The sequence below is a fragment of the Phodopus roborovskii genome, unplaced genomic scaffold, assembly GCF_943737965.1.
Source record: "Phodopus roborovskii unplaced genomic scaffold, PHOROB, whole genome shotgun sequence".
Taxonomy (NCBI): Eukaryota; Metazoa; Chordata; class Mammalia; order Rodentia; family Cricetidae; genus Phodopus; species Phodopus roborovskii.
The window spans coordinates 341552-413640 of record NW_026125960.1 but is presented as its reverse complement, the minus strand read 5'-3'; the positions used below and the strand labels follow the sequence as shown (position 1 = coordinate 413640).

The following is a 72089-nucleotide window of genomic DNA, read 5'->3' as shown; positions in this document are numbered from 1 at the left end:
ATTTCATTCTGTTATTAAATAACAAATATCATCAAAGCAAGTTAGGGGAGAAAAGGGTATATATCAGCTTATGGATTGCACACATTGAGGAACTTTAGGTCAGAAGTTTAACTAGGAACTTAAAGTAGATACCATGCAGGAATAATGCTTGATGGCTGGGTTTGTGGCAGGCTCATGCTTAATTAATTTTCTTACATACCCAGGGCCATGTGCCCAGGGAATGCTGCTGCCCACAGTGAGATGGGCCCTCCTTCATCAATTAATTATCAATAAGTCATGCTCATAAGGCGACCTGATCTAGAAAATCCCTCACTTGTGATCTCCTTCTCAGGTTTATGGTAGGCTGTGTCAAATTGACAGATAAAACTATTAATAATATAGTATATTTTAGCAAAAAGATTAATATCAGGGATAAAGAGGATCATTTCACAATGATAAAAGTATAAATGATGAAGTGTAAAATTTTCATAAAAGTTTGTTAACTGAAGAGTTTCAAAATATATGAGGGAAAAATAAAACCTAATAGATCTGAAAGGTAAAATGGATAATTCTGCTTTATGATTAGAGATTTAAATACCACCTTTTTCAGTGACCAATGGAATAAATAATCACAAAACCAGAAAATATATAGGAAATTTGAATACTGCTAACAGGATCTAATTAATAGTAATCAAACATTGTTATCAACTAAGAATAGAATACATATAGAACATATAGTAACATACAGAGCATTTACCAGGGTTAAACACATCTGGGCCATAAGCAAGACTCAACATATTTTTTTAAAGTACAAATTATACACTATGTTCTATGACTGAAATGGAAATGAGTTAGGAAACAATGAGAAAAAAAAGATGTCCGAAAACTCAACAAATAGCATAACTTCAAGTAATACATATATAGATCAATGAAGTCAAATGATAAATTGAAAGTATTTTGAACTCTAATTAAAATTTATAGGTTGCCCCTAAAGCCATGCCTGGGAGAAAATAAGTTACAATACAATATCAGAAATAACATCTCAAATCAATAGCACTGTTTATCTTCTATGGCAGGCTAGAAAGTTATTACTTCACTGTATGACAGGAATTCTTCCTTGTTTGTGTTCCCCTCTTCAATATTCTTGCTCAGATTCAGGCTATCGAAGTCTTTTTTCTGAATGGCAATGGCAATTAGACTGTATCCCTTTATTTCTTCATGCCCTCTCAACAAGAATGCAGCACCCTATACCCAAGTAACTTCCTGCTAGGGACTAGGGCAGAAAATAGGTTCAGGCTTAGAAAAAAGAACACATAGAAAAGGCCATTGAAATCAGTCAAGCAAAAACAGTGCTCATTGTTTGGTATCCACTGGTGACACAATCCACTCCTATGGGGTTGAGATGTCCACTTTGATGAATCCAAAGCAGTTTACAGTACATCTTTATCAGTTTATGCTATCATAAAAATTCCATATAGTATAGGGGAAGGGTATTTAACGTAGCCTCTCCACTATTGCTTAGATTCTTAGTTGGGGTCATCCCTGTGGATTCCTTGGAATTTCTCTAGTGTCAGGTTTCATAACAGCTCCCACTATTAAGTTATCTCTTTCCTTGCTCTCCTCTGTTCTTCCCCCCAATTTGACCTTTCTGATCCCACATGTTCTCCCTGCTCCCCTTCTCTCCTCTTTCCCCTACCTCCCTGCTTCCCCCAAGCTCCTATTTTTTTTCAGGAGCTTTTGTCCCTTTCCCCTTTCTCTTTTAAGGTCCATCTTGTTTCCCAGCTTCTCTGGGGTGGGCTGATTATCCTTTGCTCTATGTCTAATATCCATTTATGAGTGAGTACATACCATGTTTGTCTTTCTGCATTTGGGTTATCTCACTCAAAATGGTTTCCTCTACTTCCATCCATTTGCCTGTGAATATCAAGATTCCATTGTTTTATGCCACTGAGTAGTACTCCATTGTGTATATGTACCACATTTTCTTTATCCACTCTTTGGCTGGGGACATCTAGGTTGCTTCCAGTTTCTAGCTATTACAAATAATGCTGCTATGAACATAGTTGAACAGATGTGTATCCTTTGGATATATGCCTAAGAGTGGAATTGCTGGATCTTGAGGTAAATTGAGTCCCATTTTCCTGAGAAACTGCCATACTGATTTCCAAAGTGGCTGTACAAGTTTGTACTCCCACCAGCAATGGAGGAGTGTTACCCTTTCTCCACATCCTTTCCTGCATAAACTGTTGGTGGTGATTTTGATTTTAGTCATCCTAACAGGTGTTAGATAGTAGTTGGTTTGATTTTCATTTCCCTGTTGTGCCATTTTTAAGTACCTTGCAGCCTTTTGAGATTCCTCCATTGAGAATTCTTTATTTATATCTGTACTCCACTGCCTTCATCCAGTAGCTGATAGAAGCAGAAGCAGAGGTTTGCAGCTAAGCACTGAGGTGAACTCATGGAAACCAGTTGTAGAGAGGAAGGAGGAATGAGCAAAGGGATCAAGACCATATTGGTTATTTATCCTCAGTGCACTAATGGGCTTCGGGAGCCCATTCCCTGTGGAGGAATACTCTTTCAGCCTAGATACATGGGGGAAGGCCTAGATCCTGCCCCAAATGATGTGACAGACTTTGATGATCTCCCATGGGTGGCCTCAGCCTCCCTAAGGAGTGGATGGGGAGTGAGATGGGGAGGTGGTATGGGGAATGGGAGGACAGAAGGGAAAGGGAACTGGGATTGGTAGGTAAAATCAGATTTCTTTTAATTTAAATAAAAATTAATTTTTAAAAGTCCATATATTGAGAGACTTAACAACAGAAGTATGTTTTCCCACAGTTTTGGTGTTAGACAGTTGAAGTTTCATGTGCCAGTTGTTTTAGTTCCTGGTCACAACTTTCTCAATGGATTTTAGATAGCTCTTTCCATCGTGTTCTGGCAGAAGCTTTACTCAGTGTGTGGATGGAAAGAAATGGTAGCCTCTTCAACTACTTCCCTTCTTCTCTTCATTCTGCTCTTCCTGCTCCCCCCACATTCTCATCTTCTTCTCTTCTTCTTTCCTTTGATCTTTCTCCTCCTCCTGCCACTGCCACCATTATGCTCTCACTTTCACAATCTCATCCAAAGTCCCATATATTGGAGGTTGTGTCTTCAAAACATGAAATCTAGTAATATACAAATATTTGGTGCACAAGCAGTTACTCATACTAAATATCTTTCCCAGAAATCTGTAACTTTGGTACCAATCTGTATCTTTGGTTTCAGTAATCCTATGGCCAATGCAACAAAGCCAAACTACAACTTTTCCTTTTCTTATTTTAGTAGTACTTGTAATTAAAACCAAATCATTGCTTACAGAAAGCACTATCCACAGAACAGGACTTTCTAAAAACTACACATATCCTTATTGCTTACAAATAAACAGCTAATGTGTTTGGACTACTTACGTCTCTGAATCTCATCATCTACATTTGTAAAATGAAAATGACATCAGCATCCTGTTTAGCCCTGGTTGTCAAATTAACACAGTTTAGTGTCATCATAGAAAGGAAGTGACAGTTGAGGAATTTCCTAGATCAGTTTCACCTGTAGCCATGTCTGCAAAGAATTCTCTTGATTATTGATTCATACAGGAGGGTGTAACCCATGTTGTCCAGAAACATTCCTCCAACAGGTGGTTCTAAGGTATAAAAACAGCAGTGTAAGCATGAATGAGTCAGAAAGTGAGCCAGCAAGCAGCAGTCCTCTACAGGGTCTGATTAAAGTTTCTGCTTAAGTTCCTGCCCTGATGTCCCTCAATGATGGATCGTGACCTGCAAGTAGAAGCCAATTGAACACTTTCCTCCCCAGGTTACATTTGGTCAGAGTATTTTATCAAGGGAACAGAATGAAACTAGATCAAATAGAAACCACTTATCAACCTTTTGTGGAAATAAAAGACTTTGTATATAAAGAACACTTGAAAATGCTTATTTTGGTAATGTTTCCAGTCATTTGGATCAGTGTCTCCTTGACCATCTTCTACCAGAGATATCCTGTAACATAACTGTGTTCTCACAATTTATGCTCCAACTATTTTCTCTGCTATGAATATTTAGAGACTTTAAATGGGGTTAAATGTGTTTTGATCTATTGTAGAGGCTTTCGTGAGTTTAAAGCCCAAATTATATAATTCTATTATGTTTTCTTGTTAGCCTTGGGAAAAATCTTACATTCTTTTAATTTATTTTGCTGAATGTTTCTTACTGCACTTAAAGATTGTTAAAAGGAAAGATTAGGCACGATGGCTCATTGCTGTAATCCCAGGGACCAAGAGTGCATTTTTAAGGTCAGTCTGGGATACACAGTGAGAATTTGTTTCAAAAGAGAAAGTCCATCAATCAACCAACTAAACAACAGTGACAAAACAAAACAGAAAACAAAAAACCAATCAAACAAAGAGTGCCAAAGAAAATAAATTTTAATAATTCAGTAACTATCTATTGAGTTTCTACCATTTGTTTCTAGGTAGTAGATATGTAACAGTGAGCAAAACAAACAGCCCCTCCCCATATTTCATAATACTATAGATAACTATAATAACACATATTCCTTAACATCTGTTGCTTTTGTTCCAAGACTTCTGCTTAGGATGGTCACTGTTTTCTTTCTTACATACAAATTACTGCTTAGTTCGTATTTTGACAGTGCAGACTGTTGAAGGTATCTTTTGCACTTGAGTTAAATTAATCTGGAGTACATTTATCAGAAGACACAAACATTAAGGAAATTACATATAATAAAGACGAGGAGCATGCTGAGAAGGAAGAAGGTAATATCTGCAACAATCATGAGTTTTTATGTTCTTTAGAAGATTGTCTTCTAATGTAATACTAGAAGAAACTTCATACAGAATTTGTAAAATTATACACTCCAAATATACATCAAACATATCTAAAAGAAGATAGAATTATTCCAGAAGTAACTTCAGTATTCTGACAAGCACACTGACAAGTTATAATGGTGCATTGGTTTGATCATTTTTGTATGTTTTAAAGTAAGCATATGTTTTGCTTGACTTTCAAAATCAGGTTCTTCATTTGTTTTTGACAGGACCCATAAATTCAGTTCCATTGCTAGTTACAGTATAATCTTTAGACATCCCTATGAGTCATGCAAAACTAGCAAACATTTAGCTATATTTTTTTCATGTGGAGGAGGCTGTCTGGATTTCCTTTTTACAGTGAGTTCTTTCATACCATACAATATGGTAATCTGAGGGTGCCAGTTTTCCCTTTCACTGGCCCCATGCCTTCTACAAGTTGCTGACTCACTGGATGGAGTAGAATAAAGAATCAGATGATTTGTGGCAGAGACTGCTAGGTTTCCTCAAATATTCATTTTATCTTATCCTTTTCCCAAGGAATTAGAAATTTTCACTCTGCATAGTATCAAAAATTCAGCAGTATTTTGAAATAAAGCTCACATATATTGGAAACCACAATACTGGGACAAATAAAATACATAAAAAATGTTGGGGAATATATGCTATACCTTACCAGTTCTGACAACATCCTATAGAGGGAAGGACTCTGGTAACAGCTATCCAGACAGACCTAAATGAAAGAAAACATGGCTCAGTCATGAGTATATCTTTTGCCTGTGGCCTGCAATGTCAAAGTTCCATATAATTGCAAAAGCCAACTACTTGCTACTACTTGCGATGTCTCCACAGTGAATCAATTTGTAAAGGCTTCAGAAAAGGGAGACATTAGCAAGCGACAATGGTGGCTCCTCAAGCCACTTTCCTTCTTGACCAATAAATGAGAGTAAGTGTTAGAAAAGGTCATAATAGATATTTTAAATTCTCAGCCAGACCCAATAAGGAAGATCTTCAGGAAGCAGCAATTAAGTTGAAGAAAAGCAAATAAGTAACACAGAGATAGTGACATAGCAAGAGAATTTGCCTGGAAGAGACCTTGAACTAGGATTATTTATATATGTAATTGACAAGCAGCAAATAGACCTATTATGTTAGAATGGATCCAAACAACAAAGAAACCAAAAGCTTGGGTTACAAAATTTTGTGATGATTAGAGCCCCTGCAAAATAGTATTATCCCCTATACATGCTCAGCAGGAAATAACTTGTCAAAGCTGAGAAATCACCAAAGAATTCCCAGTGTAGATATGACCTTAGTAATCAATGGCAATGAACTATCTGGAGGGAAAAATATCACCAAGCAAAGAGATGTCAGAGTAGATATATAACTAAAGAACTTAATACAATATTAGACAAGGGGATTTCATGCTTCCAAGTCAATTGGGCCTTAATAATTATTATAAATCATTGACTTCTGAGTCATTCTATTTCTTTCTTTTTACCATCATTGTTCTTCTTACCTTATTCCTATACCAACATGATATGTACTCACTCACATATGGATTTTAGACATAGAACAAAGGATCACCAGCCTATAATTCACACCACCAGAGAAACTAGGGTACAAGGAGGAACCTAAGAGATTCATACAAGGTCCCTCACAGAAGGGGAAAGGAACAAGATCTCCAGAGAATATTGCAAGTCAGGGGGCTGTGAGTGGAGAGGGAGCTAGGAGAAAGTGAAGGGGAGGAGAGGAAAGCACATGGCTCTAGGAAGATTGAGTTGGGGAGGAATAGATGAGAGGATAAAGACAGAGAGAGAGAGAGAATAAAAGAGGGAGCCATTATAGATTTCAAGAGAAAACTGACTCTAAAGAAATATCCACAGGATGACCCCAACTAACAATCTGAACAACAGTGGAAAGGCTACCTTAAATGCCCTTCCCTGATAATGAGATTGGTAACTAACTTATCCATATCATAGAGTCCTTATCTAGTAGCTGATGGAAATAGAAGCAGACATCCATAGGTAAACACTGAGCCAAACTCCTGGAATCCAGTTGTAGAGCAAAGGGGTCAAGACCAGGCTACAGAAACCCACAGAGACAGCTGACCTGAACAAGAGGAAGCCCATGTACCCCAGACTCATAGCTGGGAAAACAACATTGTATGGACTCAGACCCCCTGAACATGGGTCTCAGTTAGAAGGCCAGGGCAGTCTATGAAACCCCTGACAGTGGAACCAGGATGTATCCCTGGTGCACAAAAGGACTTTGGAAGCAAAGGAGTCAAGACCAGGCTACAGAAACCCACAGAGACAGCTGACCTGAACAAGAGGAAGCCCATGTACCCCAGACTGATAGCTGGGAAAGCAACATTGTATGGACTCAGACCCCCTGAACATGGGTCTCAGTTAGAAGGCCAGGGCAGTCTATGGAACCCCTGACAGTGGAACCAGGATGTATCCCTGGTGCACAAAAGGACTTTGGAAGCACATTTCCTGTGGAGGGATACTCCCTTAGCCTAGAGCAGGGGGGAGGGCCTAGTCCCTACTCCAAATGACTTGACAGATTTTGATGATCCTTCCTGGAAGGTATCACCCACCCTGTGGAGTTGGGAGAAATGGAATGGGGGGTGGGGTTGGGGCCATGGGAGAGAAGGAGAAAGAGGGAACTGGGATGGATATGTAAAATAAGAATATATATATATATATATATATATATATATATATATATAGTCATAAAAGAGAAGATTGTTTTTAATGCTTTATATTTTTTGATTGAACTGGAATAATGATAAACTTTTAGTTTAAGTAATGAAGTGGTTATAGTAACTAATGGTTTGAGCGGGTAGAGTACTCATGTTAGGAAAGTCATGACTTAGTTTATAGCAGGATTATAGCTGTAAGTCCTTTCATCTGGACAGACCAGGAAGCAGAAATCAGGTAATTCTGGACCAGCTCACTTTAATTTTTATTCAACTCAGTATTCCAACCCACAGAATCATCTAATTGTAGGCTCTTTTTTTTTTGTTGTTCATGTTTGTTATTTCCTGTATAACAACCTGATTTGTAATCACATTTTATTTTAATCATCTTTTGAGACACTGTCTCACAGTGTCGCCTAGTTGGCTTCAAACTCACAATTCTCTTGCCCCGATACTCATTTGGGGGGGTGGATATTTTGAGACAGGGTTGCTCTTTGTAGATTGGCTGTCCTGGAACTCGCTGTATAGACCTGGCTGGCTTTAAACTCAGAGATTCACCTGCCTCTGCCTCTCAAGTGCTGGGATTAAAGACATGTGTCACAATCACGAAGTGCATCATTCATTTTTGTCACAAGTTTCCATGTAAATTTCTTTGGGAAAAACTCCTCAGAGAACTCTATGCATCTTAGAACTTTTTCTAACCCCTACTCTCTTAAAACACATCCCCTAGGCAAATAGCTTTTACAACACCAAATGCTTGAACTATAGTTTCATTTTCAAAATTCTTTGTGTTTATTTGTTTATGTGACATTTTCCTCTAATAGACTGGAAATACCTTGAAGCCAGGGATTTTGTCCTATTTGTTTCTGTATCCTGAGAGTCTGGCTTTATGAATGTTGAACAATGAATGAATCCCTAAGGCTATAAGTAAATGATTCTCACTGTTTCTGGTATTCCTGGCAGAGAGCTCATTACATTAGGTAAAGAAAGAGCCAAATTCCCTTCTATGCTGTACCAGTTACTTATTACCTTGGGCAATTCTCTTAACCTCAATTTTCATCTGTCAAATGTCTCTTTGTACTGTTACATGTTTACTATGAAAAGAAAACTGTGCTTCACAAAGACCTAGATACTATCTGAAAAAGAAAGCAACTAAAACAAACCAGTTTTCTACATATTAAAGAGTTTAGCCATAGTCTTGCCCAAAATAAAGAATACCAGGCTAGGAAGAGGATTCCCTGGGTAAAGCACTTCCTTTGTAAGTTTAGATCCCTGTCACTCATGTACAAGCTAGGCCCAGGAGAAGTGTACACCTGTAACCTTTGAACTTGGGGGGAAGGGTTAGACAGTCAGATCCCAGGGCTCACTGGTCAGCCAGTCTGCCCAAACCTTTGAGCTTTACCATCAATGAGAGTTCCTGTCTCAAATAAAGTGGAACATGCTAAAAGACAGTACCTAATGTTGCCAACTGACCTCTATGTTCACACAGGTGAGCACACACACACACACACACACACACACACACACACACACAAAGAGAGAGAGAGAGAGAGAGAGAGAGAGAGAGAGAGAGAGAGAGAGAGAACTTTCAGCTACAATATTTGGAAAGCAATACTTGTACTTAAATCACTGATTTAAGTGACATTCGAGGGGAGAAGTTTAAAATCTTACCTATATCCAAATTCACTATGTCCTCTTAGGTTTGCCAATTTGATTTCTTTTTGTAGAATCACAATTAACCTGATAGAGGCCTTTTGAGTTCCTACATCTTGGTTACTTATTATATGATGAGTCCTAAGCTCTGGGCACAAATTGGATTTCTTCTTAAAATTTTGAATGCCTTCTCCAGAATCATGATCTTCGCTGTTCAAATCATGCATTTTTATATTTATCAATTAGTGGTATATCAATTTAGACTCTGTTGTTTACAAGTAGTAGAAGTGTATCCCTTGGTACATAAAAGGAAACTATTTTAGTTCATGTAACTGACTACTATAAGGGAGACAAGGCTGGTTTAGGTGTTCCATCACATAGGAGTTTGTTATCCTCCAAATCTATTTCATCTATCACTCCTTTGATCCCCATCTTTTCAGTTCACTTTCTTTGGGTTGGTGCTATTCTTTAGACAATGTTCCCATTGTGGTGCTGGCTGAGATGATTGCAGCCAGTTCCAAATAAATATTGCAGCCTTTCAGAAAAATTAGAACAAGTCCTTATGTGTCTCAACGGAGATCTCATTGCATGTGTCTAAGTTATGTGGGCACTCCTGAGTCACTTACTGTAGCTTAAAGGATTGTGAGGCTTTGTTTGACCAGGACTAAGTTGGAAACTACTTCATCACAGATGCACATACATTTATAGATGGTAGCAGTCTTCTCTAACTCTGCTTTGGAGAAATTGTTATACAAATACAAAGCTGGGGAAATTGCTAGAAAGGCTAGCACAAAATGAACGCTAAAATATCTTAGTCTCCAATACATCCTTCTTTAGGCTTTGCCCATTTTTATGCTATTGAAACAAAATATCTGAGAATAATTAATTTATAAAGAACATAAATTTAGGGCTGGTAGGATGGCTCTGAGGGTAAAGGAGCTTGCTGTCAATCCTGACAGTGGAAGGAGAGAACCAACTCTTGCAAGTTGGCACCCAACAAATAAATAAGTGTAATAAAACAGAAGAGAATTTTATTTCTTATCATTTTGAATGCTAGGAATGCTAGGAATTGAAGAGTTAGTATCTAGTGAGGTGTGAAAAGGGGGAGAAATTAGGTCTCCACCATTTTTGACACAGATTTTCAATATGCTGTCCAGGCTGGCAGTGAACTCAATATATAGACAAGGCTGCCTCAAATTTAGGATGACTCTTCTGCTTCTGCTTACCAAATACTGGGATTAAAGACATGTGCACACATGATTCTTCTCCAGCTACATTTTTTCAAATGAACCATTCCCACATTAATGACATGAAGGTGGAGCTTCCATGGCCTTATCTCATAGACAGTCAGTCTCTTAATACTGTTAAACTGATAAAGCTCCACCACATGACTGTTGTGGGGCATATTTATAATAGCATTCATGACTAGACAATGGAAAAGACCAAACCATTATATGGTTGCAACCACTAACTATGGACTCTACTACATGGACTTTGAAGATGAATGGCACCTTGGATGTATCCCACGTTAAGGCAAAGGTTCCTGGATTTTCTTTTTATTTCCACATCAGCTAGTCATTGGCCATGGGCCACCCACTGTGTCAGTGCATAAACATTGTGAGGAAGTTCCTTGAAGGCAAAGGCATTTCTTAGTGAGAGACAAAGATGTAAACTTTCAGTAACCAGTTGTTAGGGACAGTGGTGTTGCCCAGAGGCAGAGATCCCAGAGGAGCACCACAGTATACACTGCACATGTCATTTACTGTTAGATATAGATGTAGTGAGTTACTCCACAGGAACCCTTTTTAATTCACTGGCCTAATCATTAGCTGTTTCTTGTCTTGCCCAGACCAGTGTTTTTGTTTGTCCTAAGCTCTTTATTCGCCCACTGACTGGAGAGCAAGTCTATCTTGTCCCATTAGTGGAAGACTGTTGGAAGAAATTCGTGAATCTTTCATCTTAGTAATTAAGGAAAGTGGAAAACTGTTGGCCTGGGAATGAAGAAGATTAGTCTAGAACACTGTTGAGCTTACCCAGCATTAAGGAGAGAAACAGCACCACAATGAATGTCTTTAAGAGAGATTGAGATGTGTTGTACCTGAAATGCGTGTTTAGAAAAAGAAATACTTTGTTCTGTTGGAGAGAACTGCCCTTCAAATGGTTTTGTTCCTAATACTAGTTAAACTATGACTTCAAACAAGAAAAAGAAGTTGAACTTTAGTCAAATTTCTTAGAGATGGATTCCCACTTCTGATATAATGGTTTTGATAGCAAAGAGACAGTGGAGAAATTGATCTTTACTCACTTAATGGGAACATATGTAGGTAGGAGTAATAGATGTAGCAAGGAAAGGAAAGAATATGAAGGGTGTTATCATGTTTTGTAACTTGAATTGCTGAGACCAGTGTCTTTTATCAAATCCAGTTCTGGCAGTGACCTGAAACCCAATCTCAGCTTATTCCAAAAAGAGCCATTGTAAATACAAGTGATTTTTTTTTTTTAAATCAAGAGGAACTTTAATCCATTATCTACCAACAGGTATAGAACTCCAAAGGCAGATAATGAGATGTGATATACTACTGTTTGTTTCCTACTATAGGCCCACAGGTAAAAAGGATGGAGTTATGCAAAATTGCCGTTTTTCCTTATCTATCCTTTTTATCTACACTAATAATATACTCCTTCTTTTAGAGTCTTGGGCAGATCTACTTTCATTATTTCAGTCAGTTTAGATAGAAATTATTAAAATAGGTTGCATTTAATTTTTCTATTAAGCTGAGAAGACAATGTTATTCTCCCTTTCCTTCCCTGCTTTTGTTTGTTTGCTTTTAGGGGGTTGGTTTTTGTTTTATTGAGCTAAATTCTGGATGTGTAGCAAGGCTGGCCTTGATTTCATTGTCCTCTTGCATCTGCCTGCTAAATCCTGTTGTTACAGGTCTGTACCACAAATATTTTTGCAGGAGGTGATAAGTGAAGTTAAGGTGAGAAGCAAGTAGTTCATAGAACATGTGCAGAACTTTTTTATTATGGGGGACTCCTTTCTCTTTTGAACATTACTAAATCACAGAGTAAAGATCCATCAATTAAACTGTCTGTGTAATATAAAATTAACATAACAGAACAGGATATTTTAATATAAAGAGACCTATCTGGTGAGATTCTGAGAACTTACGCTGGGTTGCAGACAAAAAAAAAAAAAAAAAAAAAAAAAAAAAAAAAAAAGAAGAAGAAGAAGAAGACAGAAAAAAGAAAAACCCAACTAGAAAACAGATTTGGCTTTCTCTCAGAAGAAAATGGATATACTATACACCCAAGTTCAACTTCCTATAGGGCTCATCCCCTTACAGAGGATTGCAATATCCCATGAAACCTAAAATCTCAGAAGAGACCTATTAACAACTGACCTCACAAATTCAAATTCACTAACATAAAACAGCCTGACAAGGACAGGCATCATGAAAACATTACTTTTAGGTTTACACAAGATGATCAAAGGATCTTTTAAATGGGATCAAGTCATTCCCTGAGCCCAGGAAGGTTTCACTCTCACCAAGGCTCAGTTAGGTGCTTACTAGCTTCACAGACCAATACAGATTCTATAACATAGCACCATTCTCAGGGAGACAAGCCATCCAGTTTGGCAGAGTAATTACCTTGGATCCCTTCCACAGGGTGTGTATGTCTATTGGACAGCAATTCATTCTTTCCAGAACTGATTCATAATGTCAATAAGAGTTGTCCTTCCATTTCCACAGCTTCCCCACCATCATAACAGATCAAAAGTTTACAATATGGCCACATAGTGACACAATATGCTGCATAATATTGCCTAAAATGAATGGATTTGTTAGACTACAAAATTGCACATGACAGTTGTAAACCACAGCTCTTACCACATACCTCATCACTAAGAAGCCGAAAGCATAATGAGACGGCCCATTCAAAAGCCACAAATATATATATTTTTAGGTTTTATATAATATCCCACAGAGTTGTTGAGAACACCAAATATTGTTGCTGTCATGAATAGGATTCATTATTGTCACCATGTGGAATCCTGAGACCAGAGAGATAAATGCTCAGCTGAATCCACTCCAAGTTGCTGCTCGATGTATAATCAGCAAATGAAATGATTATTTTAAAGTATTATGTTTTGAAGTGGGTTGTTACATGTGAATAGCTTCTCCATACAACAGGTGTGGCAAATAATACCTAAAAATAGGATGTGTCTGATACAGGCAAAGAAAATACATCATAAATTCTTTCCTATTTTAAACAGCAATTCTAGGCTCTTTTTCACAGGACTCAGGGAGAGGTGGCTAAACCGGTTGTATGACTATCACTCATACACTTCCTCCAGCCTAAATAAGAGAAGGCTATAAGGGAAATATTTGTTAAAGATCACATTTGAAGGACTGTTACAGATTTTCTCCCTTTGTGGGGAAGGGAAGGCCACACGAGGTGGCCTCTGAGCTGAATTAGAGCTGTCTTCAAGATGTATCACCCACCAGCTGCTTCGTTACTGAACTATAGATATCTGCAGGTCATACCTGATGATCTTTAGGAAGACCTTGCCACATGTCTTTGGAATTTGGAGGCCTGAATCAATATAGACACAGCTGCTTGCATCATGAGACTCGTGAAGGTAGGAATCTTAATGGGACAACAACAGGGCAACCTATTTGTCGGTCAGCATAACAAGGATGTATCAATTTCTCATGGATCAGATGTGTGCTTCAGAAAGAAAAATATAAAAATCTTGAGGCTTTTGCTCGTGTCCTGCTTTAGGACCTATTAATGGCTAAGGGGTTCCTGACAGTAGGAAGCTATGGGTATTCTAGAGGAAATGGGGACAGAGTCAGAATTAGAGGACCGAGTCAGTTCATATCTAAGAAAGGGTCCTGAAAAGCTATGCTTGTCAGTGAGAGCAGCAGCATTTGCATTAAGGTTATATACAAAGCAGTGCCAATTAAGAGAGGACTTCTAGCAACAGTGAAAAGTCAAGAATACTAGAAGCTGAGAAGAGAGGGCCTGGCAGAGAAAAAGTACCACTTGTGTCCTGGGATGTGGCAATGAAGCTTCCAAGTAAAAGGCTACCAAGAAATAAAAACAAATAGATCAGAAAGAATGTAGAAGTTTTAAGGATCTTCCATGTCCAGAGGACAAGGCCATCTTAAGACAGTACAGTGAAGTGATAACTTGGCTAATCCCATTCTCATCTTCTTTGCTCCTGAAGAAGCAGCTAAAATTAACAAGATTGGGTGGAGTAGGGAATGAAATAGAATCACAAGGGACAGAAAGAAAGAAAGAAAGAAAGGGTTTTCATGCTTCTCATTGGTGGCAAGATCCCACTGGGAAAGTGGGTAAGATACAACTTTAAAGATTTATGTTTTTCTTCGAAGTGGTGTGTGTGTGTGTGTGTGTGAATATATGTTATGCATGTGGGGTGTCCTTGGAGGCCAGAAGAGGATATTAGATCTCCTGGAGCTAAAATCATAGGTGATTCTGTAATACCTGATGCGGAAGCTGGGAATTAAACTTTGATCTTCTCAGCTCTGCAAAAGCAATATATGCTCTCAAAAACTGTTTTGTCTCAAAAATCTCTCTAGTTCCAAGATACAACTTTAAATCAAGGTCTGTATTGATTACTTTAGGTAGTAGATGGCTATTTCTCCCTACCCCCGTCAAACCTCTTTTCTGACATCACAGAAGTTTTAGCTAGGTACTTAGATTTTATCCCCCTTGCCTCTTGCAGCTAGTTGTAGCCATATGATTAAATTTTGAGTTGTGAATGTAAATGGTGTCCACAACTTCTAGGTCATGTTTTTAACAGAAATGAGTAGTTTTCACAACCCTGATGACTAAACTGTAATATAGTCCTGAGCTACTCTTGATAACACTGTAGGGAAGGCAGAGCAAGAAGACAGAGGGAGGCCCACCTTAGTTTACAATGGAGCGGAGCTGCTATATTATTACACCTTTGATATGTACATAACAAGCAAAATTCCTAGTACCATACAGATGCAAACATTTATTTCTCACTCATAGATTTGTAAGTCGTCATGAAACTCAAGTCTCGAAGCAGGGTATCTACAAATGTATTTAGCATGGCAGCCTTCACTATGTGCAGTATATGATAAAGCTTCATGACTCCTTCCTGTTCTGAACACATATAGCTTCCAAAACAAGTGGCTCTTGATGTTGGAAGATACTGATCAAGGTCAGCTGTAGTTCACACCTTGTTTTCACCTGACTGAAGGGAACTGGGAAGATCTTAGAAGAAGAGTGGTAGTTTCTTTCCCTAGCAGCAGTTGGATCTAGTTTGTAGATTCTAGAACATGCAACTCCAGGGTTAGATATTTCCTCCCAGGCTGCATCACCAGGAAAAGCTGTCCTCCTCTCAAAAGCTTGAGTTGTGCTTCTAGAAGCCCTTTTCTAAATGTCTAAACTGGACAATTCCCTTTGCCCTTTCTTCCCATTCACTCTATACATTATAGCCACTTCCTGCAGTTCCTACCCATATTAGGCAGTTTTCTTGTAATTGCGACAGCATAATTTGACAAAAGCAACTTAAAGTAGCAAGGGTTTGCTGTAGCTCACAGTTTCAGTGCACAGTCAATCACCATTAGGAAGGCATGGTGTCAAGAAAAGATTTAGTTACAGGAGTATGAGTGTGAGGTAGCTAGTCATGTTACATCCACAGACAGGAAGCAGAGAGAGATAAATGCTAATTCTTAGCTTGCTTTCTACTTGGAATGTTTTAATAATATATTTTTATTAATTCTTTGAGTATTTCACACAATGTATCTTGATCATATTCACCATCTCTTACTCCTCCTCAACATTCCTCCCAGATTGACCCTTCTCCATACCCCTCCCCATTTCTGTTTTTTTTTTTTTTTCATTTAAGAACAGACTATTTTCCAACAGATGCCCTTCCAACAAATATCCCGATCCTCTGGCTCTTACAATATTTTCACCCCTTCTTCCTGCATGTTGATGTTTCCTGAGCCTTAAGAGTAGGGGATGTGTTGTAAATGTATTAATTATGGATTGTCACCCCATAGTCAGTTGATTTCTTCATTTGATCAGTCATTTTCTACTTTTTATTCTGTCTGGGTGCCCTCTCCATGGAATGGTGCCATCTACACTCAGGGTGACTCTTCCCTCTTCAGTTAAACTGCTTTGGAATATTCCACTCACAGATGTGCTTAGAGATTTGTTTGTTAGGTAATTCTAAGTCTTGTCAAGATAGAAATCAAGATTAATCATCATACTACCTGTGCGGAACACTGAGTTCCATTGCCTTTTCAACTTTTAATATTGAAACTTTTGTTGGAGCAACCAAGATGGTTTGTTTCTTGACATCACCCCAACTATTTCCCTGAACTAACTTCTGTGGAATGACCCTGAAGAATTTCCTGCATGTGATATTTTCTTATCACTTTATTAATTTTTAGTGAGCATCAAATAGTGGAACTTTAATATTTTGTTCACAGATATAAATGTTCCTTGTTGACATCTGACATCCACCACCATCCCTTGTTCTCTCTCCTTGCTTCTGTTGGTCTCCTTCCAAACCAATAGTTTTCATGTCATATACACACACATACATATACATGTACAGATATATGTATATATAATTAAGTTCTGTATATGAGATAGAAATCATTATATTTGTCTTTAATTTTTCTTTACAATTATCTTCTCACTCATGATTGCTTTAGACCCCTTTCTCACAGTCTTTCTATTGTCAATGTCATATATATGTATATATATACACATATCTATTATACACACATTATAAACTCACACACATATACTTAAATTTAGGTTCTATATATGAGAACATGTAATATTTGTCTTTCTTTTTCCTTACAATTATCTTCCATGTCCTGTCCCCTTTAGAATTAAACCCTCCCTTCACCCCATATAGTTCCTCTTCTATTTTCATATTATGTACAATATACACACATAACCCTTTAAAATCTAGATCTTCATAGAGGAGAAAAATGCATCCTATCTTCTTTCTGAATTGCTTATTTCAATTAACATGGTCTTCAGTTTCATCCATTTTTCTGAAAATTAATTGCATTTCCCTCGTAACAGAATAAAATTCCACATTTCTACATGCCACATTTTTATCCACTCATCTGTTGATGGAGATCTTAGTTGATTTCACATCTTGATTGTTGTGAATAGTAGTAGTACAATAAATGTTAATGTGCAAGTATGTCTTTGGCATGCCTAGAGGGCTGTATCTAGGTCATATGGAATCTTTATTTGTAGTTCTTTTTCTTCTTCGAGGAGATATGACACCTCTCTATATGTATGAATCCTACCTCTGCTTATTTAGAACACAAAACTTTCCCCCATCTTCCATCTCAGACTTTTTTTTTTTTTTTTTTGTGGTCAGAGCATTTTGTTATATCAGTAGCGGGTGTATGTAAAATCGAACAATACTTATCTGACTAAATGAATGACGAGAAAAAATAAAACTAGAAAAGCAGTTATTTGTGTGAAAAAGCTGACAACAGTTGTTACCTGTAAAGCACATAGTAATGGGAACCAACAGAATGAAGGCGCCTCTGAGGCTTTCTAAAGAACACTGGCACAGCGGAGAAGGGAGGAGCAAAGGGCAGGGGGACCTCCGGGAGGTCTGTGTGTTTTAACCTTGGGAGCTTAGGTGGGATGTCAAGCCTTAAGAGACGGATCTTACTTTGGCACCTGATTGTGCCAAGCCTTTTACCGGGTTTCACTCCCAGTTACTCTGCCCTCTAGAGAAACAGGTAAACAAACCTCTGAGCCCTGATCTCACTTAGGGGGCAGTTTTGGGGAGCGGCAGCCCCACGATCTCGCGCAGGCGCAGTAAATCTCCCACGTACGGCCCATTTCCGACGTGGGAGAGCTTTTGCTAGGGCTCATTTATCACCTTTCCTGGGGGGGGGGGACCCCGCCCTCTGGTTCCTGTGGGGAAAGTCTCGCGAGATCGCTCACGGCCGGCCTCAGCGGTGCCATCTTTGTGTCTGGCGAGCGACGGCGCCCGACGGAAGCCCTGAAGCCGGCAGCCCTTCTGCCAAGCTCTCCGGGAGACCGGATCCAGGAAATACGAGGCGGGCCTCAGTGGGAGGGACGCCGCGAGGGAGGAGGGAGGCAAGGGGGCGGTGGCAGCGGCGGCTCACACCGGATCTGCCCTCGGCACGGCGCGCACGGAAGGGTGGTCGGCCGGGGAAGCAGTGGCCGCCTGGACCCCCACCTTGGGAGTTCGCCAGTGGTGTGCGGACCAGGCGGTGGAGCTTAGAGCGACTGCTGCGGCTCGGTGAGTGGTGACGAGAGGCCCGGCACCTGCCCGAGGCCAGGACTTTGGGGGTGCCCTGGGGTCGTCCTAGTGACCCCGCGCCCACGGCGTTGGGCGTGTGCGAGACTGCAGGTGTTCGGGGATCTTGACTCGGCCTCGAGCTATTAGCACGCACGGGGAAATACGGAGCTGCGGGAGGGCTGCGCAGGGCCTGTCGTGTTGGCTGAACCCGCCCGGACGCCCCAAACGCCCCGAGGCCAAGGGGAGAGGGAGTGGCTGCAGGTGGGGGGGCTTGATTGCCATCAGCCCTCGGGTGAAGAGGGGGATGATGCCCTTCCTGTTGGGTTCCTAGACATCATACTGAGTGAACATCTGTGTACAGGTTTCAAGTCTTAGTAAGGTGTTTGGGGACTTGGGCTCGCAGAACTAAGGCTGGTTCTCTTGAAGGTGTTGGGACATGTGCACAAGGTTAGTAATAATAATGCTTGTTGTGGAGGAGCTTTGCAAATGATCCGTGGCAAGTATTGAGGAAAGGGAAGGCATCGCCTTCTTTTAAAGATGACATTAAAGAGCCCTCTGAGGTCCAACAACAGATTAGAGTTGTCCCTAGTTTTATAGTTTAATACCCTGTATCTGGTTCTAACATGGATTAAGTAGAATGGGCGGAGGTGAGATACAGACAAGGTGAAGTAGAAAGTAAGCTGCACACTAGAAGAACCAGAACTGAAACAGAACATTTTGATTTTTTTTTTTTCTTCTGAGAAAAGGTCCTGACATTAGTTCAAGGCAGAGCTATTCAGTGGTGTTCTCCTGTAACATTCGTCAGTTTTTACCAAAGGGAAAGGAATGAGCAGTATAAAAGAACAGCTTGATGAACTGAGCTTGCTGTGTACTACTGCGTGTGGAGGGGGAAGAAAGTTTCCTTTTTTGCTTTAAGAATGATTTGTAGAACTATAAAAGAGCATGCATAAAAAGAAAACATGATCAAGAAGGTTTCTTTTTAAATGGAAGTTTAATGACATAATGTTCAATTACAAACTACATCAACTCTTATGGTGCACACCCCCCCCCCATGGACGCTGTGAAAATACAAGTACTCCTTACATTCTACACATACATAATTTTAAATCACTTTCTTATATCTGTTTTTGCAAATTTAGAAGTCTCTTTCCCTTTTGGCCTAGAACTGGCTTCATCAAGGCATAGTTGATTTTAGTGAAGGTAGATATTAAATATACAATTACCGTGGTTACATCTGACACAGCATAATGATTGTTCAATCACCCTGAATTTTCTTCTGTTTATTTGACACATTCTTTTCTTTAATTGTAGACCACCCTGTAGAGTTTGTGTTGGAGCAAATTGAGCTAACATTGAGTATATATAGTCACTGGACTTGGTGGGCCATGTGCATTTTAATATAAATCTTATAGTTTATCTCTGTACTAAAGAAAATGTGCCTGTTACACAGATAACAGCATACACCTCCAGTATTCTTCTGTAGCTGACATAGCTGAGATTATATAGTGACTAAACTACAAAGCTAGAACTCAGATTCATGTGTATCTATCTGATTGTAGAGACTGTGTTCTCTAGATTGAAAATGGAAATGTTTGTTGTAAAGAAACTGTTAAATTCTGTTGAAGATTGTCATGTGTCCTTAACAAAAGATAATCCCAGGTATTTTTTTTCCCTTGAGATGTATACATTTTCTAGACAGAGGTATGGGTTGAGCTAATTCTCAAAGATTCCAAATACCTAGCAGTGACCTATGCCTTAAATTCATGGTTTTGGTAACTTTACCTTCTGTTTCATCATACGTGCAGGATACTTCAAAGAGTAAATATTTTATTTACTGTGATCTTGAATCAAAATTAAAATTGCCATACTAAAGCCATACTAATGTAAAATAGGAACTATTTATAGGGACCTCAATTTGCTTTACAGGAGTTTTGTGGTAACATACACACACAGTTACCTTCTTAGATCTCAGTACAGTACTTGCTAGGCAATTTTGCTCTTCTTCTTTTTCACATAGTCTCAGAGTTTTAGAGTTAGAGTGTGTTTTTCAGAAAATAGGGCCAATATTAAGATAAGCAACATCATTTCTTAATTGACCTAGGGGTGGACAGTCTGAGCTGTGAAAGCATGGGACATTTTGCAGAGGTGTCAGGATGGTGAAGCCATTACTTTTGGCTCCTGCTGGTCTGGGCTGCTAGATCTCTGTTGTGCTGTTGTGCTTTTCGTCCTCGCTCTTATCTCTGTTCAATAGAGAGGCCCAGCATCTGGTTAGAGTTCAACTGGAAGAACAGCCAGACAAGTTGGGGGGTGGGGTGGGGTGGGGAGGAAGATGACACCTAAGTGGTGCTCATCCTCCAGCAGGCCATTTGGTCAGAGTTAACAATGTAGTTAGTTATCTTTGACTGGAAATTCTCAAAGTATTCTGCAGTTCAGGATTTGCTACCCCATTTTTAAAGACACAAATTGTTTTAGAAATCTTCAGTGGAGAGCCACCTGCCTCATGGATATGATAAAAGGATTTCTGTGTTACTCAGTATATATCTGGGTATGTGTTCTGTTGAATGTGAGGCTGTTTTAAATAACACCTCGTAATCTTGATGGATAATCTTTGGGCTGAAGGAGCAAGTTTTTAATTATAGTTGTACTCTCAAGAAAGAGTTAAATATACTTTACTTGGGAAGGGAATTACTCCTGATATTTGGCTTATTAGAGTGGAAAATATTGATAGATAATAAAACCTACCAAGTAAACAGAAAGCTGTTCTGACATGATTTATGTTATCATTATATAAAAAAATTTACACCAGGAAATTGTATGCATCTAGTTTAATTTCATATCTTTGGAATAACCCCATAGTAATAGCATAGCCATAAATATTTGTTTGTCTAAAAGTAAATTAGATGAGATACCTGGAACTGTCAAACTGAATCCTAAATATTTAAGAGCATTTCTCTTGCTTAATTAATTGAGAGCTCTATTGGTTTACAATCCAATTCTCCAAAACTTCACTTTTCTTTTTGCTTAAAATCATTCAGCTTATATTCCTTCCTCTCTTGACGCTGGTCCTGCCCTTGCCTGGATCATCCCTTTAGTTCTCTGTTGACCGTGGAGTCTTTTGCAAGGTACATGAAGAATGAAGAGGACTTCAAAGCCTTTCTTTCTGTCCATCCCCCTGGTGTGAATTCTTTTCCATAGCACATCAAGAGGAATGCAGTTAAGACCCCATAGTCCACCAGATTGTGTCTTTAAGAGGAGAATGAGAACAACAGAGTGAGGGAGGCAGTGTCTAGACTCTTGCTATGATTTCTCTTTTCCCTTCTCCTTAAGAGTCAAGAAGCTTAAGTTTGAAGAAGCCAGTGTGCTGCACTGTTCCCTCATCCTCTTCATTTCCCACCCCACTCTCATACATTGCAGTCCTTCCTTTCAGCTGTCATCTCAACTTCTGTCTTTCTCCTCTCTAGTAGGTTTCACCTTCTTCATCTCTGATCTCTCCCCAACCCAGCCTCCAGCTCGGACTTTTTTTTTTTTTTTTTTTGTCTTTTTCATGCCCTTTCTCCTGTTCTGCTTCTTAAGGAAGGTCAGACTATTTTCTTAGTGAGGGAAGATTTCCTTTTACTACCAAAACTTAATAGGGCAGTGTTAGTTGGTTTGGTACTGTGTTAGAATGCTAAATGGGTTTTCCCATAGAACTGTTTCCCACAGAGCTTGGCGTTTTGTGTATTTCTGTTATCTTATGGATGTTTAGGCTTTCATGGATTGGTTTAGAAATGTAGCATTTTAAGCTTTGTTTCCTGTGAAGTCCATGTCTGAAGTTCAAATAGATGATTAAAAAAAAAAAACAGCAAGGCAGCTGTACATATGAACTTACTGTGGTGGTGACAGAAATACACATGACTTGTACAAGCCTGAGACAGATCAGATCCCACTTTAGGGAGGGGAATTGGGCCTAAAGGTTATTGACAGTTAGTAGCTGTTTAGAAAAGGAGAGTTAATTTTTTCTAACAGTGTGGACCCTGGTAAGCTGACCACATCTGTGAAAAGCCACACATCGAAGAATATTTGAGCAGCACAAATTCGTTTTGATTTTTTTAAGAGCATGAAGTTGGGAAGGATGGGGAATCTGGTAAGAGTTGGTGGAAATAAAGTGAGTTTGATTAAAATACATTGTATGAAAATCTCAAACAACTAATAAAATACGAGTTCCAGAAATTGATGGAGGTTACCTGCTTTTTTGTCACTTAGTGAGAATAGTAGGCAGCTGCTTTTGGCTGTTCAAATGTAGTTTAGTTATGCTGATGAGATGGCTCTTCCAGGAAATAAACTACTAAAGATATTTTAAATTTTTGTTTATGTGTGTTGGTGTTTTGTGTGCATATACCTGTGTATTACATGCATGAGTTACAGACAGTTGTGAGCCACCATGTGGATGCTGGGAATTAAACATGGGTCTTCAGGAAGAATAGTCAGTGCTTTCAACCATCAGGCCATCTCTCCAGCCATAAAGATTTTTTTAAAACTCTATAGTCTTTTAAAATATTCATTTGTGCATATGGGTGTTTTGCCAGCATGTATGTCTGTGCACCACCTGCCCAAGTTGACAAGAAGAGAACATCAGATCCCCTGGGACTGGAGTTGCAGAAAGGTAGATGCCGCTGGGCATTGGTGGTGCACACTTTTTTAAACCTTTATTATTTTTTATTTACTAGAACATTTTTTTTTTACATATCGATCTCAGTTCCCTCTCCCTCCCTCTCTCTTCCCCCTTCCCCCTTTTCCCCTTTCCCTCTCTTCCACCCTTCCATACCCCCCACCCTCCCATCCCATCTCCCCCCCCCACACACACACACACTTCACATATGGGGTGATGCCTTCCAGGAGGCATTCAGAGGAAGAGTGCTCTGTAAGTTCAAAGCCAGCCTGGTCTACAGAGCTAGTTCCAGGACAGGCTCCAAAAGAATACAGAGAAACCCTGTCTCGAAAAAACCAAACCAAACAAACAAACAAACCAAAAACCAAAAAAAGTAAGTGAGATGCCTTGTGGGTGCTGGCACTTGAACTTGGGAGAACTTGTCTCCCCCCACACACACACTCCCAGGAAGAGCAGCTTGTATTCTTAACCACTAAGCCATCTTTCTAGCCTCTTGATATAGGGCCTTTTAAGTTGTCGATGAAAATTTTCTGAATTTTGCTACACATTTTGAATTAAAACGTGTATTTATTCCATCTTAGGTTAATGTTTTTCATTAAAGGAGATCTTATGGTGGTGTTTGTCATGAAAGGAATATCATCACACTGTTTCTTACTGATGATTTGAAATTTTTTGAAGTTACTGGACATTTTGCTGTTATTTACTCTAGTTTATTTAGTGGTAATTGTGGGCAGTGTGTTTTACCTGAAGATTTTAAAATAAAGGTTTACTAATCTGTTGTGATATATGTTATAACTGCTTGTGATATTCAGACAATTCAGTGAGAGGTTTCAAAGTGAAAAAACAAAGCCAAATTTATTTTGTAATTGTTCTCCTTAAATGTATTTAATTTTAGCTTGTTTGAAGGAAATAGTCCCAATAAAAGGCAAGATAAGGCTTTAAGGGTTGCGCCAGGCCATTCTTGTTTGAAAACCGAATTTCAACTCACACCCTCTGCAAATTCTTTAATTACATACATAGTATGATAGTTTAAAAATTCTTCAATTACATAAAGATTATGACAGTTTTTTTTTTTAATCTCTGCAGGCAAAATTCTCAAACAACTAGATCTTTTGACACAGACTAACTCTGTGTTTTGGGGCAAATTGCCTCATCTCTGACCAGTTTGTTTCATCAGTTTTGAAATGAGAATAATGTGGTATTTACCTTGTGAGGATTAAATGGGCCAGAGGCTATATTATATTTAAATGCACGAAAGAATTGTTTTTGTTACTAACATTATTATGGTCATTAATATTTTAGCTTCCCTCTGAGATGATATCCTTTTTAATGTGGGAGTAGCTGTAAAAGATGTCTTCCCTTCCTTGATAGCAACACTTAAAGCCAAATCATATTGAGGGGTCCAGAGTAGATGTTTAATTGCCAGATCTACCCGCAAAATGATCATAGTTCATAAAACTCATAGACTATTAAGATGTTTTTCCTCTAGCCCTATTTCTTTCTATCATGGTAAGTATAAAAATAATGTCTCTTTGATGTTCAAATAAAACTGGATTGAGTGACTAGTTACTGAGTGATATCAGCATCTATAGAGAGGGAGCCTCACTTTCTATAAGATCTATAAAGACTTTTTTTTTTTAATTGAAATATACACCACTTTCCCACAGAGGGGAAATGTATATTTTGTTCTTCTCAGACCAGCTCAGTGTATCTGAATTTGAATATTGATAGTACTGTAAAAGCTAACTTTGTCAGTGACAATGTATCAGCAAAAACGTGCAGGCAGAACATCAGGTACCGAAAGATTATGAATGTAGCCTTGCTGAAGAGACAGAGAAGCTCCTCCCTCTGCATGAGCAGCAAAGACTCACCATGCCTTGAGGAAAAGCTTTCTTTTCTAGTGGAGGTTGAGGATAGGGTAAGTAGTGGCAAGAGCCATTTTTTTCTGGCTTGCATTCAAAAGACTGTCCTGCCTAGTGTTTATGACCATGGACTGTGCATCTGGAGTGCCTGCCTTCAAATCTCTGTTCCACTAACAACTTGTCATCTGTACAGTGTACATAAAGGAGCACTTTTACAAGGTTTGTGGAAGTGTATTGACAGTGGTAAAATGCATAATACCTTATGTTACTTGAAAGGTGGACTTGTAAGGAATGTTATATACTCGTCTTTATTAAGCTTTACTGTTTTAGAATGTCTAGAACACCCTGTTCTATTTGGTTGTCTGTTGCCTATCTCCAGTGTACCTTAAATAGGATTCTTCTGTCCCACCTGAAAGCAGGATTCTTCTCTTCTTTCCACAGAGGGACAGTTTTAGACATTTCATTTTTATTTCTATCCAAATTGGGATGAGTGTTGTTTTGTTATGGCCTTTTGAGTTTGATCGTATAATGTCAGGAAAATAACTAGCACTTAAATAGTCCTTTCTGGGAGCTTGCTGTTAGATTTCCAACTTATTGCCTCACCACCCCACTGCCAGTGACTGTTTTATAAAGGACCAGGTCACTTCAACTGCATCTTGGCATCTGTCTATAGCAAAGCAGTGCTTTCTTTATATATCCTTTTCCTTTATTTAATAGTCAGGAATATCATGGTAACATTTTAAATGTTATATATGGAAAGATATGGCTTTCCCTATTGCACAAATTAAAAAAGAGATTCACTTGGAGTCCCAGGCCAGCCAGTGTGAGGACCTGAGTTCAAATTTCAAACCCACAGAAAACTGGGAGCCAAAACAGCAAGGTAGCTCAGTAGGTTAAAGCTCTTGCCATGCAAGCCTGACCATATGCATTTGATCCTCCAGACCCATGTAAATGTGGAAGGAAAGAACCAGTTGCACAAAGTAGTTTTCTGACCTTCACAAGCACACTCTGGCATGCACACTCTCCCCAATAATAAATAAATGCATTGAAATATTTTAAAAGTCTGTTTTATAGCCCCACTTCACCCTCTCTTGAGACCTTAGGTGAATGTGGGAAGTTGCTTTTGTCAACCGAAGTAAAGATCTCTCAGTTCTAGTACTCTTGCAAAGCCATATTTATTTGCTTTGAAATAACTTTAGACTTGAAATTGCAGAGATAGTATAAATTTCCCATATATTTGTCACCTAATCCTGTCATATTTGTCAAAATGAAGACTATATTAGTATTACCCAAACTGCAAAGCTTAATTTTTATCATTTACCCCCCAGTACTACCCTTTTTCTGTTCCAAGGTATGTTGCATTTAGTCATTAAATTGGTTAAGGTTTTTACACATATCATTTCGTGTGTGTGTGTGTGTGTGTGTGTGTGTGTGTGTGTGTGTGTGTGTGTGCATACCACAGCATTTGTGTATAGGTCAAAGGACAACACGTGGGACTTGTTGCTCTCCTTTCATATGTGAGTCCCCAGGATTGAATTCAGACCATCAGGTATAGTGAAAGTACTTTTACCCATTGAACCATTTCACTGGCCCAATTTTTAATTATTTACATTTATATCATTGGTATCTCCATTTTGTTAGTTTAAAAATTGTTTTCTGATTTATCTTCAGTTTTATGCAGGTCCTGAAAAGCCAGATGTTTCCTCTGTGGCTGGCAAAGCCAGAGATTCATCTTGCTAGTGACCTTTATGGTTTGAAATAAAAGGTGAGAGTCCCGTGACAATGAAAAGACCCTCCTTGGGTTTGTATTTGAGACTAAGCACTTTTATAATTTAAAATTATTTCCACAAGATTAAATGGGCTATTTTATATTGTTGATGTGTGGTCATTTTAGCTACAGAGTGACAAGACATTCATTTAAAATCATAGGCATACTTAGTTGTGAACATAGATGTAAATTGGGCTAAACTGGAAAATTTAACTTTTTAGAAGTTTTTCTAAGAAACTAGTATAATCATTTAATGGCAGTAAGGTAACACAGTTTGTTGTTTATATGAGCTTTTTAGAAAACCTTGGTTTCTATTTATGGCCATGATTTTTTTTTAACATTTTCCCCCAAGGATGCCATATGTGGAGATTCCATTATTCTGAATTTTCAGACATGCTTTAAGCTTGGTGTCAAAATCATCATACTGTAAGCAGTAAGTTATCTGGTAGGCTGCACATCACGGACTTTACTTTAGAAAGTCTTATCTTTTCTGCCACAGAAATAACTTTTGGCTGTTAGTCATGGATGGCAAACAGAATAATTTTGGGTTTGTTGGATGAAATTGTTTCAAATGAATATGGTATATATTGAGAGACAGTGCCAGTAAAATTCACTTAGTATTTAGAAATCCCATAGACCTTAGTGAATTGGGTACGGGTGAATGTAATTCAGTAATTTCAGTTGTTTTATACTGAGACCTTTTCATGACCTTGAGCAAAATAATTTAAAGAATCTTGGTTTCTGTGGTTGTAAAATTAGGGGATTTGACTAGCTGTGTCGATCCATTAACTTCCAAGATTTAAAATAATACTCATAAAAGAAAATTACAAGATAGTTCTAGATCTTTACAAGTCAACAATTGTCACTGTACTTAGAAGTCAATTTATCTTACTGGATTCACATAATTTTCAGCTAACACTGAGAGTCACTTATTTTGACACCTGTGTGAATTTTTTTTTTTTTTTTTTTTTGGTTATTGCCTTATTCGCCTTGAAATGATAGTTATTAGAATTTTGTCCTTTGTTCTGAAATACTTGACTTCAAGATTTTTCCTTTCATAATCTCTAAACAATTTTGAAAAGTATATTCCTTTAACACTTAAAAAGGAACTAAAAGTCTTTTTACCCAGCTTTAATAGAAAGTACACACTGGTTCATAGTGAACAAGTCAGTGAATTTCCACCATTCAAGCACACACAGGTATATCAGTCCCTATCAAGTATCATACTGTGAAGTCTTGCCTACCACAGCATACCACGAGCCGTTTTCTTCACAGACCAACTTGCCTACATTTGTGCTTTATATGAATGGAATCAGGTTGTACTCTTCCTTTGGAGTAAAATAGTGAATGTAAAAGGAATCTGTGTGTAGTTGTAGACTAGTGACTAATGTATGCTTCTTTATATGAATGTCACTGCTTATTGCCAGTGTATATTATTGACGTCTTGGTGGTCTTGGCATAGGCAGGTTTCTTAAACAAGGTTTTTTACTGATGATTATTTCTCTTAGTGCTAAGATTCTAGGAGGAATGAGAGCTGTTTTCTTCACATATGAACATTTAATCACTGTTGCTTTTAAAACAGGGTCTTACTATCTAGTTCTAGCTGACCTGGAACTCACAGAAATCTAATTCTCTCTGCCTCTGCATTACTGGGATTATAGTGAGCACTACTGCTCCCAACTTAACATACTTTTAAAAGATATTAAGAACCTTTTTAATATGCAAATCTCAGGAAGAATATCAGTATCTTAGCTAAATGTTCTGGTCTCATTAGAAGTTTATGCTTTTTGTAACTCTCAGGTAGAATTCCTTTAAAAAGTGTCATATACACCTTGTCTCTTGTCATGTGCTCATTTGTAGGGGCTTTTCATCACATGCTGGAAATGAACCCTTGCTGGTTACAAATGCATTCTACCACTGTGTGATAGGCTCTTCCATTTCTCATGAGTCTTTTCAGAAATAAAAGTTCTCATTTTTAATATAATTAGTATTTCCCCTTATGTTTAAAGTAGACAGAGGTTTCAATTTAAACAATCTTTTCCTAGCCCCTGATTATGTGGATATTTTCTCTCATCTCCAAGGTTTACAGCTTTGGTGTGCACACAAAGATCTAGTTATTAACCAAAATTGATCGTTGTTTGTTCTTTTCTCCATATGGAGAGCAGGGTGTCCTGGCACATGGATTTTCATACTACTGAGAAGTGTACATGTGTATATGTTTTAAGGTTTGGGTTCTGTGCTCTCTGTTCTGTTTGGATCTCCTTGTTCAGACACTGCATTGTCTTGATCATTGTAGCTTCATAGTAAGTCTCAATAGTTTAGTAGAACAAGTTCTTCCATTTTGTCCTCAGAACATCTTGGCTGTTCTCAGCCCTTCGCACATTCATAAGAATTTTAGTATCATGTTACATAGAGAGACATGCATGTGCATACATAGTCTGTTAGTGCTTTGATTGTGATTGTGTGGACCCTAAAGAACATTTTGTGGAGAAATGACAACTTTGTTTTCAATATCATGATCATAGAATATTGCTCAGTTAATTTTTTCTCTGAGGTATTTATAATATTCTCCAAAACTTTTATTCTTAGATACTTGATATTTTTATGTTACTGTATATAAGTCCTTGTGTTCTTAGATTGATATTTATTTTATGACTGATGGGATTTTATCAAGTGTTCTTCCTGATAAAACAACCATATGATTTTGTTTCTCAAATCAAATTTATTGATTGCTTATTGCTAAATTAACTTTACAACCCAGCCAGGTCAACAAAACATTTTTGTTTTATAGTACTTGGAAATTTTTAGATCTTTGTTCATGAACAAGATTACCTTGAATTAACAATGGGTTTTGTTTTGTCTTTTTTTTATTCTTGTCATATTTTGATAGTTTTATAAAATGAATTATACTTTTAAAAAAAATTCTCCATAAGAGTTTTACAATTGTTTTTATTCTATATTTTTAGTGCATGCTAGAATTCAGTAGTGAAGCCATTTAGATACAGGATTTTCTTTTTGGGAAACTTCAGTATAGGTTCAGTTTTTAAAAACTGTATTGGTAGGGAGTGGGAGGGTAGAGTGTTTGGGTAATATACTTGAAGTCCCCCCCATTCAATCACCAGTAATGTGTAACCTAGAATGGTACTTCATACCTAGAATCCCTCACTTAGGAAGTGGAGGCAGGAGGACTGCTAGAGTTCAAGGCCATTCTGGGCTACATAGTGGGTGCCAAGTGAGCCAGAGCTATGTCACTATCCTTTTTGAAAGAAAAGAAAGAAAGAGTAACTAAATGGAAATTTTAAATAATTATGTTAGTATTCTTTAGGCTCATTTCTTACCACTGTTTTGGCAAATTACTTTGATAAACTTTTCAGTTTCATCTGAATTTGCATATGTGTTGGTATGTTTAATTTGTAAAAAAAAAAAAGGTTTTTTTTTTTTTTAAAAGATGTATTATATGAGTGTTTGCCTACTTTCATATACATGTACCATTTCCATGCCTGATATGCATGGAGAATAGTTGGCATTTTCTTTGAGTCACCAACCAGATACCAAATAAAAACATGGAGACTAATTATGAATGATTGGCCATAGCTTATAGACTTGTTCCACCAGCTCTTTTAACCTAATTTAACCTGTTTCTGTTCGTCTACATCATGCCTTGGGGCTTTTTTCCTTTTTTCATTCTATATGTCCTACTTTCCTGCTTCCTCTTTGTCTGGCTGCCTGGCCCCGAGCATCTCCCTCCCTGTTTCCTCTTGTCCTTTCTGAGCCTAAATTCCTCCTCCTCCTTACTCCCCCTGCCCAGAAATTCTGCCTATACCTCCTCCCTCTATTGACCATTTAGCTTTTTATTAGACCAATCAGGTGCCATAGGCAGGCAAGATAAACAACAATACATCTGTACATAATTAAACAAATGCAAGCAACACATCTTTGCATAGTTAAACAAATATTCTTCAGCAGTGGAGGCCAAAAGAACTCCCTTGGAACTGGAGTTACAGATATGCCAGGTGGAGTTACAGATATGGCAAGAGCAATAAATGCCCTTAACAACTGAGCAATTTCTCAAGCCCCTTGCATTGTACTTAGATCCCTATTGGGAAGCTGATCTAGGGGGTTGAAACAAATGCATTGTTAATTCAAAGCCAGCCTAGGCTATATAGATAGATCCTGTCTTCAGAAAGCAAAAAGATATCCCTACTCAGAAGATTTCATGTAAACGATATCATATAAGTGATACTAGGTCACATGTAGTCTTTTATTACTGGCCTCTTTGACTTAGCATAATAGTCACTTACGATATATTGTGCCAATACTTCATTTGTTTTTATTGCCAATATAAGTGATATCAGGTTGCATGTAGTCTTTTATTACTGGCCTCTTTGACTTAGCATAATATTCACTTATGTTATAATGTGCCAATACTTCATTTGTTTTTATTGCCAAATAATAGCCATTATATTCATATACTACAGTTTATTTATTTGCCAATTAATAAACATGGGTTATTTTCCTTTTAGACTTTTATGAATAACCTTGCTGTAAATTGTACACACACTTTTTACTTTTATGAATAACCTTGCTGTAAATTGTACATACGCTTTTTTATTCTTGAAACTGAGTTTATGTCTTTTCTACCATTTATTAAAATATAGAATATTTATTTGTATGTGGGGTGGCTATGCATGTGCCATGGTGTTTGTATGTTAGAGGACACCTCGAAGGAGTTGGATCTTTCCTTCTACTATGTGGATTTTGGTTTTTAACTCAGGTTGGCAGGTATAGCAGCAAGGTGAGCTATCTCAACCACATTCTTTTTACTAATTATGAAATTAGCATACAACGTGATGTATTTTATTGTGGCTTTTTAATAAATATATGCTGCAGTACTTTATTCTTACTCTTTCCCTACTGCCTTTCCTATAAATCCCCTGTTCAGATCCTTTCTTCTTGACCCTTATCCTCCCTGCATGTCACATGTGTTCCATTATACTTTGTCTTACTTTCCCTTGCCATCCCTCCTACTATACAATCTTTTCTGTAGTTGTTTTTCTGTACAGCATTCCATGTATACTCATTAATCAAGTTCGTTAATTGTATGATATTGTTAGTAGTTTCTCTAGTTTTTTTCTTTAAACCACTGAGAAATATACCTAAAAATATGCCAGTGTGATGTGATATGACTTTCACCTAGTCAAGCACTTGGAAGGCAGAGGCAGATGGATCTCTGAGTTCGAGGCTAGCCTGGTCTTCAGAACAAGTTCCAGGACAGACAAGACTAGACAAACCCTGTCTTGAAAAACAAACAAACAAAAAATATATGTATAGTGATATGTATTGTGTGTGTGTGTGTGTGTGTGTGTGTGTGTGTGTGTGTGTGTGTGTGTGCATGACTTTCACAGCTTTTTAGTTCTTTCCTTTAACTCTGGATTTCAGGAATCAAACAAAAATCAGGCTTTCAGGATTGTGTTGTAAGGCCTTTTTACCCAGTCGAACCATCTTACTGGCCCTGAAATTCATTCATTTTTTTCATGGGTACTGCATATACAACCATTGAGATTCATTCTTTTTAGTTTTGTAGAAAGGTTAATACATGGGTACTGCATTTACGGTCCCTGAGATTTCATTCTCAGTGGGTGTTTTTAACCAGAGTGGAATTCTAGGCTGGTAGTTACTGTGTGCTTTTTGGAGATACACAATTTTTAAGTCTCTCTCTCTCTCTCTCTCTCTCAAGAATAAAGCCTTCGGCATACCATTTGTTTCTTTAAAAACAGCCTCTTACCCATAAGGATGGTTTTAAGAATGCTTTCCTCTGTAGGGTTTTCAACCAGTAATTTATTGAAATTATTAAGTAGAGGTTTGACATCTTTCATTATTTTTGGAAACTTTTAAGTCATATACATAATAGTTCTACTTCATTCTGTCATTCCTTCTGGGATTTTAGTGAACTCGGGGCTACTAGACCATCATTTGACTTTTGTTACTCTTTTTCATTCTGATACCTTTCCATGAGTTTTTTTTCATTCACATTTGTAATCCATTGTCCGTTTAATGGTGTTTCACAAATTAATTTTAATTTTTGCAATTTTAGTAACAGGTGCCCTTCTTTTAAAGAACTATTGTTATTTGGTGTATATTATTGTTTGTGGCAACCGTGCTCCATCCATGTATACAGTGGATATCCCCTAAGATTATATTGCATGCTAATCCCATAGACTTGTTACCTTGTCCATTATGATGTCTGCACAGTGATTTATTTTCTAAAACCTCTCATTGTCTTAGATATAACATAAATCCATACTTTGCTATTTTGTGTGACTTCAGTTTTGAAGCAGATTATTTTTCTATTGAATACAGCAAGCATATTTTAAAACCTGTAGCCCAATATTGCTAATAACTGTAGCCCTTGTGAATATGTTCTGGATTGTTTTGTTGTTGCAGTGGCAGTGGTAACAGCAATTATTATTTCTATGGTTTTGGTTATTTCTTATGCTTGCTTTCTTGATGTTTATTCTAGGTGTTTTTGCTGTTGTTTCTTTCCTTTTGATGGTAATAGTAGTGATGAACCTAAGGGCCTGTATGTGCTAGGCAAGCATTTTAATGCTGAGTCAGTCAGATGACTCAAGACCACATTATAGACAGTGATTAATTTCTGATTTACATTTATTTCTAAAGTGCTGATTGCAAGCTGAAGGTGGGAAAACAGCACCTACCACTCTTGTGGACGTGGCTTATCAGGCTGTCAGGTAAATTTTAACTTCTGACTTTATCTTCTAAATTCCCTATTTTCCTGGATATCAAAGTACTTTCCTGATAGTCTTCGAACTTTTAAGACAATGCCATTTTTAAATGTGTTGTCTAAGTCTATTGTCTGTGGTGGAAGGGTTGATTTTAAAAAACCCAGTATGTTATACATGAAAGGATTTTGACTGGGTCTTTCTTTGTGTGAAGAGTTTACTTATGAATGGCAATGACTTTCTCTTCTCCAAGACATCAGGCTATTTTTCTAGTTGTGCATAAGATTTGTTTTAAATAGCTGTACTCACATGTACAATTATGTAATTTTTATTCAAAGGTTACCACTTTATGTATGCATAAATATAAGTAAATTATTTCCTGCCTGTTCAACAACAGTTTTGAGTCCTTTTAACCCTGGCAGTTCCTAGTCCCTGGCGATAAGTAAGTTTATTATATTAACATTTTAGATAAACAGAGTGTCTGGAATGACTATCAGAATGTGAAATTCTTCTAGATTGTTATTCAAATTGGGATTCTAATAGCAACTAATTTTTATTACTCTCATGGAGCAGAATACTATCCAAGTTTCCCTTTTACCGTGACTTGTTAGTGTACCTGTATGTTGGTATAGTATACATCTGCTTGTGAGATACAAAAGCAAGGAAATTCTGGGAGTCTAAGATTTGCTACCATGTGAACACTCAGCACAGTGAATAAATATGGCACATTACCAATCATAGCCCTTTTTTCTTTTATGTATATAAATGCCCACAGTAGGCTTTGAGGTTAGTATCTGATTAGGTGTGGCATTAAGCAAAAGATTAGGAAACTGCTGCTTGAGACAGCTTAAGTAACTTGTCTGTGGCCCTATACCTGGAAATAATGTATGTTGTATTTTACTAGTACACATTTTATTTTAACTACTGTGGCCTCGAGATGCACACTGACTTCAAAGTTTCATCATTTTATATTTTTCCTGTAAACCCTAATGTCAAGACCCTATGACTCATGTCCTAAATTAGAGGCTGTTAAGAGATGGCCATTTGCTGTCCTATACTCACTGACCTTCATATTACCTGATTTCTAGAGAATCATTTTACTGGCTCTAAGATTTACCATTGTTGTGTCCTGTTAGAAAGCATGCTGTGTTACTCTTCCTCTTTCATCTGGAATGGGTCACCCCTTTCCTTTGTCCAGTTCTGAAGAAGCTCTCTGCTTTTCATTACATCTGTCACCTTTGTCATTAAACTCACACTGTCTTCATGAATATCTTCTGTAAGGCTTCCTTACTTGCTTCTTCATTCACTCTTGATGGAATTTTAGCCAAATCCTGTTTGGTCCATCCCTCTGAATGTTAACAGTCAAAATCTGACCTGTTTCAGACCTCTGGCTCTATCCTTCTGAATGTTAACAGCTAAAAGCTGACCTGTTTCAAACCTCTGTCCCAACAATAGTCATTGCTTCTGTATTTGTGGTGGTACTTCCACTTCAAAGTGTCTCTCCCATCCCGCGTTCAATTCCTGTGCTTGAAAAGCCTTAAAAAGCTATCATTACTACTCCTGTGAACATTGAGTGCTTTTATTTATTTGTAGTATATTCAACCACATGACATTGAGTTCCTGCAGCTCTAAGATATGAGTGTGTCTTCTCTTCCAGTTTTGTCTGTTGGTTTTCTTTCACAAACATTTTTTTTCTTTACCTCTGTTTAGGGATTCTCTTTAGGGGATCCTCATTCATTAGTTTTCTTCCATGTTCCATTCACAAATAGGTTATGTTTAAAAGTATTGAAAGATCTCTGACTTGTACCAGATCCCTTTGAATATACTGGTCCAGTGCTTTTGTATGTGCCCCCCTTTTTTACTCTTAATACTGCATGCTTTCTGTCATCTACTTTGGCTATTTTCCTTCAGTAAATTTACCTTATTGAATTTATTTCCCCCTTCTGTAAACTTTTTTCTCAGTAGCATACAAAGTGTACACATTTCACCAGCTCAAAAGAATCAACATATGGAGTTTATACTTGTGAGCCTCATCACTTCAAGTTTATTAGAGAATTTCTTCCATGAGTGTATGGTACTTGTATCATCCCCACCCTTCCCTTTGCCCCTCCAGCTCTTCCATCAAATTCATGACCTCTTAATTGTTGTGTTTTATACACACACATATGCACATATAGCTAAATGCTTGAATGTACATGGTTTGTGGCTGACAATTAGGACTGGGGGCTCATCCCTGAAGAAATCTTATTCTCCTTCTTTCAGCAGCCATGGACTGCCTGTAGCACTTCAACTAGGAGTGGTGCCTCATGAAATTTTCCTCCATCTGTGTTTGTATGTCATATGTGGTCTTGCAGATTTTATCTAGGCAACTATATTGCTGAGAGTTTGTAGGTTCCACAAGATCCCTATCCTGTCAAAAAGACAATTGTCTTGCAGCAGCCCTTCTGATCCCCAGGCTCTTGATCCCCAGGCTATTTTATCTGCCTTCCACTGTACCCTCCTCTCGTTTGTGTTCCCTGAGGTGTAGGGGTTGTGTTGTAATGCCCAGTTGGGGTTAGTTACTCATGGTCACTTACTCTTTTGATCAGGTGTGTTCTGCTGTCATAGGCTCTGCCTGCTGGAAAAAAAAATCAGATTCTTTGAGAGAGAGCTATACTTACCTAGGAGTAAGGATAAGTATTTAGAAAGCAGCTTAAAGGTCTGTTATTTAAGTAGCATGGTAGTAGTAGGTTCTCTTCTAGAGCCTTCAAACTCCCCAGCCATGTGTTTGGTTAGGTTGGCAATGCCATACTTGAGTTTCCTCCAGTTGAGTGGGTTTTAGGTACAATTAGTTGTTGATTACTCCCTAGAGACAAGTGACTTATTGCAGTTTTAATAAATATTTAAATATACTGGTTTATGTTTTCTATTATTGCCTTTTTTCCCCTATAATTAAAAGCATTGGTTTTCCTCCTAAATTTTTTCTTTTCTTATATTGAGTCAGGGTCTTTCTATGTGGCCCAGGCTGGCCCTGAACTTGAAATTGTCCCTTCTTTAGCCTCCCAAGTATTTGTATTATAAATGTGGATCACCACTCTCAGGTAAAATCACTATCTTTTAGGTATTACTTGGAATGTGTTGCATTTTTTCTTGAACATTTATAGTGACTCTTAGTAGATTTCTTTTTTAAATTAATGACCATTTCCAAATGTACATAAATAAAAAGTTCAGCAAACTTCTAATTACTATAGCTGACAACATATTACCATATTTGTTATTTTTCCCATTGCTTTTCTTTTTTCTAGGAATGGTGTAAACAAGACATAATTGCATTCCAACTTAATGTAACTCATAACACATTTTCTTACATAACTGCAATGACATTATCATAGAACACACCTAATAATAATACCTTAGCAGCATAGTCAGCACTTAGCTCATATGAAAACTTTCCCAGTTAATGCCTTTTTGTAATTTTGTTGTGATCTGTATCAGTTCTTTCTTATTTTATGAAGTTTCATTCTGGTAGAGGTTAGGTTGTTCTTTTATCCTTTGTATTTAAAATGCACAGGAAATTATCTGTCTGCTCAATTAGGTTCAGCTTATACTTTTGGAGGCATGGCCAAAAACACTTACTGTCATACCTTAATATCATACCTGGGAATACATAATGTATAATTTGGTTACTTCTGTCATTATTTGCTATTTTTCCCTCAATGAAAGAACATTACCTGCCTTTACTAGAGCTGTTTGCTTAACCTGAAATCTCTTGTTAGTTATGGGTTGTTTGTTTTCATTGTTTAATTCTTTGTATTATTTCACTAAAGTTTATGATGGAGTAATTTTTTTCCTTCTGAAGAAAGTCAAGCCATTCCCAAAATGGTAGTTAGTGATTTTGTGGGTTATGCAGAAGCATCTAGTCTTCATAGTTCTGAGCAAGTTATCCTATTCTATTGAAATTGAGTAGCAGAAAAACAAACACAAACAAAAACAAAAGAGAAAGAAAATCCCTTATACTGACTTCATGGTGCTGTCTTGCATTTAGGATATGGCACTCAGTTGAGCTGTGGGAATGCACACAATCCTGTAATTTACTGGTGACTAAATCAAGTCATTTAAATTTTAAAGACCCATGGCCTTTAAAGGGCCCCAGCACAGTTTTGTAATCAAATGCATTAAATTTTAATGGCTGCTATATCTTGGGAAGCTGCAGGGTTCCCCCTGATGGTTTACTCTTGCTAACTTTCCCTGAAGCCCGAATCTTAAGCAAAGATTAAGGCCTTAGGCCCTAGAAGTAGCTGTTGGGAGCAACCTATCTCAGGCAGCAGAGGGAACTTTTTTCTCAGGGTTGATTAAACATAAACTGTTTCATTCGCTGAAATTTCATGTAGTCAAGTAACTGTTAACATTTTCATGACGTTTCATTTCATTATATATGGTTATCATTTATTTGTTCATGGTCCTTTTAAGCCTTTCACTGTCATAATCTTACCTCTTTGGTCATTCTTCCTTTTTTTTAGGACAGTGTTGCCAGCATTTTTTTTTTTCAGGTTATTTACCCTGGATTATAGTGTATCCAACTTCACAAGGTCTCTTAGTTGAAGTTTTGGCAATTGAGAAATTGAAGGTAAGAAGTTTGATTATCTTTGTTGACAGTGGTTCTCTGTAGCTATTAACATGTTTCATATTTACACAGCTCCCCATAAATAACCCTTTCCTGGTGTGCATTTGACAGCTAAACTAGGTGGGCATGGTGATTCATGCCTATAGTTTCAGCTACTTGAGGTGCTATGTTGGATGTATCCTTTGAATGTACAAGATGAAGCACCACATCAAAACCAAACCAAAGCAAGCAACCTGCAGAGCAAAGATAAAAAAATAAAGAGATGCACATGTAGTTTCTTTTGTTCAGATTTAGGCCTTAAACCCTAAGCAGTTACTACTGCCTGTTTAGCATTAGAAACTATGAGGTCTCTGGTTAATTCATGTAGATTTAAATACTGATCTGGCCCAGGACTCAGATCTCTATTGGTTGGAGCTAATGGAATATTTAAGACCCACCCCAAGTAATGTAATATATATATATATATATATATATATATATATATATATATATATATGCATATATAGATCATTTTCCATAACAAAATTGAACATACAGTAATGCTAGTATCGTTAACAACCAAGGGTATCAATTTTTAGTGGTATTGTAGCTATAATTCTGGCTTTGGGTCACATAGCTCTGAATCAAGAGATTGTGTGATGATAGCAGCATTGATTACTGCATAGCTTATCTTTGTACCTTGGAAAATGTTCCTACTCTTTTTAACATGTTTCCTAGTATATGAAGAAACATCTGTTGTCAGTGAAACACTGGCAAAGGGTCTCTGAAGCCTATTTAATTGATACTGCCTTTTAAGCTGGTTTTTAAATCACTCTTCCCTTCGGTTATCTTGAGATTGTCAGATTCAGTATTATGATATTGAGGTGGGTAATACATTGTTAGCAGGGGTTGTCCTGTGCACTGTGAGATGTTTGGAGCACTCCTGGCCTCTGCCTGACATATTCCATTACACTTCATTATTACAACTAAAAGTAATTCTAGACATCACATGTCTCTTTTATAATAAAAGTATTTTATCTGTGTATGCACACATACATGTGCACATGCAACTATGTGCATGCCATGGAGCACATATGGAGATCAGAAAACAAGTTTGAGAAATGAGTTTTCTCCTTCTGAGGGTAACAGGCTTGTGTGGCAAGGGCTTTTAACTACTGAGCCATCTCACCAGTCTATTAAATGTCTGTGGGTGTGTTAGAGGCTTCCAGCTTTATAATTAGATTAATTTTATTTAAAATAAAAATCGGATTTGCGCTCCATAGTTCAGTGTCATTTCTTCCTTTAAGCTTCCTGCAGCTCTCCTTCTCTTTGTCTTAATTAAGTTTTTTTTCCTGACTACTACAGACTGTCACCCCACTCTGTTTTTAACTATCAGTCTATTTTTCTTAATTTGAAGATATGTGCCTTTTGCATATTTAAGCTCAGATTTTATTGAATGGACAATGGATTTGGGAATACCAGGATAGAAACTGTTAAATAAATCATTTTAAATGGTATTCTTGCTAACATTTTCAATCCATCCACTAGAAGAGCCCCACAGAACTTGAATTTCTGGATTAAGGAGAGCAATAACACATTAGAAGATGAACACGCCCTTTATGTATATGTGAGCCAACTATAGGAACACTTGGAGGCTGTATTTGAAAGTCACAAAGATTAAGAGTAAGCTAGTTGCAGTTTTCATATAGACTTGGACATTTTTATATTGTGTGTGTGTGTGTGTGTGTGTGTGCATGCACGCGCGTGCTTATGTGCCACAGCATGCACGTGACAGTACAGCTTGCAGGAGTCTGTTCCCTCAGTGAACCATATGGGTCCTAGGGATTGAACTCAGGTTGTCAGCCTTGGTACCAAGCACCTTCAATCACTGAGCCAGTCTCACTGGTACAAAGAGGTTTTTTAATCAAATAGAAATCTTCTAGTTATTAAAAAATGTAAACAAGGATAGCAGTAAATATTTTTCTTAAGTAACCTAGAAGATCTTACCATATTCTAGGTCAGTTATCAAATCCTCTCACAATAAGAAACACATGTAATTATATCTAATATATTTGTACATACTTGGAACTGATTTTTTGTTTAATATTTATCATTATGCATTACACTTTTTTAGTTTTCTGTTATCTGTTAGTTTTTTTTTTTTTAAGAATAGACATTGCTCAGTACATATGTTTAACATTGAAATTTGATTGTGAGCCTAGCCTTTGACAGCCAAGCCATATCTCCAGCCCTAACATAGAAATTTGAAAAAACACAAGAAATAAAATGTGGAGAGTATCTGCCTCAAGAATATGTCACTCATAGGTTGCTTTGTGTTTCTTTTGAAGTAATATCATTTAGGAATTGAACTGACAAAGATGTTAGGATACCTTAACCAAAGCATATTAAATTTCTAGCTCTTTTAAAGTCCTATATTTTGACATTTCTACCAAATATTAATATGCATAAACTATTATAACCAAAAGAGGTTGTCTTGCTCTTGTTCAAGATTTATATTGATAAAACATAGAAGAGACTAAAACTTAACAAATATACTATTTGAGGTTCTGAAAGTAGTAACAGACACTTGGTTTTTGTAGGCATGTAAAATGAGAAAAAGCTGTGTTTACTGAAGTTCATGGTAGAGTAACATGATTTGGGGTGGATTTTGATTTATATCAAAGGTTGTTGCACATGGTAGAAATAGTAACTTGGATGATCAGTACTTATGACTCATACTTAAATATCGTTTTTATTCAAGATAAAGTGAGAAGTTTTAAAAGTACATATTAAAGTACTAGAAGTATATTGTAAACAGGATATGGTATTTTAGTTCTGTATTTATGAAATGAAGCACACTTGGAAGATTAACTGCAAGCTGTTACAGCCTGATAATTACTAACGTGATGATGTTAACCTGAATTACTAGGTTTACCAAGACTGCAGATAATCTCTAAATTGCAGAAAGTGTTCATTATCAAAATAAGGAAATAAAAGTTACTATTCTGTATATAGATCAATCTTTGTGAAACAGAAACATATAATAGCATTTTTAAATTAAATATTTCACTTATGCAGTTAAAAAGTTTGTATCTCATAGACCCAGGTTTAATCTTTTGTCTAAATAGAATGAGAGCTCAGGGTGGTAAGTTACAGTCAGTTGCCACAAAACCTCAAGAAAATAAACAGTAGACTATGTTCTTATTTTTTTTTTTTAATGCAGGTTTCTTCTATGGAATAATGTGGAATTTGATTACTATAGAAATGTTTTTTATATAAAAATATGAGTCAGGTTGTGGTAATAATTGGTAAGGAGCCACATGTCTTAAAGGATAGTCTAGTATCTTGTCTGCCATTCCTTTAAGTCACTAGAGGTCTCCTCGTTGTCATTGTAAATTTTGAGTTGGGAGATTAGCAAAAGGATAACTATCTTTATTTTTCCAGATCCTAGACTACTGAAAAGAAGGTCATTTCGGAGCTGGAGATGTGAATTTAAAAAAAAGAAAGGAAAAAAAAAACTGCTGTTTGGGACTCACAAACCATATTGAGGTATATTTCTTCTCCAATTTTAAATAGTCTTAATTTTTAAGAATAGATTTATTTTACAAAAGTATTGATAATATAGTACAGTTTCCATATAGCCTATACTCAGTTTCTCCTATTGTTAATAGTATACATTAGCATGCCTTTATTATAACTGAGGACCCATCATTCATATTTCCTTAGTTTTTAAACAGGTATTTTTTTTTCTTTCTGTTTTAAGCTTCCAAACAGGAAACTATGTAACGATTGGTTGTTATGTCTCCTTGAGTTCCTCTTTTCTGTGACACTATTTCAACCTATCCTTTTTCTTTTTGAGACCATGACAGTTTTGAGGGGACCATAGTGATCAAGTACTTTGTAGTATATTCCTTAGATGTTTCACTAGTGGTTAGAGTGGGATTATGGATTATTTTAGAGGAAGGCTATAAAGATAAAGTACCATTTGATGTTCTTTCCTAGTCATATCCAGAGTGTATGCTATCAGTATTGCTTATCACTGCTAATATTGACCTTGATTCACCTGGCTGAGAAAGGGTTTATCATGTTCTCTGCTATAAAACCAAGCATTTGTCTTCATCTTTTTCTGTATCTTGCTCTTTGGAAAGAAAGCAGTGTAGACACCACACTTAAACTGTCTTTAAGTTATTATGTTCCATCTACTTTGAAGATAAATGTTCTGCATAAGCTAGATGGAATTGGTAGGCATGGGAAATGTATCCCCTCTCAATTTTAACATTTCCTTTTATCAGTGTGTACTTTAAGGATATTTAGTTTATATTCTGGGTCATAATATAATACTACTTCATTTTGATGTTTTAGTTCTAAAAAGCTGTGGTCATTGGGTAGTTGTCTCCTGTGTTATTTTTGACATGATCCTATCATCGTGGGATTTTTGTTTGTTTGTTTAGTGTTTCTTCCTGGCACTACAAGATGCTTGAAGCTTATCATGTATAATCCTTGTCTTAGTTCTAGAATCAGCTATTTCTCTATGGTGTTGTGATTCTTCCTATTAGAGAATGCTACTGGAAACTTGTTGCTGGATATGCTTATTCATTCCACATCAGTGGTTCTCAACCGTCCTAATTCTGTGACCTTTTAATACAGTTCGTGATGTTGTGGTGACCTCCAAACATAAATTTATTTTTGTTACTATTTCATAACTAATTTTACTACTGCTATAAACCATAATGTAAATATCTGTTTTTCCAGTGGTCTTAGGCAACCCCTGTGAAAGTGTCATTTGACACCTCCCCCTAAAGGGTAGAGAACTAGAGGTTGAGAACCACTGTTCAAGATTCTTCTGGCTGGAACATAAGCCTATGTGTAACTATTTCAATATACAGGTTACAGATAACAAACATAATCCTGAGAATATTTTAAGATTAATTTTAACATGAAAATGATTTTATTTGTTTCTAGAGATATATTTAACTTGAACATGTTTTTGTTGATCTTTTTAATGAAAATGTTAATTTGGTCTCATTTATTTTGAGAATACAATAAAATAGGAGCTCTGTGCCCCAAATCCGTGACTACCTGAGATTTATTTTTACTATAATGAAGATCCTATAGCATGCTTATTTAGGAAATTATTGGGGTACCCTTCTAGGAGAAACTACAAGGATCATGTTCCTATCATTTTATATGTACATGTACAAAAAAAGTCTTGTAATTGGGACTATGTACTTGAAAGATCTCTTTTCTGTTTGATAAGTCCTCTTGTATTGGATACTTCTGTTGGCATTTAATGTGAAAAGTTCAGTCTAGTACAAATACTCCTATTTTCAAAGAAAGATTTGTTTTAAGTTTTCCTTTAAGAGATAAGACATCAGAATCATACCAGTTAACAGGACAGGAAACTAATAGGTAAGAACATAGACTTCAACTTACATCCTTTGTGACTTTTAAAACTATGTATTCACCTCTGTATTCCCTTCATCAAAGGGAATTAAATTAAGTAAAGGACAGCATGGTGCTTGGTATATAGATAAGATCTAATAACTATTATGTAAAATCAAAACCTCCAGTATAACATGAAAATGAATGAAAGTTCCAAGGCATTATGCTAATATATACACTTTGTTTTTATCCAGTAGTTATTACTTGGCCATATCTGTCAGAAAAATGAATGTTTCTTAGCTGGTCTTGATAGTACACTTTTGATACCAGGACTTAGGAAATGGAGGAGGGAGCATTAGTTCAAGACTTAACCGCAGCAAGTTAATGAATTCAAGACATCCTGGGTTTCATGAATACCTGCCTCAACAAAAAAGAGATAGTGATTCATTCACTTAAAAATTTGTAAAAAGTCCTCTCACAACAAAACATTTTCCTTCAAACCTAGGAAATTCTTGCCTTACCACTCTAGTGGTCATTTGCTGCTGCTGAGACTTCTCATGGGAGTGGCCAGTGTGCTAAATAGCTCCTCTGTCTGGGACAGAATATTATAATATACCATTAGACATGCTAAATTGATTTCATCTTTATAACACATTTTAGGTACCCAAATCCAGAAGGTATGTAAATAGGTGGAGCAAGGGCAGAACTCTGTATATGTGAATTCTAGGGAAAAAAAATGGGAGTAGATTTGTTCTTCCTGAATAAGTGGTATAGTATACGTCAGCTTCAGCCAGTTACTTGCCTATAGTTGCTGGCTAGTGTGACTTTAAAAAGTTGAATGTGCCAGGCATTGGTGGTGCATACCTTTAATCCCAGCATTCAGGAGGCAGAGGCAGAGGCAGGCAAATCTCTGTGAGTTCGAGGCCAGCCAGGTCTATAGAGCGAGTTTCAGGACAGGCTCCAGAGCAATACAGAGAAAACCTGTCTCAAAAAAAAGAAAAATTGAATGTTGCTGGAAAGTGGTGGTGCACACCATTAATCCCAGCACTTGGAAGGCAGAGGCGTGTGGATCTTTGTGAGTTCGAGGCCAGCCTGGTCTACAAAGTGAGTTGCAGGACAGCCAGGGTTGTTACACAGAGGAACAAACCCTGTCTTGAAAAACAAACAGCAAGCAAAAAGTTGAATGTTGACTTTTTTATGTAAAATCATCCATTTTAAAAAGTAGTTCCTCTTTTTTTTAACACTGTGAAAAGACCAAACCCAGCAGATCTATAGGCTGGATTTGACTTCCAGACCATTCATTAGTTTGCAACCTCTGGTGTAATTATTTTAGGAAGTGAACTAAGGTTCTGACCAAGATAGAACATTCTGAGCCATAATGACACCATCCTGTATCTGCTGAGCTTATAAAAAGCTGTAGAAACAAAACACTTAGGTATCCACATCATTTTCTAGACTATGGGGAATTGTGGTTCAGCAGAGCTCTGGGAGAGCTTCCTCTAGTTGGGAGGAGGAATTCTTTGGGGAGAAATCCCAGAAGCAGCAGTTTATTCAGTAACTGAATGCATTGTGCCTTGTAGGGCTGAGCCAGTTCTCCTGATTTAGGAACTCTCTATGATGCCACTGCTAAACATAATTTCTTGTCTTTCTCTTGCCATGAAAAATTAGGAGTCCCGGTCATATGTAACATATACCTATAATTCCCGCTCTTGGGAGGTTTAGACATGGAGACCACTGAAAGTTATAGGGCAGCTTGTGCTAAGGCATGTAACATGTCTTAAATTAAAGGGGAAAAAAGAGGGCTAAAGAGATGGCTCCATGTATGAAACACTTGCCTCAAAAGTGTAATGACTGAAGTTTGGATTTCTAGAACCCATACTGAAACTGCTTGAAATCCTAGCACTGAGGCGGCAGAGATGTAATTCCTAGGGTAAGCTAGCTAGTTAGACAACTGGGATGGATGCATTCTCAGCAACAAATGCTGCCAGTAAATAAAGGGAGCACAATTAAGGAAGACATTTGATATCCTATTTAGGCCTCTATACAAATGTGTACCTGTACCTGCACACACCACACACATTTAGGAATGCACATAAAATAACAGGAAGTAATGTCTCAGCCCTAGAGTGTCTTCTGGTTCATGTGATCCCCTTACTGTTGGCTTAACTTTTTAGTGACCAAAAAGGAAATTGAATTATTTTAACATTGTAGTCTTCAAGAGATTATTACATTTGACTGTTTTATACTACTATGAAATACTAAACAGTTATCCATATTAGTGCTTGTATAAGAGAATGTAAGGCAAAGTAGCAAACATTGTTAAGAATAACGAGATCATGGCTGAACAAGACACTGATCTATGAGTCTAGCAGAACATTATTAGGAGTCATTTTATTGGTATGTTTCTTTAGTAGAACATAATATTTGGTTTTCTCTAAATCCATCGTCTCTCTAGTCTCAGATCCATGGCCACCCAGGCAGTGGCAGGCATGGTTTTTGTCTCACAGAGTGACCTTAAATCTAGTCAGATAGTGGTTGGTTACTCCTACAACTTTTGTGCCATTCTTGGACCAGTGAGTGCATTGTGCAGACAGTTCACCATTGAAGAACAAAGGATGTGTCGCTTATTTGGTGGTTACCTTTCTCTTCTGGTAGCATGTGGAATACCCTTTTGTACCATGAACACTAATAAGTAGGAGTGAAGGTAGACACCTGCTCAACTTTTCTGTATTTGATGAGTTATGTAAGTTTTGTCTTCAACAATAGTACCTTCCTGTTTGTAAATTTGTGGAGAGCAACCAATAGCCTTGGCAATAACATGAGTTATTTGGGGTTTTACATGGGGCCCTGGAAATTGTTAAGAGGCAGTGGGGATGCAAGATACCAGGGAAAAAAGGCCTTCTAGACACAACAGGGCTGATGCACATATGAACTCCCAGAGAATATGCAGCATGCACTGGGCATGTACAGTAAGCCAGATGAGGTCCCAGCACTGAGAGGGGACACAAGCCACAATCCTTAATCAAGAGGCTATCTCCAATTGCTAATCACTCACAAGGAAAAAATTGTTTTCACCAATGGAGTCTTACTGGTTGTACAAGGCTCATTTAAGTAAGTATAGGCTGTGTGCCCAAGAATAGATGGCCAACACAAAATGAACTTAGTTGTATGTTTGATATATTGTTGCTATATTTTTTCTTTATCACAATGCTTTTTCTAGGTATTTTTGTAACTTTACCATTCTCCTGCTTATATATAGTGGTTTCTGCTTTTGTGGGTTTTTTTTGTTGTTGTTGCAATATGTGTAAGTGTGTGTGTGTTTGTGTGCCATATACACACATCTGTATGTGTTTCTTGTTCTTTTTCATTGGCTCTTTTTTTTTTTTCAGTTGCCTGTTTTCTAATGAGAAAGAGAAAGAAATGGTTGCCAGGCATTGGTGGCACACGCCTTTAATCTCAGCACTTGTGAGGCAGAGGCAGGTGAATCTCTGTGAGTTCAAGGTTATGGAGCTAGGTCCAGGACAGGCTCCAAAGCAATACAGAGAAACCCTGTCTCGAAAAAAAAAAAGATCCAACTATTTGGAGAAAGAAAGGGTTGTAGATTTGGTGGGTGAGGAGTTGGGAGAAAGGAGACTGATCAGAATATAGTCTATGAAAAAAAATATTTTCAATAGAAAAAGAAAAAAGTGAATAAAATATTAGTGAAAAATAAAATAAAAATAAAGGATACATGATTAATAACATTACAAAAGGCATCTTCTTTTGGTCTGCATTTTGCATACCCTGTAAAATCAGCTAATTTATACAAGAATTCTTTCCTTTACTCCCAGCTTTCCACCTCCCCACACACTCAGAACTTTCTAGTTAGGTAGCAAACAACCGAGAGTTCCCTCTTTTCCCCAGCCAGTGAAAGAGGGGAGGTCAGTCATCTTTGAGTATTTGTACTGGGATTGTTAATGATACCTATCATTGATAGTGTATAAAACCATAGAGAATGCAGGTTTTGGATTTGAGTTGTAATGATTTTGCCATAAATGTATTCTCTGAATTCATTTTCTTATTTGCAAAGTGGAGCTAATTATAGTTACCCTTGAAGGTATAGTTGTTTAGTAAATGCGAGCTAATAATAGTGATAAATTGAATGGAAAGTTTGTGCTGACTGAGCACTCTGAACTACATGGATGGAGACTGTACAATGCACTCAAAACTAATTCTGGTTTTATTCTTGTCTTTTCTTCTTTATCATGATAACTATACTGACTTTGTATTGTAAAAACTACTAAGTATGGTCCTGAAATTTTTAAAAAGTAATTTTGTTGAGTTACTATGAAATATTAAGCCTTTGATGCCTCAGAAGTTCTTGGTTTAAATTTCAGTTGAGTAGTCATGAGTTGTTTTGAATATGGCAGTCCCTCAGTGGTGAGAAAGCTGTTAACATTTATTTCTGATTATTCACTAAAGAATAAACTAACAAAAGTAATTAAATACAAAAATTTGAAATGTTTGTAATAAAGAGAACATTGTGGGATGGCCAGATGGTTCAGCGTGTAGAGGTACTTACTACAGAACCCAAGCACCTGGGTTTGATCCCCAGGATCCATATGGTAAAAGGAGAGAACCATTTCCCTGGAGTTACCATCTGGAGCCTGAACACATGCACTGGGTCATGTCTATACACACACAGGCACGCTCGCTTGCACACATGCAAGAGGTGTTCTGCAATTACAAGCATCTATTGCCCTTGCTGAGGACCTAGATCCAGTTACCAGCACCTGCATTGTAGTTAACAGTCATCTGTAACTCCAGTTCTTGGAAATCTGTTGGCCTTTTCTGACTTTGGCAGTCACTAAGCAAACATATGGTACACACACATACATGCAGGCAAAACATTCAAACTCATAAAAATAAATCTCTAAAATAGAGATAGAATATTGATATATGTGTGGCTTAGACTTGTGCTATACAGTTTTCTACATGTTCTATGCAGATGTTTATTTTAGTTTTTTTTTTACTATTAAGTGACTGAATACAGCAAACATGAAACTGCACAGAATACACTGTATTTTTCTAGTTTCTAAAAGTGATGATGATAAATATGAAGAAATGTATTGGTTCATCGACCTTTGATGCCACCAATTGATTTCTGAGGCATTAGTTTTAGCGCTTACCTTATTTTATTAGGTTCTTAATTTGAGTAGTTCTAGAGAAGATTGAGGGACCATTTGATTTTTACCAGACAATATACATCTTTAGTACTTGTTTTATTGGCATCCCAACTATGCAAAAGCCTTGACAGCCAGGTCTGGATAATAATGAATCTCCAGCATCAGTTTGAAAGCAAAGTTGATACAATTCCATTTTTCTGCCTAGTTTGTTTCATTTAGATATGAGGTTTCCTTGACATGAATTTCAAATGCAAATCTTTTGTCTTCAGAGTACAGGGAGAATATAAATTATACAGGTATTCTTAGTGGTATTATTATCAAGTCCTTAGTTCTCTATTTCATTATTCCAGGTATCAGAAAAATGACAGTGCCTTGGAGTAGTGATGTTATAGACCTTGGAAAAACAATAGTGATTGTACATAAATAGAATTTCTCAAGGCTAAAAAAGTCTTGTTGCATAATAATAACATAATGACAATATAATATACTATGTGCTTTTAATCTGGCTGCCACTGTACTTTTTTCCAGAATCAAAGTAAAACTGAAGATTTTAGGTTCTGTATTTTAGTTGTCTTTTTTAAATACTAGTTTGATTGGCTATATTACATCAAAAGAAATATATTGAATCTATCCATTTTCTAACATTGAATCTAGGTATAATTACTTTAATTTTCTTTATTTTAATAAATTGATGGTGTCTGAATAAAATAAACTATGGAATTAGCTTTAACCAGACTTTTGTTTTCTTTTAACAGAAAATGACAGAGGTGTTGGAAGACCATTACTTTTGGAAGGCCTGTTAATATCCATTTCCTAAGTGAGACTTGACCAACATTTCCTCTGGCATGGCGCAAAGCAGTCCCCAGCTTGATATTCAGGTTCTCCATGATCTCCGGCAACGTTTCCCTGAGATTCCAGAGGGTGTGGTATCTCAATGCATGTTACAGGTACATTTCCTGTCACTGAGGGTGTAGTAACGTTACAGTTTTCCTTGTTAGAACTAGCCTTGTGTTGTGATGGTACATATTCCTCAAACAGAGTGCTGTTGACATCGTGGGTTAGATAATTCTGTGTTGTTGGGGGAGGGGATGGGGGTTGGGCTGCATTTTGACTGGCAAACTCTTCAATATCTACTCTGAGCTCTACCCACCATGTAACAGTAGCATCTTTAGAGTTTTGACGCTAGAAAATGAGAGATAAAGCCTCATCCAGTTAAAATCCTCTGATAGTGGGAAGATTAAGCACATGTAGCTAAAAGGAAAAAAAAATTTCATTGAGATGGGACGGGGTAAGGGTACTTGCTGCCCAGCCTGATGACATGAGTTTGATCCCTGAGAACCACATGAAAAAGGAAAGAACCTACTTCCACAATTTCCTCTGACCTCTACCTGCACACGCTTCTATCCCAATAAATAATTTTCAAATGGGTTGCCATTAAACCAAGAATCCTTTAAGAGTTGGCATTTTCTTTGTTTTGCTCCTAGAACTTAAGCCCTGGGTTTTATGTAACATGCTGGGAAAGCTCTCTACCATAGCACACTACCCCTTGTCCCCAGAGTTACATTTTAAATACCAAACATATGTTAACTTCTGTAGAAGCAATCTGTACCTGAATCTACTTTACATCTCAACTTACTCCCCTTCTTCATTTGTTGAAGTTCCTAAGTCCATACTAAGTTTAAATGTAAGACCACTTTATTTTGTTGAAAAACAGTCCCTGAGTCTTATTCTCAACACGGAAATCTTGCATTTCTTAGTGACAGACAGAAAAAGCATTGTAATTGCCTCTGTTGTCTTGTATCATCCTTCATGGTGTCTCAGGGTTTTAGATTGTGACATATCCCTTTTTGTATGACATTTGGAGAAGTACATGATAGATAAAAGTTATTTATGTTCATACTCCTTTACTGCAGTGTGAGAAGCTGAGGATGTAACACAAATATATGTATAGGGAAGGTTAATTACAAGTAGATACTCAGGCAACCCAGGGATTTCTGTTGTTTACTAATCCTTTATTAGGTCTAGGCCTTTGGGCCTAAGGTTATTGTATTGTAGGCAGTTATTTTTGCTAACATATCCCCAGTCTGATTCTCAGCCTTTAGGCCCATTTATGTTTGTTGAGAAAAAGCTACTTCCCAGTTAATAAAAACCAAGCCAGAGTTGAATCTTCTAGTTGAAACTGTTCTCTGGAATTGGCATTTCTTTACCTACCTAAGTACCAATCTTAGGGCCTCTTCTAGGTCCAACATGGTTGTAATTTTTTTTTTTTTTTTTTTTTGGCTTTTCATTACTTTCCTTTCCATGAACAAAATTCAGTTCAATGAACACTGTCCTAAATCCTGTACTTTTTCTTTGATGGTAACAGAATGTTAGTGTGGACATTGACCACCTACTGCCTCTAAGAAGTACCTATGTTAAAGCTCCTTGTGATGGTACCAGTCTGGGATCAGGAGCACTGTGAATTTGTGGCTATCTTGGGCTATGTGTCAAGACTTTCTCACCCCCCTCCACAACCCATAAAGTGTTTGTATATACAGTGATATACATGAACCTAGTAGTTTACTTGTGAAACACAAGCCCTAAATTTAGCTCACTTTTTAGAAGAATGGTACTTTATTTCCTTAGATCTTTCAGGATTATTTATATATGCCTTTAAAGAAACTTTGTATATATGGCTGCATGTGCAGAGGCCACAAAAGGATGTTATTTGCCCTTTAAGTCAGGGTCTTTCCTTAAATTGTCAACTAAGCAGATGGCATGCCAAGCTAAGCTGATGGCCAACATGCCTCAGTAATCTTCCTGTCTGCTTCTTTTGGCATAGGTATTACAAGCCCACACATAGCCCCACGCAGGTTTTTATGTAGGTACTGGGACTTCCAGTTAGTTCTGCATAAAAAATGATGACCTTTGTATCCAACTAAACAACGTTGGAGTCTGTTTAATATTTGAAATATTTATTCATTCTTTGCTAAAACATTTAACAAGTTGAATATAACATTTGAGTCTACTACATAGTGTTTTTACAGTAGTTCTATAATGATAATACTTCCATAGTCTGTATTTGTAGTTTTCTATTTTTGTCATATTTTTACTTTAGGTATACTTGTGATGTCTGTGAATATGTTAACATAGTAACTTTTTATCAGCATTTTTTATTTTTTTAAATTTAAATTAGAAGCAAGTTTTTTTTTACATGCCAATCACAGTTCTCTCTCCCTCCCTCCTCCCCTGCCCCCCATCAAACTCATCAAACTCATATCCTGTCCCTTTTCTGCTCCCCAGAGAGGGTAAGGCCTTCCATAGGGGATTTTCAAAGCCTGTTGTATCATTTGGAGCAGGGCCTAGGCCCTCCCCCCTACGCTGAGAGAGTATCCCTCTGTGTGGATTGGGCTCCCAAAGTCCATTTGTATACTAGGGATAAATATCGATCCACTATCAGAGGCCCCAGAGATTGCGCAGGCCTCTTAACTGACACCCATGTTCAGGGGGTCTGGGTCGGTCCAATGCTGGTTTTCCAGTTATCAGTCTAGGGTGCATGAGCTCCCCTTTGTTTAGGTCAGCTGTTTCTGTGGGTTTCTCTAGCCTGGTCTTGACCCCTTTGCTCATCACTTCTCCCTCTCTGTAACTGGATTCCAGTTCAGCTCAGTGTTTAACTGTGGGTGTCTGCTTCTGTTTCCATCAGCTACTGGATGAAGGCTCTAGGATGGCGTATAAGGTAGTCATCAATCTCATTATCCGGGAAGGGCATTTAAGGTAGCCTCTCCACTATTGCTTAGATTGTCAGATGTGGTCATTCTTTTAGGTCTCTGGTCAGTTCCCGAGTGCAAGATTTCTCTTTAAACCTGTAATTGCTCCCTCTATTGTGTAACTTTTTAGTGTTTGAATTAGGATCCTTTTTGAAAGATTACTAGTAGGCTTCCAGATTTGTTATGTAAAACATAGGTTTCAGGTTATTCATAAAAATACCAAATACTGTGTTTACAAAAATACAAATAGTATGTTTTCCCCTAACCTCAGACATTTGAGAAAATTTATTTTTCATATATTTTTCTTTCCAGTATTGGTCACTGACACATTCTGTTGGTAGTCATCTGAATCCTTTGGATCCAGATGTGCTTTTTTATTTTTAAATTATTTTATCTTTATGAGAATTTTCCTATATGTGTATCTGCACCACGTGCATGCCTGGTGTCCAAGAAGGCCAGAAGAAGGCATTGAATCCTTGGGACAGGAGTTAGATTGTTGGTAGCTATCATGAGAATTCTGGGAATTGAAACCAGGTCTTCCTCTAGAAGAGCAACCAGTGTTCTAAATGCTGAGCCATCTTTCCAGCCCTTTAATAGATAGCATCTCACTCTTACTCAGTGTGATTTTCAATCATGACAAGAAAACAAATTTTGCATTCCAATTATTCCTAAACGTCAATTAGTACTTCTTTCTGTAGTACTTTTCAAGTACTTTGTATAAGGAAAATAAAATTAATCTGTTTTTTTTCATGAAGTAAATTCTTTAAATTCCTTAGCTTTTATTTTGTAAATATTTGCTTGACTATGGGTTTATTGTTTCATTAAGCTCTTAAAGCTCCAAGTTAGTAATGTCTTTTAGCCATATATCCTTTATTTGAAATTGCTAGGTAAAAAGAGCACTGGAAATTGAGACCAGGAAGCTAGAAGTGGTTGTACAGTTAACTAGTTAGGTGCCTTTTAAGAAACCAAGGCACTTCCCAGTCTTCTTTTCTGCATCTGAAAATGTATGTAAGGCTGTAGATGAACTCTAAATTTGTCTCAACACTACCATCACTACAGTGCGTGTCCTGTGGTAGACTTAATGTTTTATTTGATTTTCTGAAGAAGTAAAGTATTTCCTTTTATTTTATGTAAAATGCACTTATGTATAATAACATGTATGTTTGAGTTACAGAGAAAATTATGGCCATTAGGAATTTTTTAAATTATTTGAAAGGGTGGTGAATATGTGTTTTACTTTAATAAAATAGTTGAGCGTTCTGTATTTTAATGGAAACTACAATATCTTTTAAAAGGTTTAAAGTAAGCATTTGATTACTGTCTACTGGAACTTCTAAAGGACAGTTATTATTTATGCATAACTAAAAAGCTATTCCAAGTATATTAAACTGATGTTCAGTTGGTACAAACTTTGTATAGTGAATTTTATTAAGACTATCTGGATATGGTTAAATTCTCATTAATTCTGTCAAAATCATGAAGGCATGGGTCAAACTATAGGATTTTGCTTGTTGCTCATTTTACTTAGTTTGCTTAAATCTTTCCTAATGATACAGGTTAAGGGTACTTGGGAATAAATTTGGATAAAAGAAAAGTAAAGGCTGTGGCATTTTTATTGTTTAAAATTTTCAGAAATATTATTTTTTTTCATTTTATGGTTCTGGTGCTCTTTGAAAACTAAAGGATGATTATTTTCATTTTTATCAGGTTAAACATTAATGATGGATGTTACAGCAATTGTGATGAACCCAAGAGTAGCACATTTTAAGTTGTTGAGCTGCAACAAGTATAAAATGAGTCCTGCATTTGGAATGAGAAAACTTGGGGTTGAGTCACAATGTTCATTAGTAGGTGCTTTATGTTTCTGTAGTAGTAGTGGTAGTACTAGTAATGTGGGCTAAATGCTTATAATTTTAATTGTTTAAGATTCCTTGTGGAGGCCAGATGACTGTAACAGTTTTTATAATTAAAATACTCCTCTGGACTTATTGTATGACAGTACTTGTAGAACTGACTTCCACTCTTATGCTTTACTAATTTTGCCAATGTTGTGTGTACCCTTTTCTCCCATAGAATAACAACAATCTAGAAGCCTGTTGCCGAGCCCTGTCCCAGGAGAGCAGCAAATACTTGTATATGGAATACCATAGTCCAGAAGACAATAGAATGAATAGAAATCGCCTTTTGCATATTAACTTGGGTATCCATTCTCCTAGTAGCTACCATCCAGGAGATGGAGCCCACCTTAATGGTGGTCGAACACTGGTGCATAGCTCAAGCGATGGACATATTGATCCTCAGCATACAGCAGGTAAACAGCTGATATGTTTAGTTCAGGAACCACACTCAGCTCCAGCTGTTGTGGCTGCTACTCCCAACTATAATCCATTTTTTATGAATGAACAGAACAGAAGTGCAGCTACTCCTCCTTCACAGCCACCTCAGCAGCCATCTTCCATGCAAACGGGAATGAATCCATCTGCTATGCAAGGACCTTCCCCACCGCCACCTCCATCCTACATGCACATACCTCGGTATAGTACAAATCCAATTACTGTTACAGTGTCCCAAAACCTCCCTTCTGGACAGACTGTACCAAGAGCTTTACAGATTCTTCCACAAATTCCAAGCAATCTCTATGGATCTCCTGGTTCTATTTATATTAGACAGACATCTCAGAGTTCATCAGGAAGACAGACTCCTCAGAATGCTCCATGGCAGTCCTCAACACAAGGCCCAGTGCCTCATTACAGCCAACGTCCTTTACCTGTTTATCCACATCAACAGAACTATCAACCTTCTCAGTATTCTCCCAAACAACAGCAGATTCCTCAGTCAGCTTACCATTCACCACCCCCTTCTCAGTGTCCTTCACCCTTTAGCTCTCCACAGCATCAAGTACAACCTTCCCAGCTGGGCCATCCAGGCTCTCATGTGTTTATGCCACCTAGTCCTTCAACTACTCCACCCCACCTATATCAACAAGGACCTCCTACTTATCAGAAACAGGGGAGTCATTCAGTAGCCTATCTCCCTTACCCAGCATCTAGCTTACCTAAAGGTTCCATGAAGAAGATAGAAATTACAGTTGAACCTTCTCAAAGACCTGGGACAGCAATAACTAGGAGTCCTTCACCCATTAGTAATCAACCATCTCCAAGGAACCAGCACTCACTGTATTCAGCCACCACACCACCTTCAAGTTCTCCTTCAAGAGGGATATCTAGTCAACCAAAACCTCCGTTTAGTGTTAATCCTGTGTATATTACTTATACACAGCCAACTGGACCTTCATGTGCTCCATCAGCATCTCCTCGGGTGATGCCAAACCCAACTACAGTTTTTAAAATTACTGTCGGTCGAGCAACGACTGAAAACCTTTTAAATTTAGTGGACCAAGAAGAACGCTCTGCAGCACCAGAACCTATTCAGCCCATTTCAGTGATACCAGGCTCTGGGGGAGAAAAGGGAAACCACAAGTATCAGAGGAGTTCTAGTTCTGGATCAGATGACTATGCCTATACACAAGGTAAACTTTCAAATGATGAAATTTAATGTTTGTAGTCAATATGTGGTGATCAATTAAAAAATAAAACACTATTAGCTATTTACTTTCAATTGAATACTTAGTATAAATTGAATGTTTATTAGTAGTATTATCTAGAGGAAGATTACTGTTTCAGAGTCATCTATTGGCTGTTTTAAAATATGAAACTGCAAGTAAGATCATTGAAACCATGTAACGTAATAAGACTTTATTGGGGGATATCATTCATTGGGAAAAATGTAGACAAATACAATGAATATTGTGAAAAAGATATAGCTTGGATGACTATGGTTTGTCAGATCCAAAAAAAAGAGTCTTCTAAACAAAATTGGAAGGGCATAATTATATTTATAAGTGATACTATAAGAAGTGGAATTAGTGAAGAAAATTTGTATTGTCTGGGAAATTGAAGTTGAAAAACTCTATTCAGACTCTCAGATTGTAACAGAATGTATGAGAATTTAGTATTCTTTCAATATTTGAGAAGGGAACTCATTATAATTGTGGTTCAGAATGCTTGATGTTAAGCCTTGTATTTGTTTATTTGTGTGTGGAGGTCAGAGGACATTCTTAGCAGTCAGTTCTCTCCTGCCACCTTGTGGAATCTGGAGATGAAACTCAGGCCTGCATTAAAGTGCATTTACCTGCTTAGCCATTTCAATGGTCCTTAAGCATTTTAACACAAACACAATTATAGAATAAGAAGATTTCAGGAAAATGAAATGTGACATAACATGAGGTATGAACAGATGATACCATTTTTTTGGTGGTAGCTTAGAGCTAAATTAAAGCAGAAATCAATATAGCACAGTCTTACTAAGATCTTAAGAGTAAATGCTGATGCTCAGGTCAGATGAGTCTTCTGTCCATTATCAGTGTATTTAGAAATTATCCTGTTACTTGTTTGGTGTTATTTTCTGCAATGACTTTATCTGTAATGCTATATAGCCTTGCTGTTACATCAGCGAGCAAGGATGGAGAGGTTAGCAAAGCAATTGAAACTTGAAAAGGAAGAGCTAGAGCGATTGAAGGCTGAAGTCAACAGTATGGAGCATGATCTGATGCAGAGACGACTCAGAAGGGTCAGTTGTACCACTGCAATTCCCACGGTAAGTGATCTCTTACAATATGTAGTGATACAAAGATAGGGACATTTTCTGTCTGAGCCATTTGTTTTTCTTTAAAGTTCTATTCCTGGCTGAATTTAAAAAACAACAACAACAACAAAGTGAGTGAATGCAAGAGATTTGCCCCCCCAACACTTCTTGTCAGAATAATTAAATGCTTTTCCACACTTGGATTTGCTCACGATTATTTTCAAAGACTGACAGTTATAATTAGAGTATAGAATTTATTGCAAGAGTATATGATAACAAAAGGTTTCACAAATTACTCTTCCAAGTATAGGCTGTATATTTTTCTAAGTGTTTCAAGTGAGTTTAAGGAAGTTAAATACTAAATTTGAATTTTTTTAGAAAGTATAGGTGATAGATCATCTTAAGATGTGGTAGTTTCATTGTGTGTAACTGTAGAAACTGACATGTTCAGTGTGGACCATTAATGCTCTTAAGGAAATTGGTAAAGAACTTTTTGTATTTTTAGTCTGTTGCTTAATGTATTTGAGTTCTAATGATGTCACATAACTTTGTCATGTTACCTTTATTTTTGTGATTCAGTTGATCTTTTTACCATTCAATATTCATGTATTCTGTATGTGTTAATGAATATGGTTCAATGTTAGGTGCTTAGTAATTAATCTTCGAATGAAAAGAAGTAGACTTCAGTGGTAATTGCTGTATTTGCTCATAGATAATGAAGGTAATTGTACATTAACTGGTTTATGAATATAATCAGTGTACATCTCCACTTTCTTACATTATCCTTGGATGATCTTCCAAAGCTTCATGTGTGTGAGTCCTTTCTGTCTTCAAGAGTATTCATTTTCTTCCCATCTCTAAACCTGAAGTAATCTGTCTCTTGAACATATATGTGAGGCTTCTTGTCCTCAGGATGGCTGCAGCTGCTTTCTTGGAGAGTTTGCCCAGCATTATATAGACAGAGAGGAAAGGGGAAGTTACTTTTGAAGGGAAAAGAATATAAGGTAATTAAGGCTTGAAGTCAAGACAATCTGACTTTCAAGACACAATCAGTTAAGTTTCCTTGCTTAAGCCTGAAATTTCTAACAGGTTTACAGAAGTTAATGTGTAGAAAGGTAAAGTGGAGTGGAGACCTTGAACACTGAGTCAAGGTGCTTGAACTTTATTCTGCTGTAAAGAGCGAACCAGTAGAAGCTTTTTGAGGAAGAAGATTCTTGAGAAAGAAGCATAACCTAATGACTTCTTCTACTCAGTTCAGTAGAAAATTGTTAGGCATTGCATTAAATTACAGCTTCAAATAAAAACATCCACATTTTATATTGGGTTTTTTTAAATTGATGGGTCAATTTTTTTTTTTTTTAGAAGGGAAAAATTGGTAGACCCTCCCTGGGCTGTAGTTTATGGTTTATAATTTAAAACTTAAAAATAGGCAAAGTAGTTGAATAGCTGAAATGTAGCATTCCTCACCTACAGAAATTATAGTTCTCAGTGCCTTGTATTTCAACAGCACACTTAAGTTGCAAGACAGTAGGACATGGCTGAGTAGTTAATGTGTACATGAAGGCTAAGACAGCAAGTGAATTTTCAAGTGCAAATTTGAATATTCCACTACTTGGGTCAGTCACATACCTCTGGATTAGTGACAACTGTGCTTATTTTCTCATTCCCAAAATATATATAGTAAGATACCTATGTTATGGAAATTTCTTTAAAACTATGTAAAGTTATGTTAAGCAATTTATACAATGTCCAACATATAGCAAATGTCTTTATAAATTAGCTTGGTAACAAAATGCTAAAAAGTTTTGCTTGAAATTGATTCACAAATCTGAAGCATTTTATTAAACCAATTTTCTTTTAATATAGCAATAAGATAAGTTATGTAGGAAAAGGAATCAAGAAACAAATCATTTAGTTAGAGTTTCCAGTTATTCGTTGAGCTGATTGAGTCTCATTTGAAGTAATGCCCACATGGAATTGGGAATCAAAATACCTCTGGCACTTACTGGCTATATTTATATGACTTCTCATTAAAGGGAGTTATTGTAAGTATAACACTTTTATGTATTTCTATAAGTATAATATGGTCCACATAAGGAGACAGTGTATGTAGCATATGCCTTGGGTGCCATTAAGTACGCAGCAAGTAGCTGCCTTTATGGTCACCACACTTGTGTATAGGAATACCAGAAAACTGACACTTTGCTAATATGCACACATTGTAACTTTTGGGTTTCCAAGCTATTTCTTTCTAATTTGTGCATTAAAAATAGGATAGAAATGCTTGTTTAATGAGAATCCAGAGTGCAATTCTGACCAGCTATATGTATAGTTGTAGAAAATTTGAGTACCAGTGAAATAATGTTTTTCAAATGATAGCAGAAGTGTCCCGAGGATATCCTTTTCCTTTAGCTTGCTGTTTTATTACATTTTATTAAATGGTCCATAATATGTCATCTCTCAAAGATATGCATGTGAGAAAGAAATGTTAACCTTTTGCTAATAATAGTAATAGAGGAGGCAGAGTATTAAATTTTACCTTGAAAAATAAATACGATTTTAATATGGAGAGAGCAACCAGTTGTCCCTTCCCCAAGTCATTTATCCAGATTGATCCTATTCTAATTGAATTTTGAGGCTACTCCACTGTTACATAGTTGGAGCCAAGGAACCAATAAACACCAGTGATCTTCAATATTGGTGTCTTTGAGACTCGTTTTTAGATTCCAAGTCAGTTGACTTAAGAGATTCTACTACCTCTTCAAAAGAGCATATAATTTTTTATTTGGACATGTTTTAATATTGCTTGGCATAAACATTTAATATCAACATCACACACTTTGCCTGTTAGAATGAAGAAAGAAGAACAATTCATACTAAATGTTTCCAGGTGCTTTTTGTTGTTGGATCTCTAGCATTCTGAGGGATTAGATCTTTTTTTTTTTTTTTCTTTTTAAGACAAAATGAAATTTGATATTTATACTTCAAAATAATTGAGACTAAATCATGATAGTCATAAGGCCATGGGATAAGTGGGCATAAAACATGTAAAATTAGCATTCAATATCCAGAAGTTGTTCTTAAGCCTCTTTACATCACTGCATTGGTCCCTGGTAGTTTCTGGGCATTCCCACTTACTCTGCTGCAATCTCCCAACAGCATACAGTATACTATGTGCTCTTTAGTAGTGCACTGTTAACCTGTCAGTCTTTGGCAAAATACACATTTTTAACAATAAATTTATTTCTCTCTGTCTTTCTCCCTTTCCTCCTCTCTCTCTTTCTCTCAGATAGTAAATAATTTAACATTCTACTTTATGCAATTGAAATTACCCTAGTAATTGAGCTAATACCTGGGCTTTGTGGAAAAAGCTTCAATATCCATGCCATTGGAGTACAAGCACAGAAATTGTAAAGAAATTAAGAATTGTATAGGAATTGAAGGCAAAAAGTTGATGTTTCAGTGACTGAAAGACCCTAAGGGGTAGGTAGAATGGGCTGGACAGGCAAAAAAGCAGAAGAAACAGTGGAGCCCACTAGCACCTGTTTATTTCTCTGTGTTAAAGAGTTTTTATGTTGATCTAGAAAAAAAAAAAGCATTTTTGCACACACACGTATATATGGGTGTGTGTGTGTGTGTGTGTGTGTGTGTGTGTGTGTGTGTTTATGTGTATAGTTTGTGTAAGTCCTGGCTCTACCAGTTACTAGCTTTATGCTTTGGGGAAAGTTAACCACTCTCTGCTGTTTTATCATTAGTAATTCCATGTAATGTAACACTACCTACATCAAAGCTCCTTTTAGCAGAAGGAATGGGAGAATTATGGTAAACCAAGTACCTGGAGCTAAGGAAGCACTGAATTTTATCAGGTTAGACAAGACTAAAATCATGAATGTTGCTAATTTTAAAGGTTGTTTGTTGCACTTTCCCTTACTACAAAAACATAAATATTTGCTGTGCTCTATTATTACAGTGATTGTAGCTTGTATGATAGAACATAGTGTAGTTTGTACCTGGCCACTACATACAATTTTTGTTACTTTGTGGCCATGTTTATGTCCTCGGTATACATAGACATGCTCTAATACCCAAGCAGATTAATTAACGTGAAACACAGTTCTTAAATGTTGGGCTTGATAATGACTTTCCCACAATTGCTATTTTGGGTGCTTTCTTACTAGCCTGAGGAAATGACAAGATTGAGAAGCATGAACAGACAACTCCAGATAAATGTTGACTGTACACTGAAAGAAGTTGACCTCCTTCAATCTAGAGGTATAGACTTGATTATTTGGTAAACCATATGGTATGCTTAAATGGCAATAATTTCAGTTTCATAGATGTAAGGACAGGTTTTATCCACTATAAGAATGACTTTAAAGAGATCCCCACACTCCATGGATCAGGGTCAAAAAATAATATTACTTTGGCAGCTTCATTGTTTATTCTCATTGGTTTATTCTGTTATATTGCATTAATCTACTTAGTCATTTAAGATGAGTATTTTATAAATTGATGGCTATTATTTCTAAGATATAATTTATATTATGTGATAGTCTTCCAAAATATTGTGACAAAAAAGAGAGCTCAAAGTAGAATATCTGAATTCTTGGTTTTAAAAGCAGTTCTGTTGCAGTAGAAGCTCTTTTCTTTCAGTTAGCCAGCTCATCAGATTAGAGGACTTTCCTTCCTTTATACTGCATCTCCCATTCATTACATATAGTGCTTATACTAGTTAGCTATACTCCTGCAGTTAAAATTAATGTTTCATAACTAACAGGAATTCATGAGAATGCTTCTCTTTTAAAATTTATCTTTGGCTTTTATATAGAGTCAAGCATAAAATTACAGGAACCATGAATTAGATTTGAGTGGAAAAGGGAAGAATTTGTAAAGAAGTATCCTTAGTGTGCTGCATTCTGAAGAAACCAAAACACAAAATTATAAATCAAGGTTCAGCCAATTGGGACTCTACTGCCTGTTTTTATAAATAGAAATTTTAGTGTAGCAGACATGCCCATTTGTTCACCTAGTGTCTTTGTGTTTCAAGGACAGAGTTGAATACTTGTAACCAATTGTATTGCAAGTCTACAAAATCTAAGATGCTATCTGGTTTTTGATAGATGGCTTGTGAACACTTGGCTTTAGGTTATCATGAACATGGTTTATGTAAGACAATATGAAGTAGTCCTTGTTCTGCATTAAAATACTGCTGTATTGAGGATAGGATTCGGTGATAGAATGTTTGCATAATGTATACAATCCCTGGGGATTTTAATTCTCAACACTTCCACACGAAGAATAAAAGAAAACCCTGCTATATTTATGTTACATTAAAGGTGATGTGTAGTTTTTCTTAACAACCTTTTGTTTGAATCAAATTATGGCAGCTAAGAGAGCTTCTATAGCACTTTAAGAGTAGTGTATAATACAGTGTCAAAAAGTTGAAATATAGATATAGAGCCATCTGAACATGAAAGTTGAGCTATCAGACCAGGTTCTCATTACTTTATGTAGCCTACTAGCTTGAAGTAGTGAAAGAATCACTATGTACAATATGCAGAGTCTATCAGCCATTGCTATTATGTGATTACATCAACTTTTTTTTAAACTGATGTAGTCTTTGAAACAAAACAAATCAATACCATTTGATTAGCATGTTTATAGTAAGTTTTCAGTGAACTGCATATTAGAACATCATCTGTAACTTCAGTGATTGAAGGAATGCATTTGCTGCAGTTAATATATCAAATAGCATTGTGGTTTTCATGAGCTATAGGAACTTTAAAGAAAAAAAGTCTTTAAAGTAGCCTATTCAATTGGGTGAAACTTTGATAGTAGGACCTATTAATTAAGGAGTATTAAGGAAGGAGCTCTGGTTTTGGTATGTATTGATCAAATGAGGTCTTTTTTTGGACTTAAGTTTTAGAAATGTCTCAGGGGTCCAAATATGGAATGATTTATTCTAAATTGTTTTTGACAGTGGAGATGTGCATTTCAAGTAGATGCAAATAAATCATTGCATGACTTGGTAAAAAGCAGCTTAATATTTGTTTTATAATAAGAAAAATTTTCATTGGTTAAAAAAAAATCAATACTCAAAAACAGGGAGACTCTGTACAGTACAACCTCCACTGTATCCAAACTTACATGGATTTGGGTACAGTAGGCAAAGTACAGGAGTGAAGGTGAGAACCAAAACCTAATGCAATCTAACCTTGAAGTAATCACAATAGGGTAAGTCACTGATATAGAGATATGAAGCCAGTGAGTGACCATATCCAGAGAAAAATATTTGTTAACAATTCTTGGGGCTTGTTCACTCTAAAATTTGCACATCATCATTAATAAGCTCAGAGGGTTATGTAACATATACACTTGGCTTTTTCCTTAGATGACTTTATGATAAATTACGAAAATCTTCTTTCATATTGTTTTTTTTTCATTAGACCAAACATGTCCACCATTCTTAGATTATTTTTCTTCTTGCTTTACCTTCTTCAAATGTCCCATGTACTGAATTGCTGCTTAAGGGTGCTAGCCTTATAAAAATATTCCTTTAGTTAATGCATTGTAGACCCACACAGGCTTACTGGTCTGCTTGTTTATCTTCTCATAACCACAGAGTAAAAATTATAGAGTAGTGTATTTGAAACATTAGAAAACATTTTCTCTTCCCACATGTTTCATTGATGTTTTTTAAAAAGATCAAATAATAAAAGAACAACTAAATACCTGTGGTTTTCTTCTTTTCTTTGTAGGAAATTTTGATCCAAAAGCCTTGAATAATTTTTATGACAACATAGAACCTGGCCCAGTTGTCCCACCAAAGCCATCTAAAAAGGGTGAGTAGGGTCATAGCACAAATAGAAGTTATTTAAGTTTCTGAAGAAATTTCTATTAAAACTACTCATTAGATGTTGTTCCTCATCAAAATGTTATCCATATTAATGTGGCAATAGCAATAATGAAATATTTCCCAAACTTTTTTTTTTTTACAAAACAGTAAAACAAATGTTAGAATTGTTGTAAGACATGATGGTGATATCTTTAGCATTTTTCAGTAGTCTTTGTATATGAGAATTTTTTTGCTGCACGATAAACAGAAGGTAAGACTAACAGATAGGGACATGAGTATTTTCTCAAGAACTAAACAAGCCCCAAATTGTTTTCAGTATCTTAAAATAGGTGACTGAAAGTAGGTTGATCAGTCATTTTCTACCCTATTCTTACAGGCCGTATTGTTTTGTAAGTCTCTATACAATTAATATTCAAAGTTTATGTTTTAATCCTCTTACATTAAGCAGTTCAAGACAGTTTTTTTATGAAGACATATTGAATAGTGGAGAGTACATAAATTCTAGTTCATTTATGAATTACAGCTTAGGAGCTGGTCTCTGTTGTTTTCTACCACTGTTGATGTTTTTTTTTTTTTCTGATCTACATTTGAAATAGTACAGTGATTTCTAAAAATGGCTCAAAACGAATATTGGTGGATGACTGCCTAATACTAAGTGTGTCATTGTGGCAACATTATATGTAGATTCAAGTTGAAAGCCTTTGGGTTATATATCATTAATCACTGTAGCCTTTTAGGTTTTAAACATGATTTTGCCTCAGTACCTTCTAAAGTGTTATCTCTTTTATAGATAGCCTAGCAGATGAATTATAGTTAAGTGATTCAGTGGTTGTCATAGAAGAAATGACCAAAAATACTAGCAGTCCAACACATTTAAAACCTTGAAATTTCTTCAATAGCATCATCTCCAAGAAGCTAGATCTAAAGCCATACCTTTCCCTGTGCAAGGACAATGAACTATTGTCTGGGTGCTAGACATGAGTCAGGGCTTTAGATATACTAAGAAGAACCTCATAACCGAGTCTCTCTGACCCTCAGTTGTTAAGTACTTTGAAGGAAATTTGATGTTTGTTTTTTGATCATGGAATTTTATAACAAAGTAGAGAAAAACAAAGCAAAATCCATAAACTTCAAGGTAGCCAAAGCTACAAAGTGGGGAAAAAAATGCAAGATAACACAACTAGAAATAAAAGATGGTCTATCCTCTAGAAATGGTAATGAGGGAATGTGATTAATATCTTAAATCCAATAAACTCTGCAACTAGATGAACACATTTCTTGGAAAAAGGTATATAGATTATAAAGGCCCAATTTCTGAAAATTAATAGGTGAAATAGGAAGTATTAATAGCTCTATGTATAAAGTGAAACTGATCCTATATTTAAACATAATTCTTCCAGTATATTTAACAATGTTAAACATTAAAAAAAATAAGAAAAGACTGCTTCCCATTTGTTTCCTAACCCTTCCACATTTATTGCACCCCCACCACCAGCAAACACTCTCCAGCAAAATAATCTATTTTTTAAAATTGGTGGACCTATCATCATATTACATCCAAAACTAATTTATCTTAGAGTTCTTTGTTAGGTTTCATCTCTTTTGTTGTTGTTGTTGTTGTTTGCTTTTCCAGACAGGGTTTCTCTGTGTTGCCTTGGCTGTCCTGGAATTTACTCTATAGACCAAGCTGGCCTCAAACTCAGAGATCCACTTGCCTCTGCTTCTGCCTCTGCCTCCTGAGTGCTGGGATTAAAGGCGTATGCCACCATCACCTGGCAGATTTCATCTTTTGAAATGAAGAACACAGAGCCTGATTCCAAAACCTTATTCATAAAGACGTTATATGCACATTTCTACGAAAGAAAACTTACAAATGCTCCATGGCTCATTTAGTGCAAATGAAACCTACCAACCCTGTTTGGATAATTTTTATAGTTGTAATGGGTCTAATTTTAATTAATTTCTTAAATATGTATGGAATGCACAGTTGGTACATGATTATATAGACATATATGTGATCCTATAAAGATATAATTTCTATCCCAAGGAATTTATACCCTACATGTAAAATCCTTTGTATCCTTATTAATGAATTTCTACTTTAAAAAGTTAACCTATGGTTGGTGAAAGTTAAATGGTATTATTACTATTTGCCAAATGAATTTACTTTTGATTACAGATTTATGAAAAGCTTTTCAGTGTTTGAAATGAAATCAGTCTGTTTTTTTGTTAAGCAATTTTTTCCCTTTTTAAAATGGTCTCATAAACTATATGCTAGCTATTAGTTTTATAGTTGTGCACCACCACACCCAGCATAATGTTCCTAAAAGACTTCTAAAGTTAGTTCAGATTGGCTTGTAGTACCATTTGATTGAAAACAAAACACTAAACTGCTAATAATTAGATATATGCTGGAAATCTAAGTAGACTATAAGAGTATCTGAGTAATGGCAGTGCCAGAGAAAATGGGCCAACAGAAACCTTTTGGGAATGGCATCTGCAGTTAAGTGATGTAACTCTTCAGGTAACTCAGCAAATCGCTCTGTACCCTCATTGCAAGAAAAAATGAATGACCCGGGTGTCATAATACCTGAGCAGTGGCCTGCTGACTACATTCAGATTTAATCTGTGTACCACAGAGAGATAATCCATTCAAATACTGACCTGCGTATTTTCCAAAAAGTTTGTGTCAGTTGGTGAAATGAAGGCAGGTGATGTTGTAAAAGAACTTTCCAAATCTAAGACAGAGCTCACTGTTTCCTTTGCAGCCTAAGGGAACATTTACTCTTCTCTTACTCTGTTAATAGAGTTCAGGCTTTTAGTGCATAACCACCATTCCAAAGGTGGGTAGTACTGAGGGATTACATAAGGGATCAGAAGTGCAAGGGTTTTTTTTTGTTTGTTTGTTTGTTTGCTTTTTGTTCTTTTTTTGTTTTTGTTTTTTTTTTTTTTTTTTTTTTGCTCTTAAAGACAAATAATATATAGTGTGGTAGTTGACATAATACAAAGGTTGCCTACTAATAACCTGTAAATTCATAACATATGAGAGCAGTATCCTAGCATGAAATTGAAAATCCTGACATGACTTGGGAGCCCATGTTTTCAGTACATAGTATTATTTTTGAGTTGCTTCCATTTTTCAATTATTAACATTTTCTATGCATTCCAGTCTGGTCTTTGTCTCCCAAATGCTTATATTAGAAGAATATACTACTGCCATTGTATTTGTGGTCATCATCTTCTCCTTTTTATTCCTCCTTTTCCTCTGCCTCCTTCCTCCTTCTTCCTCCTTTTTTATTTATTTTTTGGGCAGGGGCTTTTGAGACAGGTTCCCACATAACCCACATAACATAGCCTTAACATAGTTTGTATTCAGACAATATTTTTTTCTGAGTGGCTAAATCAAAGGATTGCTAAAGTACAATTTGCTTTCACATTTCCATATAGTTGCTGTTGCTGAGATTTTACTCTAAATACATTTTTTCCATCCATCAGCAGTTATTACTTGGGACATATGTTCTGCATAGCTTGTTAAGAAGCATTATGTTTAACATTTAACCTCCACAAATGAAAGGTAATGTGAAGCAATAGGAAAGGTAGTTCCCTCAATGCAGTGGGTAGCAGAGCAATCCTTCTGAACCCATTCCCTCTTGCTGAAGAATTTCATCCCCTCTCAGTACCTTTGCTTTTTCTTATGCAGACTCTTCAGACCCCTGCACAATTGAGAGAAAAGCCCGAAGAATTAGCGTGACTTCCAAAGTACAGGCAGATGTTCATGAATCCTATGCAGCAGCTGCAGATGGTTTGTACCTGTGTCTCTGGGTATCCTATACAAGTTATCATAACTAGAACATGCCTTTAGATTTACCTTTGAAAATTATAGTTCAAATGTGTAATGCTAAATGTCATAATAGATCCTTAGTGCTTGCTAAAAATGGTTTTAAAAGATACTTTTTCTTAATTTATGCATGTTTTATATGTACATCTCAATTTGGACTGGCCACATTTCACATGTTCACATATGTAACCACATATGAACACCTTATTGGACAGGCCAGCTCTCTAGTAATCATATATAGAAAGCAAGGCAAAATAATTTTGAAATGACTTGAAAGTTCTAGGTTTGATAAGATTTTCACACAAATGCCTAATGATTCTTCAGCTTTATATGCTGTTATCCTATTGAAAACAGGTCTCTAAAATATTGTGTTTGTATTGGAATACTTACATATTCTACATGATATATGCTAAATCAGCCTTAATTTGCAAATGAAAAGGTAACATTGCAAGAAGAAGCAAGATATAATGAAAATACCTTATATATTTTTTCCTTTACCATTAGGATATGTTAGGAAAAAGTAACTTTTTCATTTACCATATAAACACTTCCTGTTTACTTTCTTTTTCCCTTTTTTTTTTTCAAGATAGAGTTTCTCGGTGTAACAGATCTGGCTGTTCTAGAACAAGATTTGTAGACCAGGCTGTCCTCAAACTCACAGAGATCCCTCTGCCTCTGCCTTCTGAGTGCTGGGATTAAAGATGCATGCCACCACTACCACCTGGCTTCTATATGTCCTTTGATTATAAATATTTTTATAAATATTTTCTATAAGGTAGTCTACAAACTGCTTTTAAATACACCATAATGATGATTATACATGTAAATCAAATTAACCATTCTAGACTACAACTTCTCTTTTATATGAGTTGTATAGGTTTTAGAACCAAAAATAACTTGTTTTGCTCAGTTACCTCTTAGTGATTCATAATTTCAAATTAAGTCAACATGCTACTAAAAAGGTAAGATAGACTGGGGCCTTTTGGTTGTTTACATATTTTTGAAAACTATTTTCAAAGGCTGGAGAGATGGCACAGCTGTTAAAGGCTAGGCTCACAATCAAAGTCGGGAATGACATAAACAGAATATTAACAGCTAAGAATTTGATTTGTTAACCTTTTTCACTCCGTGATATTTGTGGGATCTAAAAGTCACCTGTCCTAAAGGTAAATTTGGGAATTTTAGAGCCTGTATATAAAACATTCTATGGCAGTAGTTTATTCATAGTGAGGCAGCTGAAGGTGGCAACTGAAACATGTTCAGCTCCTGTTTCTGGTCACAGGAATAGGCTGAGGAGACCAGTGGATTTATCCTAACAAAAGATCCCCTTTCTGATGAAGGCTTGGAGTTCCCCTCATAGAAAAAAGTTCAGAGTTTAAACCTGTTTATTTGACCTCATAGAGTCACAAAAGATAGATAATTTGATAAACTGGAAGTTACCTAGATGTTTTTCAGTGAAAAATAGGCTTAGCCCAAAACTGCCAAAGCCTCACCAAATCTCCATTCTCTGGCCTTTCTAAATAGATATTAAGTATTACCTTAAATCTTGATTTCATTGCCACTTAATAGGAAGGGTTACCAGTGTTTTCTTGGTGGGTTCTCTGCCTCCTTACCTTGCCTTCAACTCCTAGGGCTAATCCATCAGCCCTGGGCTTTCTATCCAATGACCCTCCTCCTCAATAGGGAATCTTCCCACAAGGCAGAATTGCCACATGAACTCTATGAGCACAGCTCTTTTGAGCCTAAGACCAAAGAAAATTAAGACTTAACAGGAATACAAGTTTTGGGCTTTTATGAAATCCCAAAGATCAAACTAAAGTTGCTGTCATTTGATATTGTCAGGTATAGACATTTTTCAAAGAGTAATATATGAATGACTTTTTTGGCCAAGAGGAATGATTCTGAGAACAAAATACTTACGTATATGGAATGAATTTTAGTTTTATAAATAGCTGTAAAGTCTTGTTCCCTTTTCACTATTTTGGGAACAATTTTGTTAGGAATTACACCTGCCATTGATGAAGCAGTAAATATAAAACATGTGTCTTCCTGGTAGCAAATGTCTCATGGAATAAGGTATCTATTTTGTTAGCCATTTACTATTCTATGGGCAATACTTGTAGACAAGAAAGTCACTAGAGAAGACAGTGTTCAACGAGTATGCTGGCAAATAGTTCTCTCTCTCTCTCTCTCCTTTCATTCAGCTAGAACACAGCTTAATTTGTGGCTAGCAAACTAGGAAGGCTGTCTTTTCTGGGCTGCTCCCCATCTTTATCTAAAAGTGTAAAAATCAGTGTGTTTAGAACAAAGTGAAACATGTATCCAGCTTTCTGTGCAGTTATGGTTTTCCATATTATGGTTAGTAATTAGATTACACATTGGGTAAGGTAACAAGTTCTTCCCTTTTGTTTTTGTGGTAGTTCTTCTTTTCAATTTTGGTCAGTCTGGGTGATGCTTGAGAAAACAGCTTGATGTAGCTTCATTTCTCTTGAATCCCCTTTCCTCAGAACATATAAGTGGCTGCAAACAGAGTCGTCGGGCACAACCCCGAGATGAGGATTATGAAGGGGCTCCATGGAATTGTGACAGCTGTACCTTTCTCAACCACCCTGCACTGAATCGCTGTGAGCAGTGTGAGATGCCTCGGTACACTTGAGTTCAGAAGAATTGTCACCAAGTTGAGGGTGATACTTGAGCACTCACCGGAAGGAAAGGAGACCTCAGGATTGCATTCATCTGCCCAGCCTTTTTATTTCTTGATTGCCCAGAGGGTGGAGGAGGAATAACACTGTGGCCACTGGGCTCACAAACATAAAAAATGGGGAGGTCTTTGTTTATTTTTTGGGGGTTCTTTTTTTCCCTTTCTTAACTCATTACAGAGTGAGAGGTAGAAGGGGATACTTGAAACTGGGAAAGGATTCACTCCTGAAAGAATGTACAGAGAAGTTAAGGGCTTCTGTGGAATCCCAATTGTTAAAGTTACTGCTGAGTGGCTCTTACTTTCTGAAGGTGAACTTTGATTTATGGTAGGATATATTACAGTTTATGCAGACAAACTGTGAATTCCAGAGCAGACTTACTTGGTCACCGCTCTCTGGAAACCAAGGCTCCCTGTGCCTCTTCCTGCTGATTCCTGTGAAGAGATGAACAGGAAAAAGCACCCGGGATATGCTTTATTTTCTTTTTGCAAAATAATGAGTTTATTTGTAATTGCTGCTTTTTTCAGGGGTAATTTCAAACACACATTCATACGCAAACAAGATACTTTAAAATGTGATTTGTAGTAGTCAGGAATTAGGCATATCATGCCCTTTGTGAGGAAGTACAATCAGAGGTAGTAATACCTCTTTTGCTTGAACAATAGTTCATCAAGCTGCATCAACACTGGTAACTAAGACCTACTTATGCCACATAAATTATTGTATACTTTTCTTAGGTTGTCGATTTTAAAAGTAATGAAGTATGGTTTTATAAAATGACATTCTCAAAAAACCATGCCTTGCCAGTAGCACAGTGAATGTATGCCAAATGCAAATCCATTCCAAAACCCATTGGAAATTCTGAGCTCAGCTGTGGTTCTTAAGAAACGTTTGCAGTATATAGGGTCCCCTACTTCTGGTTTGTGATGAATACATGATGTTTACAGCACAAAAATACTTTGTACCATAGTCTGTCTAATTTATCTGAGAAAAATCATGAGCTATTTATTTGCACATGTGTTACCCAGCCAATGAGAGGGAATTTGAAGTTGGCCTACATCATAAAGTTTCATTATTTGAGTTGTAAGAGAAGACTACTCTCAGAATATTATTGAGCTGAGGATACAGCTCAGTAAAAGTGCAGTAGCCTAGCATACATAAGGTGCTCTAGGTTTGAAAAGAAAGCTACTATCAAGGGATGATGTATACAGGGGGCAGATCACACTGAATTCTGGCAGTTCAGGGAATACTAAAGCACTACTTACGAAACAGAATGCAGGTATTATGGATACACTGAAGAATATAATAAGTCAGGTCACTTGCCATGATGTATTTTGGGAAAATTAATAATACTACAGTAAGAAGTTCTCTGCCTTAAATGTCCTTTTTGGCTCAGAATTGAATTTTGGAATTTCTCCCCATTTTGGTGAACATAGACAGCAATAAAGTTGTTAGGTTTCTCCATCCTGAAGAATTTTACCTGAGGAAATACCGGGTCAGCCACCCCCCTCCTGCATACACAGTCACTTTGTACTGTTACTGTATTGTAATTTAGCATTAATCTCTGGCAGACCTGGAAAAACAAGCTGCACTCAACAGCATAATGAAACCAAAGGCATAACTCACTGTAGTTTTCTATCATA

The 72089-nt window shown here is 36.8% G+C and overlaps 1 protein-coding gene across 2 annotated transcripts; it reads left to right on the top strand.

The window, feature by feature from the left end:
• Positions 1-18479: 18479 nt before the first annotated feature.
• Positions 18480-70584, top strand: Tab3 (TGF-beta activated kinase 1 (MAP3K7) binding protein 3). Of its 2 annotated transcripts, XM_051179202.1 has the most exons (10): positions 18480-18516; positions 38034-38140; positions 41561-41665; positions 49419-49610; positions 54483-55938; positions 56905-57065; positions 61232-61325; positions 63812-63895; positions 67610-67711; positions 70255-70583. In XM_051179202.1, the coding sequence occupies exons 4-10, from the start codon at positions 49509-49511 to the stop codon at positions 70401-70403; spliced, it is 2148 nt and encodes a 715-aa protein (XP_051035159.1). In that variant the 5' UTR covers positions 18480-18516; positions 38034-38140; positions 41561-41665; positions 49419-49508; the 3' UTR covers positions 70404-70583. The 2 variants fall into 2 exon arrangements, with proteins under 2 accessions (XP_051035159.1, XP_051035158.1); XM_051179201.1 differs by lacking the exons at positions 18480-18516; positions 38034-38140; positions 41561-41665 and adding an exon at positions 54117-54256 and having other exon boundaries at positions 49471-49610; positions 70255-70584.
• Positions 70585-72089: the final 1505 nt, after the last annotated feature.

Coding starts and splice junctions, on each gene's coding strand:
- Tab3 (XM_051179201.1), top strand. CDS start 54,128: ATGATGGATGTTACAGCAATTGTGATGAACCCAAGAGTAGCACATTTT. Junction 55,939..56,904: donor TGACTATGCCTATACACAAG/GTAAACTTTCAA, acceptor AATGCTATATAG/CCTTGCTGTTACATCAGCGA. Junction 63,896..67,609: donor ACCAAAGCCATCTAAAAAGG/GTGAGTAGGGTC, acceptor TTTCTTATGCAG/ACTCTTCAGACCCCTGCACA.